The following is a 55,556-nucleotide window of genomic DNA, read 5'->3' as shown; positions in this document are numbered from 1 at the left end:
ATTAGTCCCGCCTTTTTCGCGGGACCAACGCTCGTGGCGCCGCGGTGACGTCAGCGACCTCCCTCCCTCTCTCTCTCTCCCTCCGTTCCTCTCCCTCTCTCTCCCTCCGTCCCTCCCTCTCTCCCTCCGTCCCTCCCTCTCTCTCCCTCCTTCCCTCCCTCCGTCTCTCCCGCTCTCTCCCTCCGTCCCTCCGTCCCTCTCTCTCTCTCCCTCCGTCCCTCCGTCCCTCCCTCTCTCTCCCTCCTTCCCTCCCTCCGTCTCTCCCGCTCTCTCCCTCCGTCTCTCCGTCCGTCCCTCTCTCTCTCTCCCTCCGTCCCTCCGTCCCTCCCTCTCTCTCCCTCCGTCCCTCCCTCCGTCCCTCCCTCTCTCTCCCTCCGTCCCTCCCTCTCTCTCCCTCCGTCCCTCCCTCTCTCTCCCTCCGTCCGTCCCTCCGTCCCTCCCTCTCGCTCCCTCCGTCCCTCCCTCCGTCCCTCCCTCCCTCTCCCCGCACTCAGGCCGGTGCTGCGGGCTCTCCGGCGGACACTCCCCGGGTCTCACGGGGCTCAGCATGGACCGGAGCTGCCGCTCGGCTCGCGTCCTCCACCGTCTGCGCTTCTTCTCCTGCGGCTGAAGTTTTTGGATTTCATCCCTCAAGAAAACCGTTTTTTGTTGTTGTTTATTTTTGTTTTGGAAGACAAGCCGTTGGAATATAACGGCAACAAGTTTTAACGGACACACTGTCGGGAGTATCGTTTCATTGAAGTTAATTCACGGTAAAGCGCATCATGCTCGGTTCTGGAGGGTTTCTCGCGGTCCTCGTGAAGACGGAGCAGACATGATTTCGGAGGAGAGGAGCGGTCACGGGAGCAAACCGGGCCTGAGCTTCCCGGTGGGGCTGCTGGTCCGCTCCCCGAAGAAGAGACTGGTCAAACTGGGAAGGAAACCCAGCAATGGATCTGTCCAGTAAGTGTTTCATCTCCAGCTCCGATGAGTTAAACCTTTATGAGTCCCTCAGGGGAATGACAGGATCACAAGAGACACAGTAAATATAAATAATACAAATACACAGTAATGCAAAACAGTAGAGAAGGAATATTAAATATACAGACGGAATAAAGTTTAAAAAAGTACATAAATTACACCAGAAGAGTGTTAAAGTGAAACATCAACAAATGCATGAAGCCGCCCATAATCCGTACAATTTGAAGTATTTTACTAGTATTACCTCTATTCTACTACATTGCAACTTTAGGTTACTTCAGTACAAAACCATATATATTTAAAATATTATTAATAAGATCAGCTCCACAGCAGCATGACGCCTCATGTCTGTAACATTAAACATAATAATATGTTAATATTCTGAAATGGGGCATTCTGCATAATTACTACTCTTTTTGGATTTAAAGTTTAATTTGATAATACTTTTGTACTTTTACTGAACTAAGAATTTGAATGACTTCTTCTTGAAACAGATTATTGTGTGTTTCTACTTTTACTTGAATGAAGTGAATTCATCTTTGCTCATAAGTGGTGATTATATTGTCAATCATCTGACATAAATATACAATAATATGCACTTATCCATCTTACGTGGTTGTGATCCACACATTTTTACACATAAGAAAATATAATTTTTTTTAACCTCCTTTAATGTAACTTGAGATCTTCATTATGTTAGTATAGTTCATGGTGAACACCATGGATGAAGAACACAAGAAAGTGATATAAGAGGAGTTGTTAAGCTCGTGCTTTGTGTTTCTTTCATTACAGTACTGACAGCGTTCATAAAGTTCACTTTCAAATACATATTTAGTGCCTAAATGAATGTTTTAAGTTGTTTAAACCCATGTGAGGTGTAGTACAGTGGAAAGTCAAAGTAAAAAACTAAACAGATGTCTGTGTTTGTGATTCCTTTGTGTTCAGTCACACGCTATATAAGATAAAAAGGTACAAATAAAAGATATAAAAGTCCACCTGGATGTAAAATAGTCCTCCATCGAGTAGATTTAAGGCGTCCCTCACGGTGTTTGTCATCTTCTCAGGTCCAATAACTCGGACACCACCGTCCGCTCCACGGAGAGCGTCGGCGTCCGGCAGCCGGCCAAGAGCAAAATCCGCCGCCACAACAACCGGCTGTCGACCGTGTTCAGCCACAGCCCCGGCAGCGGGCGCCGCGGCGGCGGCACGCCGGGCGGCGGCGGCGGCGGCCTCCAGGCGGCGGACGACCCGGCGGAGCTGTCCAGTCAGATGTCCGTACCCGGCATCCTGAAGATCTTTGGCAGCGACATCTGCCAGGGGACCAACTACAAGAGCGTGCTGGCCACCACGCAGTCCAGCGCTCAGGAGCTGGTGAAGGAGGCGCTGGAGAGGTGAGCGCCGCCAGCGGAGGCTGCAGAGCTCTGCCGGGGTCAGATGAACATGATGGATCAAGTAGAGAAACACTCACCGCCCTTCAGCTCCACTGGACCGCGTGAACAGCCTTCAAAAGCAGTGTGTTAGGACTGAAACGTCTGCAACCCGCACGACCGCTTTCTTTACCTCAAGTGTAATCTGAGCTTTTAAAAGAGAATTTGATGCTCCTTCTGAGATGTTTTCCGTGCCAGTGGTGTATCATTAACATGGGAATGGTTAAAGACATTTATGGAGAGAAAGAAATGCCCCCAAACATGTTGACTCATGCTTTTGAAATGTGGGAATTTGCTGCTTTTCTCAATGTTACAGGATTATACAGCGAATATATTTCAGTTTTTGACTGCTGGTTAGACAATTCTTTCACGAGCTATTCTTACTATTTCCTTCAATGAAATGATCTAAAACAACAAAACATTCTCACAGCTCCGTGAAGCCGTACTTTAAGCTAAATGCTAATGCTAAGTGTTGAGTTTAGCAGTACAGTTGAGGCTGATTCGAAAGTCATTCGTTTTGCACATAAACTCTACTGTTGGACGACATCACCTGATGATGGCGCAAGAGGAAAAAGTCAGAGAATCATCAAATTTGTCGGGATTCATTGCGGGTAGTGCGTGAACGTTCGTACCAAATTTGACAACAATCGGTCGTCGAGATTTTTCAATCTGGACCAAAGTGGTGAAGCGACGTTTCCTCCATTGTGACCTTGTTTGACCTCCTCGTGGTCGTTCCCGTCCGCCTTTTTTTGTTGCTCAGGTACTGCCTGGAAAAAGAAGACGCCGACGACTACGTGCTCTGCGACGTGATCGGCCAGACGGGCGCCGACAGCCAGTGGAGGAGGGAGTGCTTCCGGGTGGTGGGTGACAACGAGAAGCCGCTCACGCTGCAGTCGCTGTGGAAGCCCAAGGAAGGCTTCGCCAGGCGCTTCGAAATCCAGCTGCGAGCGAACGTCGAGGAGCAGAGCCTGAAGGACCGAGACACCGTCACAGCAGGTAGACACGCCGCCGCCTCCGCGGGGTGCAGCTAGCGTCCCTCGTCTTCATCGGAGACCAAATAACCCTCTAACCTTTAACCTCTAACCTCCCTGTGGCCTTGATTTTCACTGCCACGGTTGAATTTCTGCCATTTATTTGACATAAATTGGAAAACACTGGAATCTATACGTCCAGTGGGAACAATGGTGGAAGGAGTGGAAGCTCCCTCTGCTACATTGAACTATTTACGTCTTTACGACCTTTATATACGACCTCTACTGTCCTCTACTGCTCTTTGTTCAGCAGCCAGCAGTTTGAAGTTTCTCAGATGTGTTCAAGGACCACGAGAAAGCCGAACATCTGACTCTAACAGCGTTTTTTTTACAGCTTCTGGCTATGAAAAACGTCTCAGCTCCTGTTTGAAGGAAGCGTGCTATTTTCTGTGGGGGTTAAACACATCCAAATGTTTTCAGGACAACTCAGTGACTCTAACATCCTCGCGCCTCGGTAGCTAATCAGCAGCTTTCTGGTGGCGGGGAGCCTTTATCCTCGTCTTCTTATTGCCGGCTAACGGCCTCCATTGTCCGGCTTATCACCGGCGAGGACGGGCTGAGATGGGCAGGCATGTGAGGGAGGTCAGGAGGAAACAAAAGCCGCAGTAAGGGATGGAGGAGGAGGTCGGCCCCGCTCTTATCTTTGTTTTATTGCTCGGGCCCATCGGGGCCTGTGGAACATCGAGCCGCCCGAAAGTGTCCACTCACTGTGGTTCCTCCTGTCAGAGACCACTTCCTGCTTCTCTCTGCGCTCCACCAATGCTCCTTTTTAATCTGTGATATTCTTGGCTTTCTTTGCTTTGTTAAATCACACTTTTTGTGAGTTAGTTCTGCATTTAACAGATTTTTTATTTGAGTTATTTACATAATCGGATGTTATATAAATCAAGCACAGTTGACTCAGAGCCTGCTGACGTTTCATGTTCATTTTAAATGGTTTTAATCAAAAGCCTCCTTGAATAAATGTAGAGGAAGAAGAAGTTTTGTGTGCAGGACGATTTCTTTGCTCGGTGACTGTTCCTGGCCAGGAAATAGTCTGGACCGTAAAACAGTAAAATATTGAGTTTCAGAGCTGCTGGCAGGTGGAATTTCTTACATTTCGGGCAGAACCAGGCTAACTGTTCCCCCCTGTTTATAGTCTTTATGCTAAGCTAAGCTAACCAGCTGCAGGCTTCATAATTTCCAAGAGTGCTAATAATCGTATGACTCTTGAAAATATAAGAAATAAATTCCCCCAGAAAGTTGAACTGATACTATTAGTCTGGGTTTTGATGGTGAGTTTGAGTGTCCTATGAAGGTCTTACTGGTTTAAAACCATCAACAACACTCAGGGGCAAACATTGACAAGGTGTGTTCCATGCTGTAAAAAAAGACACAGAACCCGCCCTGTGGTTCTCCCAGTGACCTGCTGCTCTACAATGTGAGTGTTTTTCTGTCACGCCGCTGCTGGACAATGTGCAGCAACACCCACTTCCACAGCTGATAAGAGCGGCGGAGCTGCCGGCGTGAAGCCGCGGCTCGCTGGACATTCCTCGCCGCTTAACGGCTCCGAAACGAGCTGAATAGTGTTTGTGTTACGTCAGGCCGACGCAGCGGCTGCTGCCGGCAGATAGAGCCGCCGGTCACATCTCACTTTCCACCCGCACATTTCCTCTCTTTCCTTTCTGCTTGTGTTTCATTTGAGTCGGAGCCAGAGCCGTGAAAACGTTGAGTTGGAGTCTGTTGGAGTGACCGCGAGGGCGAGAAGCTAAACGGGGTTTTACTCCAACGCATGATTTTATCTAATTGATGTCGGTCTTCTCCTTGAAAGCTACTTACAGTGGTATGAAGTGTCTTTAGATGAAGGTACACGGCCCTCTATATGCAACTAAATACTTTTTTATTCACTAACGACAAAATTGAGGAGGGTGAATTTATATTTACCATGCAGCTAACTCCCTATTAGCTAGCTATTAGCGGCTGCTCCACTAGTAACATATACTTCATGTTTGACATTTCAAGCTAGCGCTGCTGCTAGCTCCCCGCTGTGCTGCTGCCCAGGGCAGTTGTTGGGGAGCTAGCAGGAAGCTAGCAGGGCGCTAGCAGCAACGGTAGCTAGCTACAGTGGGGAGCTAGCGGGGACACCAACGAAGGTAGTAACGGCTTGTAACCCAACTTTTACGATATGTCCTCCAGACATCCGCTGCTGTTATTCATCATGGTGAACATGCAGCATCCGAGTGTCTTTCATATTGTGCACACGCATCACAACATTTGTCCTCCGGGTCGACCCAGGCCTCAACGCTCAGGCCCGCAGGCTGCAGAAGAGCCGCTCCAGAGTGACCTCGCTGTTCGTGGACGGCAGCGGCGAGGACGCGGACGGCCTCGGCATCTGGAGGAGCCTGAGCGAGATGGACCTGTCCGCCATGGGGAAGGAGGCCGGCCGCGCCCAGCAGAGCCTCCGGGAGGATCCAGAGGCCGAGGCCGACAAGGAGGTGCTGCGCCTGGGCATGGAGAAGGAGGAGACGGAGAGCAGCGACGACAACACCACCCAGTACTCCATCCACCCGCCCTTCGACTTCCCGTACTTCCTGCTGCTGCAGGGCTACAGCCACAGACAGGTGAGGGGCGGGGCTAACGTGACGGTGCAGCATGTAAACATTGAGCTATTGTGGTCGGATTAAGTAGATGAGTTTTTAATAATTTTTGTTCATTGTGACGATCACTTATGTTTCTCACGATTAAGACTTAATTTCCCATGAACCCTGTTTCTTGCTCGCCAAAGCAAATTCTATACTTTCTCTTGGCCAGAAACGTGTTTTATTGCTGCTGTTTCAGTATTACAATACATATGTTGTGATATAGAGTCTCATTGACGTAGAATACGTCCACATTAAAGTGGAAACAGACAACTTTTCCCCCCCAACGGTGTTTCTAAGAGGTGATCCGGTTGCCTTTGCATTAGCGGTGGCAACGGCAACCGCTAATGCAAAGGCAACCGGATCACGTTCTGTTTCGCTGAGATCTAAGCAACACGAACACGAGACACACTGCACTTTGTTTTCCGCAGTTGCTTTGCTTGTTTCCTCTTCTAGTGATAGTCGCTGCAAGGAGCTTACAGTGGATAGCAACCGATAGCTGGTGGGGAAAAACAAACACAAAAGCGCGATCCTCTTCCTGTTTCGGTTGGGGGATGGTTGCCTGTTTAGCTTCCCTGTTGGCAGACAGAATTTCATTCTTTCTCAGAATTTTCTAGTTGTAATAAGCTCATTGACCCCACAAGGTCCTTGGCCGGCGGAGGCCAGAGCTTTAAAAGAGGCATCAGGGTGTAAACGGGTCCACGAGGGCGTTGGATTGAAGGTCTTACGCTAAGAACCTCCGAGTCAGAGCGTCACGTGGAGGCCGGGGAGCAAGGAAACATGGAGGTTTTGGGCTCATGAGGTGTGTCGTAAGCTCAGAAGCGACGAGTCATCAGGTGCCAGTGAAGAACGGCGTGTTGCTCATGTACGGTCTGAAGGAACCGGCTCAGGTTACCTGATTACAGACCGTAGAGGAGGAGAAACCACACGGAGACTCTTCTTACAAAACCAAACCAAACCCTGCGCAGGACGTCAGGCTCGACTCAGTTTCACTGTCTGCAAATCTACAAGTTTCTTGTCTCAACTCGTGTAAAAAGTGACTTAAAATCATGAACGATGCCGACAGCCGAAGATCCTCGACTGAAAAGCAAACTGTTACATTGCAGAAGCTGGAAGCCCGTTCCCGCCACAAAAAAGAAGTCTTAATTATTATTTTCAGAATTATGACAACAAAAAAATTGCGAGAAAAAAAGTCTTTTTTTTCTTCTCCAGAATTAGAAAAAAAAGTCCAAAAAAAAGTCGGAAAAAAGTCATAAATTCTGAACTTTTTTTTCTCTCATAATTATGACAACAATAAAAAAATTGCGAAAAAAAAAAAGAAAAAAAAAAATGAAGTCATAATTATGCCAAAAAAAAGGTTTTTCTGAAGTATGGCAACAAAAAAAGTAGAAAAAAAGTCAAGAATTCTTTTTTTTTTTAAAATTATGACAAAAACATTTTTTTTCATAATAATGACGAAAAAAATTTGAGAGAGAAAAACAAACAAACAAAAGGCAAAATTATGACATTTTGTTTCCGCTGAATTATGATAACAAAAAAAAGTTGACAAAAAGAAGCCACAAGGGTCCTGGATGGCGTGAGACTCAGCAGGTGAATCCAATCAGGTGTGTAAACCGGATTTAACATCTGTAGCCGGATGAGGAGCTAGCTGCGCGACTGCTAGCATCGCAGATGATAGCGCGTCACCGCTAACCGGCTCACAGACGGCACAGACCTCGCTCCTAATCCCTGCTTTTCCTGTCCGGCGCTCACACGCACAACGTTGGTTCTTTTCCAAAATGTTTCGCAACAGAATCAAACATCAGATCTCAAGACGAGTTTCACTGGCGCTGACGAAGAGGAAGAAGAGTAAACCGATTATCCTTCATCCTTTTAGCTTCTCCGCGTTGTTTCTTCATGTCTTATAATAGACATTTTATAGATGTTATTAATATCTCTGGGTTTTGTACCGTCGGTTGTGATAAATAAATAAATGACAGATCAAAAGATGTTCGCTGCCCTGAAATTGAAGGAAACTCTTTCCTTGTCAGGACTTCGTCATCTACCTGATGAGTGGAACGACCACCATCTTGGGCTGCTGCAGCGAGCACTGCAACGGCGAGGACGAGGAGCGGCTGAAGGTGGACGTCCTCCTGTTCGCCCCCGACGTGCTGCCTCAGCACTGCTGCGTGCGGCGCCTGGACGCCGGCGGCCCGGCGGCGTCCGGCGGCGAGCTCAGGAAGACGACGGCGACGATGCTGAAGCCGCTGCACGGGGCGCCGGTGACCCGCAACGGCTCCCTCCTCACGGAGGAGGCGGAGCTGACGGCGGGCGACGTGGTGGGCTTGGGGAAGCACTACCTGTTCATGTTCAAGGACCCGACCGGCGCGCCCGGATCCCCGCAGGCGCCTCCGTGGATGAGCGCGCTCTGCCCGAGCTCGGACGCCGCGGCGTCGTCCTCGTGTTCGTCGTGCGGCTCCTCCTCCTCCTCCTCCGACGCCGCCGCAAAAAGGCTCTGGAGGAAACCGCCGCCGCCCTGCTGGAGGGGCCCGGACGGCGCGGAGGCCGCGGTGAGCTACGAGCCGGAGCAGGAGGAGCGGGTCCTGCAGGAGGTCCTGGACATGGCCGACCCCGGTGGGGACGGGCCCAAGCTGACGCCGGCGTTCCTGCTGAGCCTCTGCATCCGGCGCTCGGCGTCGGCCTCGGAGCTGACGCCCTTCAGGCGGCTGCTGCTCCGGATAGCGGCGCAGATCCAGCTGGTGATGTGGGTAAGGACGCCGCTGTGGCTTCAGGACGTCCCCAGCGTGTCGATGGCGGGCGGGGGCGGCTTTAGTTTTGATGTCTGCAGGTCTGGAGGTTTAAACACACGTTTAAATAACTGACCTCACGGGTTCGTCTCGTGTTCGTCCTTTGAGGCGGCGGACGCAGCGACATCATCGTCTGTGTGTGACGCTGGTGAGACGTCGGCGTGAAACCTGTCTTGTCTTGCTTCTCCTCAGGAGAAGACGAAGCAGCTGGCGGCCGTGCAGCCAGAACCGTGAGTACAGCAGGACGCTGAGTCAGCACATGCACCATCCTCCTGCTCCTCTGGCGGAACGAAGGAGCAGCCAGAGTCTGATTTTACAACTATTTGCACCTCCGGAAAACAATGAGGGCTTTTTTTATTTAAACGCAGGTTGTGCAAAGAGAGATGTTCCCACAGTGTCTCCGCTCACGAGCTCACAGGCTTCAGAGCAAACGCCTCAGACATAACACACATGCTGTGACTTTAGACAGGAACAGCTGCACAGAATATTTAAATATTTTGTTATGTTTTGCCTTTTTTTTAAAATTTAAAGCATTTAAAAGAAACTAGACTTGAAGCTGAAACGACTGAGTCACAGAGACGAGACAGAAGCGTTCTGTCGTTGTGCGTTTGTTCAATCTAAATGTTCTTCCTCCCTCAGCGGCTGCGGTGAGGAGCGGCTGCAGCCGCTCGGCGTGCGGCAGCTGCTGCCGGCGCTGCAGCCGCTGGTCCTGTGGATGGCCAACGCCATCGAGCTGCTGCGCTTCATCCAGCAGGAAGTCCCTCAGCTGCTGCCCGGCCGGCCGGACCGCCGGCACCCAGGTGCACGCAGCGCCAGCGCCGTCGCCACCGCCGTGTGTGTGTGTGTGTGTGTGTGTGTGTAAACGTGTGTTTGTGTGTGTTGTCAGGCCTGTCGGACTCTGAGATGTCCTCCACTCGAACGGCTTGTGAGGAAGCCATGACGGTCCTGGAGGAAGTCATCATGTTCACCTTCCAGCAGTCCGTCTACTATCTGACCAAGGTGTGAGACACACACACACACACACACACACACACACACACACACACACACACACACACACACACACACACACACACACACACACACACACAAACACACACACACACACACACACACACACACACACACACACACACACACACACACACAAACACACACACACACACACACATGAATGTAACCTGCAGTACGACACACACATGAATGTGAAGTACGTTAACACATTTATGATCCGGAGTGAAACACTCGTCTGGCGTCAGGACAGAAGAGAGATAGTGAGCCGGTTCCTTTTCCAGGCTTTTTAAAAGGGTCTTGAAAATTTTCAACTTTTTTTAATTTGCTTTTTCAAGGTTTTTTAAAGGGGGTTTAAGGGTTTTCAAGGTTTTTTAAAAGGGGGTTTAAGGGTTTTCAAGCTTTTCTTAAAGGGGGTTTAAGGGTTTTCAAGGTTTTTTAAAGGGGGTTTAAGGGTTTTCAAGGTTTTTTAAAGGGGGTTTAAGGGTTTTCAAGGTTTTTTAAAAGGGGGTCCGTCTTGGTGAAGAGGGAGCTAAGTCGGAAGGAGAAGCTCTCTATTTACTGGTCGGTCTACGTTTCAACCCTCACCTATGGTCACGAACTCTGGGTCGTGACCGAAAGAACGAGGTCGCGGATACAAGCGGCCGAAATGAGCTTCCTCCGTAGGGTGGCCGGGCTCAGCCTTAGAGATAGGGTAAGGAGCTCGGACATCAGGGGGGAGCTTGGAGTCGAGCCGCTGCTCCTTCGTATCAAAAGGAGTCAGCTGAGGTGGTTCGGGCATCTAATCCGGATGCCTCCTGGACGCCTCCCATTAGAGGTTTTCCAGGCACGTCCAACTGGGAAGAGGCCCCGGGGAAGACCCAGGACACGCTGGAGGGATTATATCTCCCAGCTGGCCTGGGAACGTCTCGGGGTCCCCCAGAACGAGCTGGAACATGTTGCGGGTGAGAGGGAAGCCTGGGTCGGTCTGCTGGGTGCTGCCACCGCGACCCGACCCCGGATAAGCGACGGAAAATGGATGGATGGATGGATGGGTTTAAGGGTTTTCAAGTTTTTCTTAAAGGGGGTTTAAGGGTTTTCAAGGTTTTCTTAAAGGGGGTTTAAGGGTTTTCAAGGTTTTTCTCCTCATCCATCAGTCTTCTAAGTCAATGATCAAACACAATGTAGAACACTGATGCTGGAAATGAGCCTCCAGATACAGAGATAGGTATTTCATTAAGAACCAGATGTTTCACCTAGAATAGTCTTTTACCACATTAACTATGCAGAGAGGGTATTTATGATTCATTTCATGTTATATTCATTGACAAAAACAGTGCTTTTCTTTAAAAAAAGGGACCCCAAACTTTTGAACAGCAGTGTATATCAAGACTTAAAGACGACACATAAACATAACACACATAACAACGACCGCTATGCTTCACCTAGTTGAGTTAAATAGTTATCCATCCAGGGTTTTGCATCCTCCAAACAACTAAAAGAAACTGAAGATAATGTGTTTCACTTCATTTCAAGGGGAAGTACGGCTCCTTCTCCACAACAAAAAGAAACAAACATATCGGGGAACAATGAAGGGGGCCCTACGATTGAGCCCTGGGGCACACCGCAGGCCATGGAGATGGTTTACGCCACTCTCATGCCCTTAAACACTTTAAATCTGGACTCGCACTCCAGTAAAAGCTGACGTGCATCTCTCTGAATTTTCTTTGTGACCGTCAGCAGTCGACTCTCCTGTTTTACGGCCCGACAGGACACCGCCAGACTGTATTTACGTGGCTTTCCCATGATAAAGATGTTTATTAATGGGTGTCTGGTGTAAGCAGAATTCAGTTAACGCCACAGTCTGGAGGCACAGCACCCTTCACTCACACTGGTTAAGGAAGCGAGGAAAGGAAGCAGGAACTCAGACATATTTATAACAGCACTGAAAAAACTGAACTTTTACTGTTCAGCTTTATGCGCTGCAGGCGGAAGGAAACGAGATGAGGAGTTTCTCTCATTTGGCTTCTTCTTCACTTTTACACCGCATGTATTTGTCACTTTTATAGCAATTTAATCAGGTAGAACTGGCTTTGTTTTTAGCAGTAAGAAGCGTTCAACTTTTTCAGTAGATCGTTGTTGCTCGGTGGAGAGAAGGAGGTTGTGTTTCCTGCAGAGGAAGAGCGACTGTCATCAGAGAAACACCCGGCAGGAAAAGGAGGGTGGACAGTTTTTCTGTTGATTTCCTGTGAAACATAACTGAACGTTCACAATGTACGGGCAACATTTCAGCACTTCTTCTTTCTCTTTTTCAGTCTTTTTTTAAATACAATATGAATACAAGTTGACCGAGAGGACTCCCATTCAATCTGCTGTGATTTACAACACACGAAGAGTAGAACAACAAGAACAACAACAACAACAACAACAACAATCTACATTCATGTGCGATGCAGATGTGTCACATTCAGACTGTTACCAGTCTGTAAATATCATTAACCCTTTACTGCTGCTCTTCACTGATCAGGCATGCAGGTTATTGTAGTCTTTATGGCCCGAGGTCATTATCTTAGTCATGGTGTGTGTGTGTGTGTGTGTGTGTGTGTGTGTGTGTGTGTGTGTGTGTGTGTGTGTGTGTGTGTGTGTGTGTGTGTGTGTGTGTGTGTGTGTGTGTGTGTGTGTGTGTGTGTGTGTGTGTGTGTGTGTGTGTGTGTGTGTGTGCCTAACACCTGATGTCATACCATGCAGCACAATGGGCGGACTGTGTTATTGTCAGTAGAGATAAGAGCGTATCTGTGTGAGAACTGAGAGTGAAAACCTGAACGTCTTCTTGCTCCTGCTATTTATTTTATGTGTGGAGGTTTCAGGTTTGAGGCTTTTTCCCAAAACAACATTTTCACTGTCGTCAAGACTAAAACACTATTTATACAACCACAACCACAACAAAACTCTTTTCTTTTAATTATAAAGTATGTAAACGTCAACAGAAGCTTTGTTCACAGTGGTTTGTTAAAGTTAAAGAACGACACTTTAAAGCACCAGGAGGTTCTTTGTTTTAACCCTCGTAGTCGTTTTTGGCAGTTGTGCGTCTCTAAAATGACTCAAGTTGTCGTGTAATGATCGGTGTTAATAATTTCCTTCAGGTGTGAAAAGACCTGCGAGGTTTCCTGATGCTTGTGTGATGCTTCCTCTCTTTGAGTCAGAATGTTCTCCACTAAACACAAAAGATGATTTTCCCGCTAACGTGAAAGTTGTGTTTACGCGTTCATCCGCCTCGCCGCCGGCCTCCCAGGGTGCATCAGCGGCGTTGACACCAGAGGAGTGAACCGTCCCGGTCTCTCTCCACAGAGCATGTACTCGGCGCTGCCCGGTCTGCTGGACGGGAACCCCTTCTCGCAGAGCGGTCAGCTGCGAGCGCCCGACGGGCTCGGCGGCGTCCTGGAGGTCCTGAAGGAGGCGCTGACGCTGCTCACGGCCTTCCAGGTGCACCCGGACATCTCGCTGCAGCTCTGCGCCTACCTGCTGTTCTTCATCAACGCCTCGCTGTTCAACGCCCTCATGGAGAGAGGTGAGGCCGCCGCTCTGCCACAACTAGTTCAAACTGTTTGAACTTGTGGTTTTAAGTGAATTATTTTGACAGATATTGGATGGATTGCCATGAAATTTAATATAAACATTCATTTACCCTCTGGACGAACTTTATGTTTACATTTAGTGCAATTGTAAGCTGGTTTTTTGAACCAACTTACCATTAGCGTCAGCTTTGTCCTTAGTGCTAATTTGCAAATGTTAGCATGCTAACACGCTAAACTATGGGGTGGAACCTGCATGCTAGTGTTGGCTAACATGTTCACTAACACAATAAAGCCTCTTTTGTAATAAAACGGCTCAAGAATTCAGGCAAAGTTAATTTTATTAGCTGCTAGCTCTCCCAGCTAGCTCCCCAACAACCACTGAAGGTAGCGGGACCAGCTCCGGCTCGGCAGTAGCAGCAGTGCTAGCTGGCTACAGCGGGGAGCTAGCAGCAGCGCTAGCTGGCTATAGCGGAGAGCTAACGGGGACAACCACCGAAAATAGCAGCAGCTCATAACCCGACTTTTACGGTATCTCTTGTGTAACCAGGCTAATAGCATTGATGCTAATATAACCGATGGTAGACCTTCTTCTACCACATGGCTGTACTGTACTGCATGTCATGGGTTGCATAAGTTTGGTTGCATATTGACGTCTCCGCTCTAATATCTGGTCGCGGTCCTTCAGGGTCCGTCGCTGGGTTCTACCAGTGGTCCCGAGGGGTTCAGATCCGGGCCAACCTGGACCTGCTGCTGGACTGGATGCAGAGCATCAGTCTGGGCGATCTGGCCACCGAATACCTCCAGAAGCTCTCCGCCGCCGTCAACCTGCTGGCCACGCCCAAAGAAACCCTCCTGCAGGTCAGAGGACTTCCTGCTCGTCTCCCTGCGGGCGAGCGCCGCCACGAGAGTCGAGTCACGTCGACGTTCTCATTGTCTTAAAGGTTTCGGTTCCATATTAGTTATGGACGTTTCTGGATCATGTGCCGATGCTCCTCCTACTCTTTTCTACTACCTCTTATCGGTGACTCATGATGCCATGAAGCCGCTTGAGGCGAGTCGTTGGTTCATAGTAATGCACTTAAGCTGTCATCGATCAGATAAGAGGAAGTGGCCTTCAGGAGCAAAGTAAACACACTTCAATGTGTCGTCTTCACTTATCTCACTTGAAACCATGTGAACCTGTTAGAGTATGAATGTCTTATATTTATCAGCTTAAATCCTGTTTATTCTACAACAGGAAAGTCTTTGAAATTCGGTTAATAATTATGGAACTTTGGTTAAGCCGTGGAAAAGTCTTGGAAATTTGTTTAATGTCATGGAAATTTGGTTAAAAGTGGTTCATAGTTGTAGTTCATAGTCTTGAATTTCCCTTTGAGGATCAATAAAGTAATTATCTATCTATCTAGTTATGGAAAATCGATTAAAAGTCATAAAAATTTAGTTAAGTCATGTAAATCTGGTTAAAAGTCATGTAAATGTAGTTAAAAGTCATGGAAAAGTCTTGGAAATTTGGTTTAATGTGGTTAATAGTTTAGGAAATTTGGTTAAAAGTCATAAAAATTTCATTAAAATTCATGTACATTTAGTTAAAAGTCTTGGAAATTTAGATAGAGGTCCTGGAAAGTATGAGGCCTAGTTGTGCACACCTGTTTCCCAGCATGCCTTGCTGCTCCTGCCAGCTGTTGCAGGCTGCGTCTCGTCTGTTCGTGGGACTGGAGGGTTGCTGTGAGGCCGGTGGTTTGATGCCTGCTGCCCGGCATGAGGTCACGTTGTGGCTGCTGCAGCGGGGCACACGCCCTCAACAGAGGTTTCCATCTGGAGCTTTCTTTTTTTTTCCGAAAGGAACTGAAGTGGCAGTTGTAAATTACAGCAGAGGGATGTGGCTCGTGGTGCCAGCCGTTATTATGGAGAACACGACGTCTGCAGCAGATATTTTGAGGAGAAATCAACAGCAAGAAAACATTTCATCTCAGACTAAACAAGAGAGACATATTTTTAAAACATTTCCTGCGGTTTAAAACCTGGTTGTGGCGTCTCCGTTTCAGGAGGACAACATTTCACTCACAGCTTCTGCGAGGCCTCGACATGTCGAGTCTGTACAACTCAAACTAAATGAACTCTGTCACGTCTGGAATGATCACATCAACGTGACTCACCTGCCTCTTCGCCCCGGAGCTACTTCCTGTCGCCACCGGGCGATCGAGCGTTATCCGTCTGGAGTGTGTCAGGTTTCATGATGCGGAGCCGGAGCCGCTGAGCGGAGGGAGAATGAAGCGTTTACGCTTCTCACGCCGCGTTCATTACCACTCAGCTTTTAACACAGCAGAACAATCAGCAGCGTTGATAAGCGCTGCGTCTTATTCACACAGCGAGGCACATTTTCCCACGAGGCTTTGTCACCATAGGGACCAAAAACAACACTTAACCAGATCGTGTGTAATCGTTTTAAAAATACTCTGCATGAGAATGAGAGAGCAGCAGGCACTTTGATTTGGGAACAAAGCATTCTGGGAAATGACTTGTTTGTCCCTCCCTGGTATCCTCAGAATGACTACAAAGAGCTCCTGTGGCTCGTTCTTTGAAGTTTAACTGTTTGTGTTGACTCTGGCGGCCCCTGTGGACAGAGGCGGTACTGCAGTCCCTTCAGAATCCCTCTGGGAGGTTGTAAGATGTGGTTTAGGGCCTAAGTGTGTGTGTGATCTGCTGCTACCGTTTGAACCAGGGGTGTCAAACATGCAGCCCGCAGGCCGGATCCGGCCCGCCAGGGGGTCCAGTCCCAAAAAAAATTTTTTTTTTAAGTTTTTTTTTTTTTTTTTTAAAGAACAAAATCAGCAGAGCTGGGATTCAAACCTCTGATCCTCTGCTTATAAGATGGACATGCAAACCATTGATCCACAGTCACAACTGATGTGAGCGCTGATATTATTGTGTTAGAAGTCGTTAAACATGGATGACGTCATGAAAGTGGCGTCTCAAACGTGTCACACAGCGAGGGAACCTGCAGAGGAGAGCAGGCAGATAACCAGAGAGCTGACGTCTGAATGTTTGGTCTATGTTTCTAGTTTATTGTTGAAAGACCTTAAAATAGAGTTTATCATCTAAAAACCTTCACCAATGATTTAAACAGAGAAACATTGTCGTTATTTATGCGTTATCATGCTGTAATTTTACTGGTCCGGCCCACTGGATATCAGAATGGGCAGCATGTGACCCGTCACTAAAACAAGTTTGACACCCTGACGTAAACCATCAAACCTCTCAGCTCGCCTGGTTCTGATCTACTTCCTGTTCAAAGAGTCAGGACTAAACACGGAGGTTTTTCAGCTTTTCTGCTCCACGTCTCTGGAACGAGGTCCCTGAGAGCTGCAGGTCTGCGGAGGCCCTTTGAACCGGCCCGTTGGTGAAATGCGCCGCACTAAATAAACCTTCCTGTCCTCTGTCGCCCGGCGCCCTGCAGGCGTCCTGGACTTCTCTCAGGACGGAGTTCTGCTCCCTGAACGCCGCTCAGCTGCACCACATGCTGCGCGAGTACAGCTGTGGTAAACCCCGCCCCGCCGGCTGGACGCCGTCACCGGACGACGCCGAGGACGCCGTCAGGACGGGTGAGTGAATATTAGTGTCCTCACACGGGACGTCCTGGAGGGTCAGGAAGGACGAAGAAATGCTTAAAACTGGATAAAAAGTCAGTTTACTGACGTACGCAAAGAAATAAAATACTTTCACTCATTTACACTTCATACGGTCATGGAAAACCTGGGAGAGTCATGGAGTTTTCAAATGGTTATTTCCAGGTCTGAAAAAAGTCCTTGGAAAAAAAAGTCATGGAAAAGTCTTGAAAATTTGGTGAAAAGTCTTTTTTTTCCAAGTCATAAAAAAATGTGATTTTTTTTTTTAAGTCATGGAAAAGTCTTGGACTTTTTTTCCAGGTCATGGAAAAGTCTTGAACTTTTTTTTAAGTCATGGAAAAGTCTTGAACTTTTTTTTCCAGGTCACAGAAAAGTCTTAGACTTTTTTTCCAGGTCATGGAAAAGTCTTGGACTTTTTTTCCAGGTCATGGAAAAGTCTTGGACTTTTTTTTCCAGGCCACGGAAAAGTCTTGGATTTTTTTGAAGTCATGGAAAAGTCTTGAAAATGTGGTAAAGACTTGGAAATGTGGTTTGAAGTCCTGGAAAGCCCTGGAGCTCCACTGGTCAGAGTGTGTGTGAGCCTGTTCTCGGCAGCAGCCTTCGGGGTAATCCCGTCCTGACGGTCTGTCTCCACCAATCAGCTTCCTGCTCTCACCTGGCTTCACCTCGCTCTCCTCTCTGCGTACTCACCTGACTGACCCAGCAGCTGTTTATCATCCTGGACTTTATTTACACCTTTTAATTCACTGTTGACCCAAATACAGCTTCACCTGAATGATCTCAGGACGCTGTGGTGGAGCTTCAGGGTCATTTCATGATGGATAGGGAGGTAGGAAGGAAGGACGGTAGGTAGGTAGGAAGGTAGGTAGGTAGTTAGGTAGATATGTAGGTAGGAAGGTAGGGAGGTAGGTAGATGGGAAGGTAGGTAGGACGGTAGGAAGGTAGGTCGGTAGGTAGATATGTCGGTAGGAATGAAGGTAGGTAGGTAGGACGGTAGGAAGGTAGATAAATAGATAGATAGGGAGGTAGATATGTAGGTAGGTAGATAAATAGGTAAGTAGATAGATAGATAGATATGTAGGTAGGTACTTTGTTAATCACCAAAGGTAAAATAATTAAATGATGGACGACCTTTTTCTCTCTCCCTGCAGCCGACATCCTGGAGAGCTTCGACAGCCACCCGCCGCTCGTCCTGCCCGACAGCGCCTTCCAGCTGGAGCTAGCTAAACCCGCGCTGGAGCCGGCTCTGTTCGCGCAGCTCGCCCGCCTGCAGGAGTTCATTCGCCGGCTGCCCCGCGGTGAAACCCGAGCCGAGCGCGGCGCGGAGCAACAGGTAACGAGCGCTTCCTGACCCCGGAGCGGGAAGCGAGGCGCCTCCAGGTTCCCGCATCTGTTGCTGATCCGCTTTGTGTCCGTCAGACTCTCGACGGGGCGACCGCAGACGGCCAGTCTGCGACCGCAGCCCAGCGGGGTCCTGCCCGCCAGCCGGACCCGGTTACCCGACCCGACCCGGACGCCGACCCGCATCGCCACGCCCGCCCCGCAGACCCGACTCCGGCCAGAGGGTCCCACGGCGACCTGAGCGGCTGCGAAGCGGTCCTGACCCAGAAGCTGAAGAGCCTGGAGCTGCAGAACACCCTCCCCGGACGCGCCGACACGGGCTACCACAAGAGCCTGGCGCTGGACCCGTCCTGCCTGCTGACGCCGCCCAACACCCCGCAGGGCCTGGAGCTGGACCAGCTGGAGGCCGACCTGCGGGACGGCGCCCGCCAGCTGAAGAAAGGTAACGGGAAAGTCATTTAGCAGATTTAGCGAAAAGGATTTAGCAAGAAAGATGCAATCCACATCAGTCTGGGAGATGTTGAGAAGTAGCTCGGCATCATGGGAGTTGTAGTCTGGCGTTGCAGGTCAGCTTCTCCTTCAGTGTCCAGATGTTTCCTCCTCTCCAAAACCAACTGATTAAAACCCGACAAAAACACAGAATGAAGTCAATGTTCAATATCTGTGTCCTCAGACAGGAAGTGGAGCTGCCGCTAACGTTAGCTCAGCTTGTTTCTTTGGCAGCTTAAGTTACAGACGTCCAATCACTACGAGCCTTCATCCGGTAAAATATACAGTACAAATTACCGAAATATTGCAAGTTTATTGTAAATATTTGAGTTAAAACTGGATGAAAAACGCTCCACAAAGAGAACGCGACCGGAGACAAAATGATGATTGTAGTTTAGCTAACCTGAGTACACAACTCAACACAAAACACAGGTCGAGTCGTTTTTTTAGACCTTTTAATGTGTAAACGTGACATATTACACCCTTTAGAGTGTTCTTCCAAACAGCTGGCACACATTGAGTGAAACCCGGCCACAGCAGACGATGATCGAGCGTTATTAAAGAGGAGAAACAAAGATGAAACCTCGCGGTGAGAAAGCCGGCAGCGCCTCAAAAGGCCCATTCATGGCTTCACTCGCACACAGCAGGTTTTCATTCAGGCGGGCGTCACCGCCCCGTTCCCAAAAGTCTGGCATGAGGTCACCTCTTAAAACCCTCCTGCACGTCCTCGGGTCTATGAAGGAAAGTATTTAGTGACTTGACCTCGAGGACCCGCCGCATATTTGCTCCGGGGTCCACGTGAAGGTGACGACGCCCACGGCGTGAAGTTCCTCCCTTCATCTTTTCCGAACTTGACTCAGGAATTCCAAGCGCAGGGTGGGCTCGCCGTGCAGAGGAAGGAGCGCTTCCTCTCCCACCCGATTGTTCCTGGACGCCTCCGGCCGTGAGGTCATCTGTCGGAGGCAGAGCGAGTCAGAGCGAAACTGGCTTGTTGTGTGTCAGGAAATCAAACGATACCGTAACATTTCAGATGCGTCTGCGGACACAAGGACTCGTTTACTTAAAGGGACAGTTTGATTAAGTAAAGTCCTGCTGTGAACGTATTTAACGCACCCAAAAGAGTTGATATCAGATTAACCTTCTTCTTGTGTTAGCTTTCTGTTAGCATCTCTTGTGTTAGCTTTCTGTTAGCATCTATTGTGTTAGCGTTCTGTTAGCATCTCTTGTGTTAGCATTCTGTTATCATCTCTTGTGTTAGCGTTCTGTTAGCATCTCTTGTTTTAGTGTTCTGTTAGCATCTCTTGTGTTAGCGGGTGGGTTTTGTCTCTTGGTTAGCTTGTTAGGCTTCCTCAACCATAAACGTATTGTTGTATGTTTTAATATTTTGGTGTGGGCCTCTGGGCCTTTTCTTTGTCAGGATACGCCTCCATTTCAATTAAAAACATGTTGAAATAGTTCCTGACAGAGTCAAACAGCCTTAATGCAATAAACACATTTATGTGCTTCTGTTATGCATTAAAACCTGAAATGGGTCGATGCTGTAACACAGGAGGAAGGTTCATAAATCTGAATCGTTGGACCTCAGATCTGAACCAGACCTTCAGGAACGCTGTTCATCGTGTGTGTGTGTGTGTGTGTGTGTGTGTGTGTGTGTGTGTGTGTGTGTGTGTGTGTGTGTTTAAGGGCTCGGCCTCGCAGACCCCCCACTGTGGCAGCAAGAGGGTTTAAAGCTGGAGGATTGTGTTGATCTCAGTCAGATGTCTTTACTCTCATTGGCTACTTGTTGCTTTGTGTTTTCTCTGTTAGTGCCGTTTATTAAAGTCATTTACTTAAAAGGTTTGAGGATTACACAGAAGAACAAAACCATCTGGCTCCGTCTCTGTGTACATCTGTCCTCATTAACAGTGTATTTATTAGTTTATACGATGCAGAGGCAACACTATGTTTATAATCTCTTAAGCATTAATGTCAAATATTCTACAGTCACAGCTTCTTAAAATTGATAAATTACTTTTTATTAATTTAATTTAATGTTTCTTAAAATATACTTTTTTTGGGCTGTTTCTTTGGCAATAGACACAGTGATGGACGTGTCCCATGTTTTATAGACTTAATCCATTAATCAGAGAGATAATCAGCATTAACAGATAGTTAAAATTCTATGATATTTAGTTTTTACTTGTTACACATGCACATAACTTAAACTGTGGCTTGTACGTCTTTTCTGGATTTGAATTAAGTTCATATCCAAGATTTTATTGATTCTGTGGAGTAAAATTCATGTTTTTACTTCATAATATTGATAACAATAATACTAAGGGGATGTCTTAAATGTGTGATATTCATAATATCCTGCTCATGAGGCGTGAAGTTGTTTTCCCCGCCGGGCGGAGCCGCACCTCGGCCTCGGCTGGATCTACCTCTGTGGTTTTGGCTAACGGCTAATGTTATGTTGAAAGTTTGGTAATCCTTTAATCTGACCCCCAAGAATTACAGAGAGGTGGTGATGTCAGGAGAGAAAAGAGCAGCGGCCGATCCGTCATGGGAATTTACAGTTGGGTTGGTGCGTGGAATCCTAATCGGTGGCGGCATTGTTCGGGGCAGGTCCTGCGTGGGGGGCAGACAGGGTGCATGCTGGGAAGAGGGTGGGGGGGTTTGATCAGGAACTGCAGGAGGGGAACAGGGTTTTTTTGTGGGAGGAGTGCGCCATTTGCTGTGTTGTTGTTGTGATTAGGCAACATCCTCCAGCTCTGCATTCTCTCTCCTGACCACCAGGGGGCGACTCCTCTGGTTGTATAGAAGTCTATGCTTCATGTGTTAAAGCTGCATTCTCTCTCCTGACCACCAGGGGGCGACTCCTCTGGTTGTATAGAAGTCGATGCTCAGGACCAGTCTGAGTATTTAAACTTTTTCAATACTTTCCTCTGTCCGTCTGTTCAGCCAGTGGAGGTGCTGACAGGAAGTGGGAGACTGTAGAAGAAGACAGAGAGGAAGTGTTCGCGGTGGAGCTTCACAGAGGACCTCACGGGCTCGGCCTGGCGCTCGTAGACGGGACGGTAAGAATCCTTTATTCAGCGTTCACATAACGTATCTACAGTTCAACACTGAGGCCTCAAACAGAAACACCATCACTGCAGTTGAAGTGTCAGAATAACTTGAAGGGGCTGAAACTCTCATTAAGACTCTTTGAGCTCAGCAGTCTTTTGTTTTTGTTGTTTTTACGTTTTCACACTTTAATCTGGACACAGAGGACTTTGTGTCGCTGCTCAGATCTCATGAAGACTAATCAGCTCAGACGGTGGACTGAAGGGATTTCTGCAAAAGTAATCTCACCAAATGTTCAGCAGCCTCACAGAGCCAACGTGGTGCAGCGATATTCCTTCTGTCCAACCCTTCCTGCAGCTGAAGTTCTTGGTGTTTCATGTCAGTGCTTGAGGACCAAAGTGGTGACCGACTACTTCCTGTTTTCATGTTTTCATAGAAGACTCAGCTGCAGATGAGCGGCATCTACGTGAAGTCGCTGGTTCCCGACTCTCCGGCCGCTCGCTGCCAGAAGCTGAGGACGGGCGACCGCATCCTGGCGGTGAACGGCGTCAGCGTGGTCGGGATGGAGTACGACGCGTGAGTACTAAAGTACACGACCCGGATATCTGACCTCCCGGTGTGTGTGTGTGTGTGTGTGTGTGTGAGTGTGTGTTCACGGCTCTGTCTTCGTTCCAGAGGCAGGGAGCTGATCCGATCGCCAGGAGACTCCCTCCGGCTGCTCGTGGCTAAAAGCCACTGCAAGGCCGGCGTCCAGGACTCGGCTACGACTAAATGCTGAAGGAGGCCGGTCGAGTGCGATCGGGAGGTTTGTGTCGTCAGAGCGTGAACACACTTCCTGCTTCTTGACAATCAACCTGAAGCGGCTCGTTTGTGGCCTGTGAACAAACTCCAGTCCACGCTCATGAAGCAGAGCGTTTGGCGGCGAGGAGGCGAGCGGCCTGCGGACATTTGTAGTTGTAATAAAAAGCAAAGATCCATTTGAATGTCTGAGTTCATGAGCTTCATCCAGCGGCTCCGGGATCAGGATCCACTGGAGGGTTAGAAGCTCTGTCTCGGGGCTTCATACGCAGCCAAATATATCTGTTCATATTCTGTCTTTTGTGTCTCGAAAAACCCCAAAACAACGAGGACCCCATTGGGAACAAGCAGAATAATCTCAATTCACTGGGATTATTTTCTTCTTCTTGTTCTATGGAGAGAAAAAAAAACAAACAAGATAATTTTTTTCTTTCTTTGCATTTTACCAGTTGATCATTTTTCAACATACAAGATGAAATCTCCACTTTCATAACGCAGGAAAGACGTTTCCTTGACAGCAGCTCAAGTGAGTTAAATGTTCCTGATGTTCACCTTTAAACTCACAGCAGCTGTAATCTGTGTTACGTCAGGTCACAGCTGTGGACCATAGTGATGACATCATCACCTCCACTCAACGATGTGTTTTGCGTCGTGCTTCCACACAAACATGCGGCCACACACACTTCACACCACACACACTTCACACCACACACACCGGTGGAGAGGAGCTGCTGCACGTTTCCCTGGAGACCAGAGATGAGCTGAAGGAGAAAATACTTCAGCTCATCAACAAACACAAACAACAACGCTGCTCCGATGAGTTTAGATGTGTTTGATCAGATTACAGCTCAGACAGCGACGTCGTGGTAAACTTACAGAACTCTGCTCTCTGAGGTTCAACAAAGGTTTTAAGTTTTGGAGAAAAACATCTATATTTTAAAAATGCACAGAAAGAAAATGTTTCTGCTTCTGTCATGTTGTTTGTTTTAAGAATGTTTTAGTGGAGCAACACACACACACACACACACACACACACACACACACACACACACACACACACACACTCACACACACTTGTGATACTTCAACAAAGGAAAAGTTCAACATTTTTGGATATTTTGCTACTTTTTTGCTTCCAGCTCGGCACCACTGGTCTGTTAGCTTAGCTTAGCATAAAGACTGTTTTTCTCATCTGTTCCCCCTTATGTCTGATGTTCATGCTAAGATAAGCTAACCGCCGCAACAGCGTCACATTAGAGGCAGACGTTCGTGGCGTCGATCATCTAACGGTCCGTGAGGAAATAATAAATGTTGAACTTTTCCTTTAAGTTTCAGTCGGAGGTTGAAAACATGAGATCAGTTCACGTGAAACACGACACGCTGCTGGAGTTTCCATCTGGACCGTCTCCACAGTAAAGTTCAAGTATATTGACACAGTATTATTCATAGTATTTTGTAATATTTATATGGCGCAGTATTTTTTGAAAACTTTGGAAATAAATACTATTTTGACTTTGAGAAGCTCTCTGGTTGTCTTTGTGCTCGCACACGTGTGTGTGTGTGTGTGTGTGTGTGTGTGTGTGTGTGTGTGTGCAGTAACATCTGCAGCAGGCGGCCCCGGCGCTCTTCAGCAGCCACCGGCCGCTGCTTGTAGCCGGCGTGAGGTTTCCAGCAGCCGTGAAGCGCTTCACATCAGGATGGAGGCGGAAACGAGCGAGTCAGCAGCTCTCTGACAGAAATCCTCTTTCAGGAGCTTCATGTTCACACTGCGGCTTTTAGTTTAGGGCTTTTATGTGTGTTGCTGTGCCTGCAACACTCTTCATCTCCACCAGGTCTTCATCATTTTCAACCAGTTAAACGTGACTCACGTGCAGGTACTTGTACTTTACTTTATACTTCTACATCTCAGATGGAAATGTTGTTCTTTTTCATCTCCTTCCAGTGAAAACCTCCAGATGTGTTTCCTTCATGTTTAGATCCTCCTCCTTCTTAAAATAAACTCTAAACGCCTCTTGGATCAGCTGTAAAACACGTAACTGCCTCAGAGCAGCTCATCTGGTTCTTGTTGAGATTATTTAAATCTGGACCAGACAGATTAGCATCTCTAGCTAGCACGGCTAAAACCCTGTTGAGTGACTCATGCTCGACTAGAGAGGGAATATTTCCTTTACACGCAATTAGCTGCTTTTTAATTAAGAAACTACACTTCAGGACACGAGGTATGACGTCATACTTAACAATTCAGAAACTTCAGCCATTTTCAAACAGACTGAAGAGCTTTCATGCTCAAACTAAAACGTCCAGCAGCTAAGGAGCGGTTTCAAAAAGACGCCGCCAGGTGTGAACGTTGTATTCTGTTGTATTCTGTTGTATTTTTCCTACAAACCCAGAGTCCTGAACAATGAAGGCAGGAAACAAACGGCGAGCGCTCAAACGCGGCCGGCGTCCCAGTCTGCGTCCCAGTAGCAGCACTGGTGCACTGGGATGAAGCCCCGCCCTCTGACGCAGACAGGAAGTCCTGACAGGAAGTCCTGTGTGGACTTCCTGTCAGGCGTCTGAGGGTGAAGGCGGTCAGGACGTCTCAGAGGGTTTCATTCATTCACTGATGAAGCAGTTAAACCACAATGAAACACGATTCTAATTAAAACAGTTATGTTGATATGGAAGCCCACTTCTGACAAAAAAAAATAAAAAAATAGGACCAAAAAAATTAAAAAATTAGGACCCGCCCCCCAAAAAAAATTAGGAACAAAAAAAAAAAAAGAAGACAAAAAACAAATCAATAATAAAAAATTAATCAATTTTTTTTTCGGAAACTTTTTTCTCTTCGTTGACAAAAAGAAAAACAGGCACCGAAAAATTTTAAAAAATCTGAATTATGAAGAAAAAAAGAAAGAAAAATCCTCAATATGAAGAGCTCGTGAGTGCTCATGCCGCCTGCGCTGAGTCCATCATGAGCACAAGTCACATAAGAGTTTAATCTTGTTTCAATTCACCTATTCTTTTCATTTAAGCCCTGTTTTATATTCAAGCGCTCTTGTTATCCACCAAAAGTTAGCTTAGCATAGCGACCACCCGTCAGCCTGTTGGTGGTTACTTTACAGTCTTCCTGCTGCTGCGAGTGAAGGAAAACGCAGTTAAAATGGAAACTGTATTGTGTGATTGTTGTCCAGCTCAGTTTCATGTCTCTCATCAGAGCTGCTTCTCGTTAAAAATCCTTCTGGCATCGTTTAGTTTAATCCCTGTGAAGCGTTTCATCTGTTGTGACGCCACGTTCAAAGTCACTGTGCTCACAATCCATTAATGTGTCAAATAGAAGGGAACCAAAGTCAAAAGAGCTGCTCTTTACTTTTTGTATTTTTTTGTAAAAAAAAATTTCTTAGTCTTTTTTTTGTCACGATTTTTTTTTTTGTCAAATTTTTTTTATTAGTCTTTTTTTGTCACAATTTTTTTTTGTCAAATTTTTTTTATTAGTCTTTTTTTTGTCATGATTTTTTTTTCGGCCTAATTCTTTATTTTTTTTTTTGTCAAATTTTTTTTATTAGTCTTTTTTTTTGTTATGATTTTTTTTCCCGGCCTAATTCTTTTTTTGTGGCGGTTATGGGCTTCCATACATTTAGGACTTTAACTGGAAACAGAGTATTTGTACACAGTGGTACTAGAGTTTCACTTGAGTGAAGGATGTGAATACTTCCTCCAACACTTCATCATCCTCTTCATCATCAGGCGGTGGACGTGGTGTTTGGCTCCCCCTGCTGGTCGAAACTAAAATATAATACTGAAACGTATTTCAGGATGTAAACAGTACAAGATTAAAATAGATCAAAACGAGCTGCAACACATTAAAGCCTCAATTAGGATAAAATAATAAATCATTGTGTAATCATTCTGCAGTACTTGTACTTTTCCTACGTTGAGTGTACTTTGATATTTCTTTTACATATTGATCGCAGGATGTTTATTACAGCATCTCAATAATAATCAGCAGCTTCACGTCTGGTTTGTTGTGACGACTCGCTCTGTTGCCGGCTGCCATGGTAACACGAGGGCCACACACACACACACACACACACACACACACACACACACACACACACACACACATCAATCATAATCTAGAGGAAGGTCGACCGACAAAGTGAAGTGAAAAAAACGCTTTCAGTTCAGTTTGTTTTTTTTAGAAGAAAAAAGTAAAGCGATGAAAATCTGCACTTGGATGTCACTTCCTGTACACAAGGGGGCGGTATTACTAGTATTTCTTGTAATACTAGTATTAATAATAGGTTTTATTGACGATTCCTCAAGTTTTCATCAGATTTTGAGTCTTTTTTCAGAGTTTCCTCCTGAGATCTGATTTTGGTTTTATGAGAAGTTCTACAGGGTAAAATACAAGAAGAGTACTTCAACGTGCCTTGTACTGTAGTATTTAAATATTTATTCAATAGTATATTTAATCAGTACAGACTTCTATACAACCAGAGGAGTCGCCCCCTGGTGGTCAGGAGAGAGAATGCACGTTTTAAGTCAAGGCGCAGAGATCAACTCCTCCCCTTTTTACTCTTCACAATAAAAGCCCGAGACATATAACATTTGCAGGTTTCTTGTATTTTCATGAGTGTGCAGCCCTGCAGAGAACTCCCACCTGCAGCTTGTGAGCATCAGGTGTGATGCATCAGGTGTGATGCATCAGGTGTGATGCATCACACCTGATGCATCAGGTGTGATGCATCAGGTGTGAGCATCAGGTGTGATCATCAGGTGTGATGCATCAGGTGTGAGCATCAGGTGTGATCATCAGGTGTGATGCATCAGGTGTGAGCATCAGGTGTGATCATCAGGTGTGATGCATCAGGTGTGAGCATCAGGTGTGAGCATCAGGTGTGAGCATCAGGTGTGATGCATCACACCTGATGATCACACCTGATGCATCACACCTGATGCATCAGGTGTGATGCATCAGGTGTGATGCATCAGGTGTGATCATCAGGTGTGAGCATCAGGTGTGAGCATCAGGTGTGATGCATCAGGTGTGATGCATCACACCTGATGCATCAGGTGTGATGCATCAGGTGTGATGCATCAGGTGTGATGCATCAGGTGTGATGCATCACACCTGATGCATCAGGTGTGATCATCAGGTGTGAGCATCAGGTGTTCTTGTGTTCAGGAACCTTCTCCAGAGGCGAGTGAGAGCTTCAGACCGCTGACGTCTGTTCTGATCATCAGACACGTTAATATTCAGAGCGCTGCTGTGAACATCCTGAACATCCTGAACATCCTGAACATCCTGAACATCCTGAACATCCCGCGCACGTCACCAAACCTCACGCGGGTTGTGTGCTTTGAATCAAACGAGCTCACACATTCATTAATTACACACTCTGCAACACAAAGACAGAGTGGATTATAGTTATCTGTGACTGGAGGAGCAGTGAGGCTGTCAGACGACGACAGGCTGCTGTTCTCTTCCGCTTCAGAGCAATTTCTACTCCATATTTGATCCTGTTTCATCTCCAAACAAGAACAGGGTGTTCATGTTCATATTACATCGTCGAATGTGCCAAAAAGTATGAACAAAAACCTCATTACTCAAAGAAAAGCAGTCACATATTTGACTTAGACGACTAAGAAATTCACCGTATGATGTTAAAACTGACGCTCAAACCCACAAACATCAACCTCCTGGTGGCGCTAGAGGAAGAATCAGAGGATCACCAAAATTGTTGAGCTTCATCCTCAGGGAAACATGAATAACTGGATAAAATGTCATGATAATCCATCCAATAGTTGTGAAGATATGGACCAAAGATGTGGATTAAAATCCCCTTAAAGAGCTGCATTGGATTAGAAATGTTTCCATCCGCGTTTTATTTTCTGCTTGGAGACAAATCATGTGACGAAGAGTCGCTCCTCTTCATCGCTACGAGCTGATGCTGCTCTAGTTCACGGTTTACAGCCGAGGACGCTGGGTAATGAGATTTAAACTGCAGGCAACAGGCGACTTTAATCATTTTAACCGTCTCGTCCTCAAACTGTGACACGAGGACGACATTTATGCTGATGAGATATTAACGATTATTATTATTAAAACATGGCTTTTAGTCATGAGGGCGGTGTGAGGCTCTGTGGGGAGATGAAGCGTCTCTGCTGTCAGGGAAGAAACATCTGAAGCGCCAGATGTCAGGCTGCAGTTTACTGTGCTGGTTAGCTGGTTAGCGGTCAGCTGGTTAGCAGGTTAGCTGGTTAGCTGGTTAGCACGCAGCTTCTAACCCGCTACATGTGGATTCATCTGCTGAGAGCTGCGACCTCATGAGGGGAGGAAGCTCTCTCTGTTGCCCAAAAAAACAGAAGCACAGATGCTCTCCACCTGGTGGAGTCTGTCTGCTGTGCGTGTGTGTGTGTGTGTGTGTGTGTGTGTGTGTGTGTGTGTGTGTGTGTGTGTGTGTGTGTGTGTGTGTGTGTGTGTATGGAGGGGTTATAGAGCGGATTATTCAACCCAAGAGGCTGAGGGACTGAGGAAAGACCCGTTAGGAGAGTGAACATCAGTTTTGTGGCTTAATCCCTCCAGATTCAGTTCAAACAAGACGAACTGCAGCGACACTGAAAGCAGCACCGTGATGCCTTCAAGGACCAGCAGAACAATCTGCAGGACAACAGCAGAAGTTTAAATCAACAACGTTTTATTTATTTTGGGTGCAGCAGCTTTATTTAGATCGCTGCCGCCGGAGAGATTAAAAACACTGGATGTCGGCCCAGAGGACTGGGACTCACGGCGCTGCACGGCATTCTGGGGGATTTCTGTCATAACCTTGACTGAAGGACTCCCAGCTGTTCTGTTGTTGTTGTTGTTGTTGTCTGGTGGAAAGCAAAGCGCAAGTGAGGATAAATGTGAGGCTCTAATACAGTAATGTCTGGTCTAAGGTCTGGTCTAAGGTCTGGTCTAAGGTCTGATCTAAGGTCTGGTCTAAGGTCTGATCTAAGGTCTGGTCTAAGGTCTCTCTAAGGTCTGGTCTAAGGTCTGATCTAAGGTCTGGTGTAAGGTCTGGTCTAAGGTCTGGTCTAAAGTCTGGTCTAAAGTCTGGTCTAAGGTCTGATCTAAGGTCTGGTCTAAGGTCTCTCTAAGGTCTGGTCTAAGGTCTCTCTAAGGTCTGGTCTAAGGTCTCTCTAAGGTCTGGTCTAAGGTCTGGTCTAAGGTCTAGTCTAAGGTCTGGTCTAAGGTCTGGTCTAAGGTCTAGTCTAAGGTCTGGTCTAAGGTCTGGTCTAAGGTCTGGTCTAAGGTCTAGTCTAAGGTCTGGTCTAAGGTCTGGTCTAAGGTCTGGTCTAAGGTCTCTCTAAGGTCTGGTCTAAGGTCTGGTCTAAGGTCTGGTCTAAGGTCTCTCTAAGGTCTGGTCTAAGGTCTGGTCTAAGGTCTGGTCTAAGGTCTGGTCTAAGGTCTGGTCTAAGGTCTCTCTAAGGTCTGGTCTAAGGTCTGGTCTAAGGTCTGGTCTAAGGTCTAGTCTAAGGTCTGGTCTAAGGTCTCTCTAAGGTCTGGTCTAAGGTCTGGTCTAAGGTCTGGTCTAAGGTATACGGCTACAAAACGTGTCATAACTTTGATCGAGTCAGTAAAATAATCACATATTATATTATATTGAAAACGGGCACAAGGAGGTCAAATGATTCAATATTTTACAACAAAAATGATGCGAAAGTCAGAAAAAAAGAGATGATGTCATTTCTTCAGTGACATTGTGATCAGTCAGATTCATCGATGCGTTCGATGGGTATCAGTGAACGATAGTGTCGACAGTCCTGCAGCATCTTCCTCGCAGCCTCCAGCTGCTCATCGTCTCTTCCTTCAGGAGCTTTGGCCTCGTTCCCTCTGAGCTCACCGGCTGCAAACAGCTCGCTGGGAACTATCGATTCAACTGAGAGCCTCCACAGATTCACGTTTCATCCAGAACATGTTGTGCTCTGCTTTCTGCCTGTCCTCGTGCTGCGTTCAAGGGCGTGGGAATTATGAGGGCCTCAAAATTATGCTACAGGACAAAAAATAACTAAACTTCTTGATGGATTTTCTGAGCAAATGTTTTCAGGACATATTTGCAGAAATCCCTGAATTATTTGAGACCAAAACCCCTGCAACCATTACCGGGTTTCCTTTGACGTTTCCTTCATTTTTTTCCACATCGTTGTTTCACTTCATGTTTTTACAGTACAGAAACCCTTTGAGAAGACGCCCGCACTGTAAAAAATAATAAAAGTATCTGTTAAATTTAAGTTTCCAAGAATCACTCTGTAAGAACCATTTAGTGTGTGTTGGTCATGTTGGACCTCCCACCACTGGGGGCGCTATGGTCAGGAGAGACATCGGGTGTTGCTCACTCGGAGGAAGCAAACTGTTTTCTGACAGTTTTATGGAACATTGCTGCAACAGAATAAATATGACGGACTTTACCGCTGGACATTGTCTTCAAATGGGGGATTTTTGAAGACTGTGAAGGAACTCCACCTGAGTCACACGACTTCCTGTCTCCACCTGAGTCACACGACTTCCTGTCTCCACCTGGGTCCCATGACTTCCTGTCTCCACCTGGGTCCCATGACTTCCTGTCTCCACCTGGGTCACACGACTTCCTGTCTCCACCTGAGTCACACGACTTCCTGTCTCCACCTGGGTCCCATGACTTCCTGTCTCTTGTGAGGACTTTAGTCTCATTTAAACTCTTTTTTAAAACATGGTAAAGCTTTAACATTCATCAGAGGGGCGTTTACTGACCTCTTTAATCTCGTAGAACTCAATCCGATCAGATTATGTTGCATTTATAGCTTCTTTTTTCACGGTTTACTTATTTGTTATTACTGTTTATTGCGCTTGTTTTTTCTACTAATGTCTGGTTGACTTTTCTACAGGTTTGGTTTCCGGTCCTGACGTCACGTCTAAAACAGACCTAACACTCCGATGAGCTAACCACATCGCCGCAGCAGTCGTCGGCTGTAGGTGAGAACCTTAAATTCCGTCGTTCCGTGAACGCGGCGCCGTCGCAGGGCAGCGCAGGCCGCCGCTCTGCGCTCTGATTGGACGGCGGCGGCCGGGAGGGGGCGTGGCCAGCCCGCAGGATGAGAGCGGAGACAATAGAGCGACAGAGCGGCTCGAGGCTGAAGCGGCAGCGGGGAGACGAGGCACCGACGGCGGCGGCGCAGACGAGCGGAGGTCGCTGCTTCACCGGGAACTGAAGCGCCGAAGCGACCGCGGACCCGCGTCCTCTGTCCCGTGAAGCAGCCGGCTGTCCGCGCGGGCCGGCAGGTTGCATGCAGCGCGCCCTGAAAGGTAAGACCAGATGCCGATCATCCCGCGGAAGGTTTACTGCAATTAACTGCTAATTAAATGCTGGTTTGTGTATTTAAATGTGTTGTTTTATTCATTGACAGCGTTTGTCTTTGTGCTGCGAATACTAAGCTTGTGTTTCCAAGCCAAGCTTTTTGTCAATTCATCTGAAACTGCTGATTGATTCACATTATAAATCAGATTTTTAAATAATGCATAATGCAATCAGAGCCCGTGTGAGTGAGCACAGAACAATGGAGCTGCTGCCAGCTCTTCAGCCCAGCTCACACATCTGTAGCCACTGGATTACTGCTGTGTGCATTTATTGATCACATTATTCATTTGCAAACATGCTCACGTGCACACGCTCATGCACTGTCTCATGCTGTAATGCTTTGTGTCTGCAGAGCTGCTTCATGTCTTTGTGCTGCAGGTCTTCATGAGTCCAGACTATAAACAATGACACTGACATCAGCTCTCCTGCAGACGAGGCCTGTGATGCTTCACAGCTGCTTCTCCTTCATTTCATCCATTTGCATTGATCAGAACTCTTTGTTTTTGTGGGAAATGGCATCAAAAAGCCGCCTGGAGCCTCACATTGGGCCGCAGAGGACCATGTGGTCTGGTCTCTTATGTCTGAAATGAGGTGTCCATTCATCCATTATTTGATTTGCATAAATATAATCTACTATTCTGATTCTGATGCTGCACAGCGAGTACAGCTGGATGCTCTGCTTTCAGCTCCAAGTGAAGGTTTTTATCCTCACAATTCACTGAGAACCTCAAGTCAGTTTCAACAAAACAAGACGTTTGAAGATTTTGCCCTCAAGCGCTGAAAAATTGTGATTTATTGTGTCAACGTTTTGACATCTCACAGACTATATGAATAAATATCCCAATATGTTCCTGTGAGCACGTGCAGGTTATTGCATGTGCTCATGTCGCCACAGATTTCATCAATTAATTGGAGAAACAATATGAATATATCAAACATGACGATGAATCCACCACAGAGATGAAAGTAGGTTTTGGGGGCGTGGCCTCCAGGACTTTGAATACCACAGTTTCTTTCCTGAAGACTTTTGGATGTTTTCTTTCTTCTTTCTGAACTCGTATTCAGACGAACTGTGAACGTCATTGTTCCACGTTACTGGAACACGCTGCTCTTTCCTTTGGTGGGTGTCCCCGCTGTAGCTAGAAGCGCTACTGCTAGCTCCCCGCTGTAGCTAGAAGCGCTACTGCTAGCTCCCCGCTGTAGCTAGAAGCGCTACTGCTAGCTCCCCACTGTAGCTAGAAGCGCTACTGCTAGCTCCCCGCTGTAGCTAGAAGCGCTACTGCTAGCTCCCCGCTGTAGCTAGAAGCGCTACTGCTAGCTCCCCGCTGTAGCTAGAAGCGCTACTGCTAGCTCCCCGCTGTAGCTAGAAGCGCTACTGCTAGCTCCCCACTGTAGCTAGAAGCGCTACTGCTAGCTCCCCGCTGCCCGAGTCGGGCGTCGAGCCAGGGCTGGTCCCGCTACCTTCGGTGGTTTTTCAGGGAGCTAGCAGAGAGCTAGCAGGGAGCTAGCATGGAGCTATTGGTAGAGTCTGACGGTAGGACGTGTTGTTGTAAACGGCTCTGAAAATGCAAGTTTAATCCAGATTCCCACAATAAACACGTTCAACCTCCGGCGTGACGCAGCAGTGTGTGTTGGCTTTCAGCGGCATCTAGTGGTGAAGTTGCAGATTGCATCCAGCTGAATAAACGATGCTCCTTGACGGCGACGGATGTTTAATTTTCCCTCCGTGAACGTTTTAATTCAACAGCGTCGCCACAGTTGCATGTCTTCAGTCGAAGGACGTGGTAATAATCATATTTCATGAGGATCAGTGTTTAATGTTTTATTCACGTCCGTCCCGATTTCTATTCTTAGCCGAACGCCGAGTCGTACAGCTGTCGCTGAGATGTGTGCGTCTGGTGTTCTCCTCACATTCATGCGCACACACACACACACACACACACACACACACACACACACACACACACACACAAAGCCACCCAGCAGACAAGAGCATCACACACTCTGAGCAGAGAAAGAACGTCAGAGAAGAAGAAGAAGAAGAAGAAGAAGAAGAGATTAAAGCAGCGCTGGTGCTAGCTCCTGTAGCGTGAGGCTTCACAGCAGCAGAGCCGGTCGGCATTAAAGCGCTCAGTGATGCGCCGCCGAGCGAGCGGCACAAAAGCCTCAGTGTGTTGGCAGACGCCGGTACAGGCCGAGGCGCCGCTTTGATGTTTCTGTGGGAGCCGGCGGCCCGAGCCCCGACCGGAGGAGGGCCGAGCCGCCTCCACAGGAGAAGACCAGGAGTCCTGAACCAGAGAGGGAGCCATTTTAAATTAAACATTTTAAATTAATCATTTCTTCCTCCGAGGCGTAACCCACCAACACAACTTCAGACCATCGGTTTGTTCCTTCAGTATTTTCCCGTCGGCTGACGTATTGATTGATTGATTCAGTCTTGCAAGTGATTGATCAGGTGCAGATGTCTTGCACGTGGACGTCGGCCTGAACACAAACGAGGTGACAGAGGCAGTTTTTTCCTGCAGCGTCTGTTTCAGCAGCAGAGCCGTGACTCAGCACTTCTGTCAGGTGGGATGCACATCTGCATGTGGCCGAGATGCTGGTGAATGATCAGCTGGGACGTCGTGAGCACGCAGGCGGCTCCTCTGTTGGTCGAATAGATTTTCTAGAAGTTCTGTGATCTTTGAAACTGGAGGTCAGGGGGAAGGACGTCCGAGCAGCAATGTGATCCGCTCCCTTTGTCCCGGCTGCAGCGCCTGCAGCATCCTGAACTCTGTGATTGATTTACTGACTTTCAGGGAGACCTGAGAGCTTTGCAGGAGTTTAAGTCTGCTGGAAATTAAAGGAGGCCTCTGTGTCGAGGGGGGAAGAGAAGAAGAAGCGTTCTGACCTTTTTTAGCTATGTTCATTTTCTGCAAACACAAAATTGGACCGGAGTCGGTCATGCGTACAGTTCATGCCTTCGGTGTAACGTCTCTGCGTTTGTGAGTCGACCAACTGTAACTAAAGAAGGAAAAGACGTCTCTTACTATAAATACACTATTTGGGGTTTTGTCCATATGTCCAAAGCTGTTCAGCACACTGTGAATATCTGGATGGATAGAAGAGAGTCAGCGACGCAGGAATGGAAGAACTATTCCAACATGAACCAAGGTCACATAAATGATTAGATTATGACACTCGATTATCATGAAAGTTTGTCTTGATTTGTCCTTTTTGGAGCTCAGTTCCCTTCACGCTGTCGGGGTGAAACCTGATGCCTCAGACTGAGTGACTCACAGCTTTTGCACCATGAACAGTTTGCAGAATAAGCTGATCATCCTGTCGAGTTGTGAGTCATCAGCTGTGGAAATCAATGCTGCGCTTGCAGACGATGATCCGTAGTCGTAAAACATGAAGACCAAAATGTAGTGGCTCGAGAATGGAGCCTTGTGGCACTCCATATGGGATTTTCTGAACGTGGCAAAAACCTAGAGTCAACAATAATGTACAGTTCAAGGGCGTTAGCACCCTTGAACTGTACATTATTGACGATAAAGCACTGCCTCTGGTTCCTTATCGCTTAATTGATGCACACAGAGAACGTGAACTGAATCAGACTCATTGTGCTTCATCAGAAGATTCTTTGAGCCGTTTCACGAGTCTTTGTTTACCTTGAATGCGTGGGGACGCAGAAGCTGTGAGAATGAGTTGAAGCCAATCTGCTGCTGTTCCTTCAGAGTATTTGGTAAACAATGATGTGATACGAGAACAAAGACACCGGCTCTAAAGAGCTGATCATGGTCTGAAAGCCTGAAGGCTGTGAGTTCAGAACCCCGTTTGTTGTGCATCCTGTTGGCATCGTTGTTGTTGTTTATTCCTGTTTGCTGCTTCGTCCGCTGAGCGTTAGTTTTACTGACCTTGTCAGACGGATGCTGAGTGGACGGTGACGGACAGCCGGCTCCTTCGGTTCAGCTGACTCCGCCTTTTTATCTGCCTGTCGTATATTTCTGCTCAGCACATCCTGTTTGTGTCCGGGACGTTTTAACCCTCCGCTGTGTCTGCAAGGCACCATGTCCTGTTGTACCATTCCCTGTTAGCTTTCTGTTAGCATCGCTTGTGTTAGCTTTCTGTTAGCATCTCTTGTGTTAACCCTAGATAGGCGTGTCTTATTGAAGGTGGGCGTGTCTGATTGAAGGTGGGCGTGTGTTATTGAAGGTGGGCGTGTCTTATTGAAAGTAGGCGTGTCTTATTGAAGGTGGGCGTGTCTTATTGAAGGTGGGCATGTCTTTTTAAAAGTAGGCGTGTCTTATTGAAGGTGGGCGTGTCTTATTGAAGGTGGGCGTGTCTTATTGAGTTCCGTAGTGAACCCCTCCCTTCCTTTCTGCTCCTCCCTTCCCACAGGAAGCCCCGCCTCCAGACCAGACCCCCGGCTCCGGCGGCCCGACCCTCCTCCACAATGAGCTCCTCGCCGCGCGCCTCGCGCGCCTCAATCGACATCCTGGAGGAGCTGCAGCTCATCGCCGCTCAGAACCTGGAGAAGCTGGACATCAACAAATACTACGAGGTCGTCTGCGAGCTCGGGAAGGGAACCTACGGGAAAGTGGACCTGGTGGTCCACAAGATCAGAGGTAACCGCCGCGCTACCATCTGTACACTTAGAAGAATATGGAAGTAGAAGTACCTCTAAATAGTACATGCAGGAAGTACAAACTCTTTCCTGCACAGCTCCAGAAGCAGACGGCAAAAAGTCACGGCACAACTAATAGAAAATCTGTTCAAGCTTTTCACAATAAAAGCCCATAACGTGGCCCATCTGCCCCCGAGCTCCTAAACGGTTCCTTCATGGAGCAGGAAGCTCGTCTCAGAGATGAATCCTGACCTTTTCCAGCCCGCAAAGTTCACATATGAAGGAAATAAAACCAACGTGTTCCTGGTTTCATCCTCTTCTGCTTTACCGCCTCCGTGTTCCACCAGAAAGACACGCTGAGAACAAACGACCTGGAGAGCAGATTCATCTCTCGTCTGCTGACACTTCAGTACCTCAGAGTACCTCAGAGTACCTCTCAGAGTACCTCAGAGTTCTCTCCTGTGTTCCCTCCAGACGGCCAAATGGGTTTTCTTTTAATCGTCTACATTATTAATTAAACCTCAAGCCGAGGTTTGATCTGTCTGCAGCACGAAAGGAGCGATGTAGTACATTTACAACAGATTGAAGGTACTTCTGAGCGACTTGGGTATTTATATTTAATGCCAGTACGTCCCAGAGGTACACGTTGTACTTTAGAGGTTATCGCAGGACGCATGCTGATCTTTTAGAGTTAAAAACACGCAGCCACATTAATATTAATCCTGAGCATCAGGTGCAATCGTTATTTGGGATAATACTATTATATTACATATGTATAGTTTTTAATGCAGGACTTGTGTGGTGTTAGTACTTCTAGGTAAAGGATGTGAATACTTCCTGTCTGGAAGAGGATTGAAGAGACGGGAGCGATTCATTCAGACTTTAATTATTTATCAAATGAAGTTTCATTCAGTGAAATAAACACTTTGACATGAGGAGGAAAGGATTCAGACGTCTTTTCTCTTTTCTCAGGCACCAAAATGGCTCTGAAGTTCCTGAGGAAGAAGACCACCAAGCTGAAGAGCTTCCTGAGGGAGTACAGCGTGTCCCTGTACCTGTCGCCCTGCCCCTTCATCATCAACATGTACGGCATCGCCTTCGAGACGGACGAGTACTACATCTTCGCTCAGGAGTACGCGCTGGCCGGGGATCTGTTCGACATCATCCCTCCACAGGTGAGACACGCCCACCTTCAGTGAGACACGCCCACCTTCAGTAAGACACGCCCACCTTCAGTAAGACACGCCCCCTTCAATAAGACACACCCACCTTCAATAAGACACGCCTACTTTCAATAAGACACGCCTACTTTCAATAAGACACGCCTACTTTCAATAAGACACGCCTACCTTCAATAAGACACACCTACTTTCAATAAGACACACCTACTTTCAATAAGACACGCCTACTTTCAATAAGACACGCCTACTTTCAATAAGACACGCCTACCTTCAATAAGACACACCTACCTTCAATAAGACACACCCACCTTCAATAAGACACACCCACCTTCAATAAGACACGCCCACCTTCAATAAGACATACCTACTTTCAATGAGACACACCCACCTTCAATGAGACACACCCGCCTTCAATAAGACACGCCTACTTTCAATAAGACACGCCTACTTTCAATAAGACACACCCACCTTCAATAAGACACACCCACCTTCAATAAGACACCCCTACTTTCAATAAGACACGCCTACTTTCAATAAGACACACCCACCTTCAGTAAGACACACCCACCTTCAATAAGACACACCCGCCTTCAATAAGACACGCCTACTTTCAATAAGACACACCCACCTTCAATAAGACACGCCTACTTTCAATAAGACACGCTTACTTTCAATAAGACACGCTTACTTTCAATAAGACACACCTACCTTCAATAAGACACACCCACCTTCAATAAGACACACCTACTTTCAATAAGACACGCTTACTTTCAATAAGACACGCCTACCTTCAATAAGACACACCCACCCTCAATAAGACACACCTACTTTCAATAAGACACGCCTACTTTCAATGAGACACGCCTACTTTCAATGAGACAGACCCACCTTCAATAAGACACGCCTACTTTCAATAAGACACGCCTACTTTAAATAAGACACACCCACCTTCAATAAGACACGCCTACTTTCAATAAGACACACCCACCTTCAGTAAGACACACCCACCTTCAATAAGACACACCCACCTTCAATAAGACACACCCGCCTTCAATAAGACACGCCTACTTTCAATGAGACACGCCTACTTTCAATGAGACACGCCTACCTTCAATAAGACACGCCCACCTTCAATAAGACATGCCTACTTTCAATAAGACACACCCACCTTCAATAAGACACGCCTACTTTCAATAAGACACACCCACCTTCAATAAGACACACCTACTTTCAATAAGACACGCCTACTTTCAATAAGACACACCCACCTTCAAAAAGACACGCCTACTTTCAATAAGACACACCCACCTTCAATAAGACACGCCTACTTTCAATGAGACACGCCTACTTTCAATAAGACACACCTACTTTCAATGAGACACGCCTACTTTCAATAAGACACACCCACCTTCAATAAGACACGCCTACTTTCAATAAGACACACCCACCTTCAATGAGACACGCCTACTTTCAATAAGACACACCCACCTTCAATAAGACACACCTACTTTCAATAAGACACACCTACTTTCAATAAGACACGCCTACTTTCAATAAGACACGCCTACCTTCAATAAGACACACCTACTTTCAATAAGACACGCCTACTTTCAATAAGACACGCCTACCTTCAATAAGACACGCCTACCTTCAATAAGACACACCCACCTTCAATAAGACACACCCACCTTCAATAAGACACGCCCACCTTCAATAAGACATGCCTACTTTCAATAAGACACACCCACCTTCAATAAGACACGCCTACTTTCAATAAGACACGCCTACTTTCAATAAGACACACCCACCTTCAATAAGACACGCCTACTTTCAATAAGACACGCCTACTTTCAATAAGACACACCCACCTTCAATAAGACACACCTACTTTCAATAAGACACGCCTACTTTCAATAAGACACACCCACCTTCAATAAGACACACCTACTTTCAATAAGACACGCCTACTTTCAATAAGACACACCCACCTTCAGTAAGACAGGTTGTCAACAGGTTTGATCAGTTCTGTAGTAAATGGAGTTCTCCTTGAACTGATGGAGCCATGACGTCACGTTTTTCTTCCTCCTCCTCTTCCTCTCAGGTGGGTTTACCTGAGGTCGTGGCAAAGCGCTGCGTGCACCAGGTGGCCATCGCCCTGGACTACCTGCACTGCAAGAAGCTGGTCCACCGGGACATCAAACCCGAGAACATCCTCATCTTCGACAAGGAGTGCCGCAGGGTCAAGCTGTCCGACTTCGGCATGACGCGGCGCGCCGGCTCGCCCGTGAAGCGCGTGAGCGGCACCATCCCGTACACGGCGCCCGAGCTGTGCGACGCGGCGCGGCGCGAGGGCTTCTGCGTGGACCACAGCACGGACGTGTGGGCCTTCGGCGTGCTGCTGTTCTGCATGCTGACGGGCAACTTCCCCTGGGAGAAGGCCATGCCCGACGACGGCTTCTACGAGGAGTTCGTGCGCTGGCAGTGCCGCCGCGCCGGCGCCGCCGTCGTGCCGTCGCAGTGGCGCCGCTTCACCGACGGGGCGCTGCGGATGTTCCGGAGGCTCCTCTCCGTGGAGCAGGAGCGCCGCTGCTCCGTCAAGGAGGTCTTCGGCTACTTCAACCTGAGCTGGATGCTGGACACGGAGAACGGGAACGGGAACGTGGGCGCGGCGGCGGCGGCGGCAGGCGGCGGCGCGTCGCCTCCTCTGGACATCACCTCGTCCTCGTCCGAGGAGGAGGCGCTGGCGGACCGGCTGAAGCAGCAGAGCTTGTCGCCCGCGTTCGCGACGGCGACGGCGGCGGCGGCGAAGGGGAGCGTCATGATGGACACCCGCTACTCCTCCGTGTCCGCCAACAGCTCGCCGGCCTCCACCGGCAGCTACGAGAGGGTCAACCGGGACAACAACGAGAGGGGGCGCCTCCTGGTGGCCACACCCATCGAGATCTGTGTGTAGACGCCGAGAAGATAGTGTGTGTGTGTGTGTGTGTGTGTGTGTTTGTGTGTTTGTGTGTGTGTCCGGTGCTGAAGCTGCGGGATCGACCGCGTTGTAGCTCCACTGCTTCCTGGTGAAGAGGCTGCAGCCTCGTCTGGTGGTTTCTTCATCTGAGACGAACCCACCGGACGTGAAGACATTCACGACCCAAAAAGCAATATGTTGAGTTGTATGGACTCTAATATGTTGAGTTGTATGGACTCTAATATGTTGAGTTGTATGGACTCTAATATGTTGAGTTGATTGGACTCTAATATGTTGAGTTGTATGGACTCTAATATGTTGAGTTGATTGGACTCTAATATGTTGAGTTGATTGGACTCTAATATGTTGAGTTGATTGGACTCTAATATGTTGAGTTGATTGGACTCTAATATGTTGAGTTGTTGGAACTCGTCCACGTGCAAAAAAACAAGCTGAGAAATGATCGACTGTGAAGTTGTTGCTGTCATTGTGGTAGATTTCTTCCTGTAAAGTGTTTTTTCTCTTTATTTGGAGTTAAATTATTTATTTATATCAGATATTTATGATTTGTTTTACCAGATAAATTACTGTAGAAGCTTTTTCTTATTTAATGTGTGATCATGTTCTCCAGTAAACAATAACTAAACTAAACCGACTGTTTCTGACTGTTTCTCAGCCAGCGGTGTGGAGTGTTAATCTGGTGTGTTCTTCCTCTTTTAGCTCCGCCCACAAACTGCAGCACACCTGGACTTCACCTGGATGTGTCTGCAGCCAGAGTACCGTTTAAAGGTAGAAAAAAAAGTATCGTGAATAAAGTTAGTTTTTCGATATGCATGAAATCTGGAAAAATGAAAAAAAAATCTGATTAGAAGAAAAAACAAGTGGAAATTTTTTATTCCTTTTTTTTATCGAGTTGAACCCAGAAAATGTGAGAAAAGACGAACAAATGTTTGAAATGTTTCATGAACACTTTGAGGTGGAAATGTTTGGGATTTCTTTGTTTTTCAAAGTATTGTATGACGTGTTTATTACTGTGGTGAACGTGTTAATAAACACCGAGAGGACTCGACAAGTTATGTATTCTGTCAATACACAGAGGTCACAGAGAGGTCACTCAGAGGTCACTCAGAGGTCGTACACTACAGAAGGACATACTATAGAATAGTGGTATTAATAGTAGTATTAATAATAGTTGCTCAAACGAGGCCATGGCCAACATGTGCATTATTATTTCTTCTCCACATGTAGTTTTCCTGCATTAGATCTCACTTCACTGTATGTCGGTCACCTTATTATAATCATAATTATGCCCCAATGAACATAATTATGGCTCCAAACACACACACACACACCTGCGGAGTGTAAAACCACCGTTTTTATGTTTCATGTTTTCATTTTTTTCATGTTTCATTTTTTCATGTTTCATGTTTCATTTTTTCATGTTTTCATATTTATTTATTTTTCATTTTCTCATGTTTCATTTTTGAATTTTTCATTTTTTCATGTTTATGTTTTCATTTTTTGTTTCATTTTTTCAAGTTTTCATATTTCATTTTTTCATGTTTCATTTTTTTCAGTTTTATGTTTATGTTTAATTTTTTCATGTTTCACTTTTTTCATGTTTCATATTTATTTTTTTTAATTTTTTCATGTTTGATGTTTTCATTTTTCATGTTTCATTTTTTAATTTTTTCATGTTTCCTGCATTAGATCTCACTTCGCTGTATGTCGGTCACGTCATTATAATCATAATTATGCCCCAATAAACATAATTATGGCTCCGCACGCACGCACGCGCACACACACACACACACACACACACACACACGCACGCCCCCGCGGAGTGTAAAACCACTGCTTTTATGTTTCATGTTTCATGTTATTTTTCTTTTTCTGCTCATCAAAAACTCTCGTCTGCTTCTAGAAGATGAGGAGAGAGAGGAGGAAGAGGAGAGAAGAGGAAGAGGAGGAAGAAGCAGCCAGCTGAGTGGCTCTGTTTCCAACATGGCCGCCGTGTCCACTCCTCTTTTAAGAAGACGAATATCAAATCTGATCACAAGTTCTGCTCAACCTACAGAAACAAACATGGCCGCCGCGTGACTCAGTTTCCAGGAAGACAAGAGTTCAGTTTTATGGACTTTTATTAAATAACATTTATCTTTTTCATTCGTCAAACAATAAAAAGCGAAACGTCCGCTTGTCAAACATTTTGTGCGTCGTCACGTGAACAGAAACAGGAAGTCGACACAGAAACATTTACATTAAAGGTCCAGTTCACCCGAATCACAAAAACACATTTCTGCTTCCTTTTCATATTTATATTATTTATAAAATCTGTTGAGTTTAAAGAAACGTGGCTCCATTAAATCCTCTTTCAATAAAAACTGTTTTGAGGTTTTGGTTGTGTTTACATCTGTGAACAAAGAACGCTCATACTTCCTGTTTACAACAAACATGTTTGTTTTGTCAACGTCTAAATATTATATTTACAACATGAAACACAGACAGAAGCAACTCCTCGACCTCAAGGAGCCTGAAGGGGTTTTAAACGTTAAATTAACGAAAATATCGCTTACAAGCCGCAATGCCTTCGGTGGTTGTTCCCGCTGCTGCTAGCTAGCGCTAATGCTAGCTAGCGCTGCTGCTAGCTAGTGCTGCTGCTAGTTTCCCGCTGTAGCAAGGCTTTGCCCGCTACCTGTGGTTGTTCTTGGGGAGCTAGCAGGGAGCTAGCAGCAGTGCTAGCTGGACGCTCACCCTCGTAGCAGCAGCTGGTATTCAGACTTTTCTGTGTACTTGAAATCACAGTCAAGCCGTGGAGCGTCCGTCTCTCTGGGCGTCGGGGAACTGGATCTTTAACCTGAACAATCAGAGACGTCACAGAACACTGAACGCTGACGTTTACCAGAACTTTCTCTTTCCTTCACGTTTGTAAAACTCTTAAAATTCCTCCAGAAATCAAAGTGCTCTGAACGAGCTGAATGTACAGTTTGTGGTCTCAGCGTTACAACTCATATTTAATGTAAAGAATGTTAGTACAAAGAAGGAAGAATAAAGTCGACATAAATAACAACCGATAAAGTGCAATGGAGCAAACGTCACCTGTGCATGCAGCTTTATGGAAATAAATAACGTTTTGTTACGTGACGACTGAAGCTAATTAAAACATACAAAAAATAAAAAGGCAGAAAAAAAAGAGAAGAAAAAGAAAAAGAAGAAGAAGAAGAGGCCTTAAACAACAAATCAATAAAGCTCATTTAAACTCTCGTATAACTATGTTCATTAATACAAATGTGGACCTTCAAGAAGAGGAATAGATATCCAGACACACACACACACACAGAGACACACACACACACACAGTTAAAGAGACAAACACACATTATAAATAAAGTGGCCCCTGATTGATCCGTCTTTGATGTGAAATCTTACCAGAACTCAATTTAATTAGTGTTTGTTTGTTTGTTGTTTTAAACAGCCGAGAAAATCTGTGGATCATTCTGGAAGAAGAAGAAGAAGAAGAAGAACATTAACGTCAGTGTGTTATCGCTCTACGATTGTTCAAACGTTACAAACCTCCAGTTCCCTCCAGTGTCTTTCACGTCATCTCTTGTGTTGCCCGTTGACTACGGTCAGCAGTTTGTTCTGTCGGACACAAAACACACAACATCAACAAAAACAACAAACAAATACATCAGCAGCAGCCTGAATGAGTCACTAGTGACCCCTAGTGGCCACGCGGCTCCTCCATGAGTCACTAGTGACCCCTAGTGGCCACGCGGCTCCTCCATGAGTCACTAGTGACCCCTAGTGGCCACGCGGCTCCTCCATGAGTCACTAGTGACCCCTAGTGGCCACGCGGCTCCTCCATGAGTCACTAGTGACCCCTAGTGGCCACGCGGCTCCTCCATGAGTCACTAGTGACCCCTAGTGGCCACGCGGCTCCTCCATGAGTCACTAGTGACCCCTAGTGGCCACGCGGCTCCTCCATGAGTCACTAGTGACCCCTAGTGGCCACGCGGCTCCTCCATGAGTCACTAGTGACCCCTAGTGGCCACGCGGCTCCTCCATGAGTCACTAGTGACCCCTAGTGGCCACGCGGCTCCTCCATGAGTCACTAGTGACCCCTAGTGGCCACGCGGCTCCTCCATGAGTCACTAGTGACCCCTAGTGGCCACGCGGCTCCTCCATGAGTCACTAGTGACCCCTAGTGGCCACGCGGCTCCTCCATGAGTCACTAGTGACCCCTAGTGGCCACGCGGCTCCTCCATGAGTCACTAGTGACCCCTAGTGGCCACGCGGCTCCTCTCCCGTTCAAACTGACCTTGTGCTCCGGACATCTAACTGAGAAGTTGTCCTCGTTCAGGACGCAGCCTGAAGACACAAACACAGAAGCGTTGAGAAGCTGGATCTCACAGATGGTTCATCGCTGTGAGACGTTGCAGACGTCGTGCTGCGTGTTCACCTGATTGAACGGCACATCTGTAGTGATAGTTTCTGGCACACGCCTTCTGGAAACATCCCATAATCGCTCCGGTGTGTCGGCACGCTGAGCAGATCTGAAGAGAAGAAGCACTTTGTGTCACGCAAAAATAAAAGAGATGAAACTCTTTGCACGTGTAACACAATCATTTAAATATGTAATATCTCCTCTAAAATATAAGTTTACTCTTTTTAAATGTACTTTAATACAATAACTCACATCCTCATATGTATTATTTAATAGTGACTTGATGCTAAAATTATTCCTCTTCATAATGGATGGAAAAAAATACATTCGAAAGATAAATTCACTTAAAAAAAGCTTAAAAAAATTATTATAATCTGTTAATTTTTCACTTTTAGTCCTAAAAAAAACAATCATGAAGTAAAATGTTCACTATTTTATGACATTCTAATAGTAATAAATGAAGATAATCACATATTGTGCTAACAAATATCACAATATAGAATTTTAATATTCAAGGACTTGAGCGTTTGAACCGGATTCATTTTTCATAACTAGCGTTTGAAATGAAGCCTTCACCGTTTCTTGCGCGAGCCGCGCCGCCTCCTCCAGCCCGTACAGCCTCCCTCTGACCAGGAAGACGCCGGCGGACCAGACGCCGCAGTCCTCGTGGATCCAGCCCTCGTCCAGACGGACCGGCGGCGGCGAGACGCCGTCATCGTCCTCGCCGCCGCATCCGTCCTCGGAGGAGTTGACCGAGCGCCTGCTGACGAGCGAGCGCTCCTCCTCCTCCCCCCGGGCGGCGGCGGGGCGGTACGGCCCGTGGAGATCCCCAAGGCCGGCGGCGTTGGCCGTCTGACCGCACAGGCAGCACAGCGGCGGCGGCGCCGCCGGACGCTCGCCGCCGTCCGAGGCGAACCGAGCCAACCGGAAGCAGGTCGTGCCGGGGACGAACCCGCTCGGCGGCCCGGCGGCTCCTGGCCGCCGCCCCCCGCTGCTCCGGACCGCCCCCTCGTCCTCCTGGTAGTTGACCACGGTGCACGCCGTCTTCTTCACGTGGACGAACGGGCAAAACGCCGCCGGCCTCTTGTTCTTCTTTTTGGCCGCCGCGTTGGCGTATTTCAGCTTGATCTCCGGCTCTCTGGGCGCGAACAGAGCCGACGGCCCCGTCTGCGCTCGACCCCGCCTCTTCCGTCTCGCCGCCGGCTTCTTGCTCTTTGTCTTTGCCCGCCGCTCGGCTGCGGCGCCGCAGCTCCGTCTCCGCTTAGTCCGCACGCCAGTGGTCTGACGAAGGCCGAGGGGCTTCTTCCGTTTGGCGCTTTTGGGGCTGGAGACTCTGCGGCGCGGCGGCCGGCGCTCAGTGGACTTCTTCTGCGGCGACGTCTTCTCCGCCTGCGCGTCGGCGTCGGACTCCCCCGAGTTGCTGCTCACTCTTTCCTCCGCGCTCGGCTGCCGAGGAGACGGCGTGGCCGACTCCTCGTCCGAGGCGCACAGCCTCACCGCAAAGTCCATCACGCCGTCGGAGTCGCCGCTCTCGTTGTAAATCCCCACCGCGTCGCTCTTGGCGCGTCTCCTCAAGCTGTGCCGAGGCGCGCCGCCCTCACCGCCGCCGCCGCCGGTGAACGGCGGCGTGTCGGACGGGGATTTGCGGATTCTGGTGCTCCGCCGGACTTCCCTGCGGTGAACCCTCTCGTCCTCCTCGCTCTGCGGCGGCGGCTCTCTCGCCGGGCTCCTCTTGCGGGGAGCGCTGCGCTTCTTCTTCCGGGGCGACGCCTTCTCCTCGGCGGCGGCGATCGAGACTTCGACGACGTCACTGTCGTCGCTCGAGATGTCCACCGGGGGGGACGCGGCCGGGTTGGCGTAGACCACGGCGAGGTCCGACAGGAGCACCACGGGCCGGGCGTGGCGGACGGGGATGTCCGCCGAGCTGTCCGAGGAGTCCTCGGAGAAGGAGCTGGCGGGGCTGGGCGAGCTCAGCGGCTGGGGCAGGAGGTAGCAGCCTCTGGCTTCCTCCGGCGAGGACTCGGCCGGGGACAAGGGCTCCACGATGCGCCGCACGCCGTCCGGCAGGAAGGAGCCGCACAGGAGCGGCTCCTCGGCGGAGGACACCAGGAAGATGACGTCGGAGCCGCTGTCGCTCTCCTCGCCGCCGCTGCTCTCGAGGATCGGTCCGCCGGTCGCGTCGGCGGGCCCGTAGAAGCCCGGGTGCCACAGGCCGCCGTGGACGCCGTCGCGGTACAGGTCCAGCCCGGGGGCCAGCGTGGAGTTCATGTAGTGGCCCAGCGACTCGGGGCCCGGGGCCGCGTCCCTGCAGCAGACGGGCGCTCCGGGCTCGGCGTGCAGCGCGGCGCCGAAGGAGGACGAGGCTCTGGACCGGTACGGGGAGCCCAGGTCGGCGCCGCAGCTCGCCGGCGGGCGTCTGTGGTACCACTCGGGCCGCTTGGCCAGGTCCATGGCCTCGGGGTGGCCGCGGGTCAGCGGGTTCACAGAGTAGCCCTTCGACAGGTCCATGGCCATGAGGGCTGGATCCTGAGGCGACACCTCCATCGCTGCAACGACACAAAACACGACTCAGGGAAATGTTTCATTTTACTGCGAAAAATAAACGCAGAGAAAAAATGGGAATAAGAATGATCTGCTTTCCGCTTCTCTAATCAATCATCAACTGAACTCTTTTTTTTGAGAAAACACAAAATTTTAGGGCTGTAATTTTTTTTCACACTTAAAAAAAAAAAACATTTTAGAGATGACGAGAGATGTTAAGACTAGACTTGATCAATAAAAAGTTGTTGGGGTAAAAATAGAAAAAGAAATTGAGATGTTAAAACTGTGGAATTGTAATTTGAGTGCCTAAAAAAAATGTGTGTCTTTTTAAAAAATTTTTTTACAAATTGTTCGTTGCAGCGCTGCCACCCAAACTTCTTTTTTTTTTTTAAATTCACACGTGAGATGAAGAGAAGCTGACACATATTTAGAGTGTAGTGTATAGTGTGCTGTAGTATTCCCAGAAATAATAATAACAACAACAACAATAATGTTAATAATTGAATTTGAGTAGCAGCGTTCAAGCTGAGCATAAACATTGAATACACAAGTGTAAAAATTAAGCGCAAAATACAAGCAAACAGTAAAAACACCATTTAAAACTTAAGAATAATAAGAGTTGTATTATGTCAACAATGACACACAACATGTGTCTTTTACAGGATGTTAAGTGTTTTTATTCTGCTTATTTCTATTGCTTTACTAACTTTAGTCTATTTAAATAAAACATACGTCAGTAAAAGACAAAAAGAAGAGAAACAGAAACTCAAACTACGTGTGATTTACAAATACTAGAATATTTGTGTTCATCCTACTCATCTGGGGTCCTGATTAGAACCCGGATGAGGGCTTCACTTGAGCGCCTCTCACCTGTTAACAGGTAGGCCCGTGCACGTGTTTCACAGCGTTGGACAAGCAGGTGTGCTCACCTGGAGGAGACGACCTCCCGCAGCGGGCCTCAGGCGGACGCCCTGCCGGTGAACGCGCCTGGTAGCCGGGTTAGCTGGCGCTGCGCTCCGTCAGCAGCGTGGATGTAAACAAAAGCAGCGCCTCCATGTTATCTGGCCGAGCGGACGTCAGCGCGCGGGGCGGATTTAACACCGACACGTAGCTGGCTCGCGACCCGACAGCAAGGCGGACATGTTGTTGTTGTTGATGTTGTTGTTTTTGTTTGTGTTTAAATGATTGCTGTCAGGCAGTCACGAACCCCTCTGGCTACTGTCGGTATGTCTAAAGTTGTCATCATGGACACCATCTTTTTTTTTTGTTGTTGCGTCAAGCGACACCAGGAAACCCCGTGTAACACCGGAAGAGAACGGCGTCCTTTCGAAGTAAAAGCCCCGAGAGACACGACGCCCGAGTTTTTAAAAATGTAAAACACACAAAAAGTGTGTTTTACATTTTTAGTTTATTTATTTATTAAAAGTCTTTGTACGAATGTAAAAATGTAAAAACGTAAAAACAAAATATATTTTTTAAAAAATAATATTTTTTTTACATTTTAAAAGTTTTAAAAAATAAGGAAAAAAAGACATACTAAGGGGAAGTAATACGATTTGTTTTAAGACACAAGTCATTGTATTTGACAGGATGTAAAGTGTTTTTAATTCTGCTTATTTCTATTGCTTTAATAACTTTAGTCTATTTAAATAAGTCTCAATATTATGTGTAGCTGCAACAGGATTTTTTAAAACATTTTTTATAAAATACTTAATATCTGTATGTTATACATGCATTGACCCCAGGATGAAATGGAATAATCAAATAAAGTACAAGTGCCTCAGACAATGTGGTATGTGCTTGGGTTAATGCAGTTTTTTTTACCAGTAGTGTATACAACAGTACTCATGACAGTTTGCACAATAAAAGTTGAGAGGTTTGTATTTATTGTTGAATGTGATTCATTTTTAATCTATTTCCCTCATGTGCTGTAGGAGAGAAACGTCAATCAGAGCTTTTATTTTGAAATAATCACTCGCAACCACAGACAGTTTCAGTGCTTAACTTTATTTTTCAGGATGACTTGATGCTCTTCTTCTTCCTCCAGAAGAGTGATGAATACTGCCACAGAGCCTGAATACTGTTTATTATACACATTGACAAATAAACTAAAAAAACTCTCTTGAATAAACTTTGACTCGTTAACAAAATAAAATAAACTGCGACCCTTAAAGCGTTCAATCTGCCAATTTAGTTGAATTAATACATTTTAATTTGTATTTTTAATACTGCAGTTTACAAATATAAATTACTAGTACATGTTTACCTGCAGAGAAGTTAAATTTAAATTATGTAATTGATAAAAAAAGAAAGAAAATTCTTGACCAGTTTAATGACGACACAAACACAGCAGAGGTTACACACGCTCGCACACACACACACACACACACACACACACAGAAGTGTAACAATAACAACATGACTGTACAGATAAAAATATATACATAACGCGCAACATTAAGATCATTTTTGGGAAAAACATCTATTAAAAAGTTTCACAGGAGTCAAAATAACTGTAAATGATCAAAAAGGTTAATAACTGATATATTTATACAAACATTTAAAACCAAATGAATTTAACCTGATTTCTGACATTATTTAGTAGTTCTAAATGTATTTCTTGAGGGTGAAGCTCAAAGGGAAGTCAGGTGACTCGTTCAGAGGGAAGTGGGGTTCAGGCTGACGTGGGGTTCAGGGGGAAGTGGGGTTCAGGGGGACGTGGGGTCCAGGGGGAAGTGGGGTTCAGGCTGACGTGGGGTTCAGAGAGACGTGGGGTTCAGGGGGACGTGGGGTCCAGGGGGACGTGGGGTTCAGGGGGACGTGGGGTCCAGGGGGACGTGGGGTTCAGGGGGACGTGGGGTCCAGGGGGACGTGGGGTTCAGGCTGACGTGGGTTTCAGGAGGACGTGGGGTCCAGGGGGAAGTGGGGTCCAGGAGGAAGTGGGGTCCAGGGGGAAGTGGGGTCCAGGAGGAAGTGGGGTTCAGGCTGACGTGGGGTTCAGGGGGAAGTGGGGTTCAGGGGGACGTGGGGTCCAGGGGGAAGTGGGGTTCAGGCTGACGTGGGGTTCAGAGAGACGTGGGGTTCAGGGGGACGTGGGGTCCAGGGGGACGTGGGGTTCAGGGGGACGTGGGGTCCAGGGGGACGTGGGGTTCAGGGGGACGTGGGGTCCAGGGGGACGTGGGGTTCAGGCTGACGTGGGTTTCAGGAGGACGTGGGGTCCAGGGGGAAGTGGGGTCCAGGAGGAAGTGGGGTCCAGGGGGAAGTGGGGTCCAGGAGGAAGTGGGGTTCAGGCTGACGTGGGGTTCAGGGGGACGTGGGGTCCAGGGCGCGGCGGGCCAGCCTCAGGTTCTCCCTCAGCTCGCCCGTGTCCCTCTCGGCTTTGGCCCGGCTGACGCTCAGCTGCGTGTGCGTGTCGTTGCACCTCTGGGTGGCGTTCCTCTTGTCCTGTCACGGAGACACCAGGAAGTGTTTTACTTCACTTCCTTCTCTTTGGGTCACAGGATGCTGCTCGTGTGTGATTCTCACCCTCTGCGCCGCCTGCAGGTCGTTTCTCAGAGACGTGATCTCCTGCTTCAGGCGCTGGACTTCAGACTCCTTCACTCGCAGGGTGATCTGAGACGAGAGACATCCAATAATAAGCTTCATGAAGCTCCTTCACACTGAGAGGACACACACTGAGAGGACACACACTGAGAGGACACACACTGAGAGGACACACACTGAGAGGACACACACGGTGAGCGTTCAGGACTGTGAACTGAACCTGAGGACCAGAGAGCGTGAAACGGTGGTGGAGACGCACTATGCCCTTTAATGCCTTCTAGTGTCAATCACTGACAACGAGCACGAGACACACACACACACACACACACACACACACACGAACAGACACACACACACACACACATGATCTTGTTATTCTTGACTCACAATAACAAAAAAATTAATGAAGTAAATGAAAATAAATAAAATGTATTAAATAAATTTAAAAAGATACATATATATATATACAAAAAATAATTATATGTATTTTTCAAATAAATTAACATATTAATACAATAAATAAATACAATTATTGTTAAGAAAATAATGCTAAAAAATGTAATTATATGTAAAAAATACTAAAAATATAAATAAAATAAAAATAATAGACATATGAATAAAAGAATGAATATAAATATAAATAGATAAATAAATGAAATACATAAAAATAAATACAAAAATAAAATACATTTAAAAATTAAAATAAAAATAAAAATAAAGAAAGTAAAAGTCCTGGTACCTCCACCTGGTACAGGTGCGTGCTCGGGCGCGGCGGCAGCGCGGCGTCCTCGGCCAGAGAACAGAGTCTGGTGATCTCTGCTGCGAGGTGACCGCTCAGCTCCTGCAGGACAAAGCGCTCACGTTAATGACGCCGTGGTGACGGACAGCCGTCTCCTCAACAGAAGCGCTGTCGTGTTAACGAGCAGGTAAGAGCTCTCACCTGGTTCCTGCTGCTCAGGTCCTGGTTCTCCTGCTGGCACTGGCTCAGCGCCTTCCTCTCGGCGTCCAGCGCCTGCACCAGGTGAACGTTCTCCAGACACTTCAGGGAGAACTGCTGGGACAGAACCTCCAGCTCCCGCAGGCAGGACGCCAGCTCCTCCCTTAAACAGCCACACGTTAGAACCCAGCGGGCGGACACGGGACGTCAGTGTGCACCGCGGGTCTCTTACCTGTCCTCCAGGTGTGCTGCGTCTCCTGAGCCGCCGTGAGAGCGACGGCTCTCCTGCAGCTGCTGCTGCTTCTGCAGCTCCAGCCGGTGAGCGCTCTGGATGGCCTCCAGCGCTGGAGGAGGATCAATGAGGGACAATGTAATATATATAATATGAATGTAACTAATATACAACAAACTAAAGGCCTAAAGTTTAACACTGTTTGTAGCAAGCTAGCGCTTCCGCTAGCTCCCCGCTGTAGCAAGCTAGCACTGCTGCTAGCTCCCCGTCCGGAGAGACGAAGGCGTCCGCTCACCGGTGGCAGTGGCGGCGCTCTCCTCCTCCAGCAGTCCGTCTCTCTCCACCAGGAGGCGCTCCACCTCCTGTCGGTGTCGGCGCTGCAGCTCCTCCACGACCTTCAGGTGACACTCCTCCACGCAGGCGAAGCCGCGCTCACACGTGACCTGAAACGACGACGCACACGCTTAAAACCTCCATGACTTTTAACCACATTTATGACTTTTAACCAAATTTTCATGACCAAATATGTAGTTTTTAAACTAACAATGAGGATTCAAAGTATACAGTGAACCTTACATCTTTTCCTCTCACTTCTCTCTAAACTATTACAATCAATTAATTCACTTTAAGTCGTGTAAACTCTCCTTGAATAAGTCATGAAGTTTGTGAGCTCCTCTCACCTTCAGCTCCTCCATCTCCGCCTCATGTTGCGTCTGAAGAGAACTCATTTTCCCATCATGCTCTTCTTTCATCTCCTCCACCATGGCGGCCAGCTGCTCCTCCAGCTCCTCCACTCGTCTCCTCAGCGCTAAAACCTGCTGTGCCCCCACTCCCAGAGGCTCCACCTCTACTCCCAGAGGCTCCTCCTCCACTCCCAGAGGCTCCGCCCCCTCGTGGACGGCATCACTTTCCTCTGCATCTCCATCTGCCGCCTCCTGGATCTCCGCCTGACCTTCAGCACACGAGTGCGTCGTTTCTGGGCTCTCAACCTCCTCGTCCCTGATCTCGCCTCCACCTGCGTCCTCAACACCTGCGTCCTGTGGGTGAGCTTCTTCTTCTTCTTCTTCGTCCGTCTGGCTACACCCGTCCGTCTTCTCGGCCGCCGCCATCGTCTGCAGCGCTTCCAAGTCCGACAGTCTCGCTCTCAGCTGCCGGTTCTCCTCCGTCGAGGCGCCGCGGACGAGCTGCTCGGCCTCTTCCAGGCGCCTCTGGTGTCTGCGCCGCAGCCGGCTCAGGCGGCGGCAGAGCAGCGCCTCCGTGGCCGCCGAGTGGAGGAACCCGGACCACCGCGGGTGGAGCCGGTCGGCCGCCAGCTGCAGCTCCTCGTGGGCCGAGGAGCCGACGACGCCGACGGCAGCGAGGCGCCTCAGCGACGAGATCTTGTCCCGCGCGGCGCTCCTGAAACGGTCGGAATCAAACTTCCCGCTTTCGTCCGTCTCGCTGGCTGCGACGCTCCAAATGACGTCCGGCGGCTCCTTCGCGTCTGCGTCCGCGGAGAGCAGGCGGTGGCCGAGGAGCAGCATCCGTTTCTCCGCCGCCATGCGCTCCGTCACCTCGCTGAGCAGCGCCTCCTCCTCCTCCTCCTCGGGCTTCTCCTCCTCGAACTCGGACGGGTTGACCTTCAGTTTGTCCAGCAGGAAACTCCAGAACTCTTCCTCCCACCTCAACTGGCTCTCCACGGTCTCCTCCTCTTCCTCCTCTTCCTCCTTTCCTAAACCGAAATCAAACTTGTCCATCACCTCCAGCAGCCGCTCCAAAGCCTTCAACCTCATGACCATCCCGTCTATCACTTGCCGGATCCTTTCTTCTCCAGAAACACATCCGTCGCTCTCTCCATCTTTTTTACCCCTCGACTTCTCAAGCTCCTCCTCCTCCAGCCTCCCGACGTCGGCCCTCGTCTCCTCGGCCGCCCTCGTCTCCTCGGCCGCCTTCAGCTCGGCGTTCTCCGCCCTCAGCTCGGCGTTCCCCCGCTCCGCTCGCTCCAGCTTCCCCTCCAGCTCCGTCAGCTTGGCCTCGGTGGCCTCGAAGCACCGCAGCAGGTACCCCTTGTTCTCCGGTTCCTCCGGTTCCCTCGTTCCCTCCCTGGCGCTCTCCTGCAGGGAGGCGATGGCGGCTTGGGCCTCCAGGAGCCGCCCATCCCTGGCGCTCAGCTCGCCCTCCAGATCCTCCACCCTCGCCAGCGCCAGCGCCAGCTGCTCCACCTCGGGGAGGCGGCGGGGTTCGGCGTACCGGCCGCCGAGCTCCGCCTTCAGCCGCTCTATCTCGCGGTCGGCCTCCGTCAGCTGGTTCAGCATCTCCTGGTTGCGTTGGTTGAGCGCCTCGTTCTGGCTCCTGAGCAGCTCCGCCTCCCTGGAGAGCCTCGCCGCCGCCGCCGCCGGAGGCACGTGCAGCTCCACGCAGCCGCCGCCGCCGCCGAGCGAGTCGTCGTCGTCGTCCTCCGAAGGCGTCTCCGGCATCGACGACCTGAAGTCGCCGTCGTCGATCTGCGTCTCTGAAGCGGGAACTCGCTCGCGGTCGCTTTGGAGCGAATCTACGGTTCGTCCGTCGCTCTGAGGGAACAGGAGTTGTTTCTCTGAGGCCGGCGGCGGTGCGTCTTCTGTCTCGAGAAGAGCCCGCTGGTTGCCCTCGGCGTCCTGCAGCCAGATGGCGGGCGGCGTCTCGGGCCTTGAGGCAGGCGACTCCTGCGCATTGAGGCGGTTCAGCTCTTCCAGAAGACCTCGGGTTTCTTCACGCGGCGGCTTTTCGTTGGCGTTCGACGGGCGAAGATCAGCTTGAGGAGTTAGAGGCGGGTCCGGCTGTAGAGACGAGAGAGAGAGAGAGAGAGAGAGAGAGAGAGAGAGAGAGAGAGAGAGAGAGAGAGAGAGAGAGAGAGAAGAGAGAGAGAGAGAGAGAGAGAGAGAGAGAGGAGGTGACACACAGAACACAGGTGTGAGAGCTGGTGGATGAGCAGGTGGATGAGCAGGTGGATGAGCAGGTGGATGAGCAGGTGGAGGAGCAGGTGGAGGAGCAGGTGAGCACCTGCTGCCTGTAGAGTCCTGAGAGCTGAGCCTGCACTTCCAGTCTGA

General features: G+C 48.1%; 4 protein-coding genes across 9 annotated transcripts in view; 2 read left to right on the top strand and 2 right to left on the bottom strand.

Moving 5' to 3' along the window:
- The first annotated feature begins 431 nt into the window (after positions 1-431).
- radil2a (Ras association and DIL domains 2a) lies at positions 432-22,865 on the top strand. Its single transcript, XM_068578188.1, has 16 exons — positions 432-942; positions 2,025-2,351; positions 3,148-3,383; positions 5,693-6,018; positions 8,067-8,783; positions 9,015-9,052; positions 9,462-9,622; positions 9,709-9,821; positions 13,161-13,380; positions 14,073-14,245; positions 16,845-16,989; positions 18,165-18,346; positions 18,433-18,796; positions 21,784-21,899; positions 22,325-22,464; positions 22,564-22,865. Exons 1-16 carry the CDS (start codon positions 815-817, stop codon positions 22,664-22,666), a joined length of 3,489 nt encoding a protein of 1,162 aa, XP_068434289.1. The 5' UTR covers positions 432-814; the 3' UTR covers positions 22,667-22,865.
- Positions 22,866-31,719: 8,854 nt separating this feature from the next.
- On the top strand, positions 31,720-43,063 carry unm_sa1261 (un-named sa1261). Of its 5 annotated transcripts, none has more exons than XM_068578506.1 (6): positions 31,720-31,993; positions 36,429-36,655; positions 37,627-37,829; positions 39,937-40,780; positions 41,512-41,580; positions 42,719-43,063. In XM_068578506.1, exons 2-6 carry the CDS (start codon positions 36,484-36,486, stop codon positions 42,889-42,891), a joined length of 1,461 nt encoding a protein of 486 aa, XP_068434607.1. In that variant the 5' UTR covers positions 31,720-31,993; positions 36,429-36,483; the 3' UTR covers positions 42,892-43,063. The 5 variants fall into 5 exon arrangements, 4 of the variants coding, with proteins under 4 accessions (XP_068434607.1, XP_068434606.1, XP_068434609.1 ...); XM_068578505.1 differs by having other exon boundaries at positions 42,716-43,063; XR_011077581.1 differs by having other exon boundaries at positions 31,722-31,993; positions 39,937-40,804; positions 42,716-42,732.
- Positions 42,915-49,063, bottom strand: LOC137786556 (transcription factor 20-like). 2 transcript variants are annotated; one of them, XM_068578504.1, is made up of 6 exons: positions 48,650-49,063; positions 45,815-47,784; positions 45,254-45,347; positions 45,113-45,162; positions 44,365-44,433; positions 42,915-44,288 (listed from the first exon to the last, which is right to left on the bottom strand). In XM_068578504.1, exons 2-5 carry the CDS (start codon positions 47,780-47,782, stop codon positions 44,392-44,394), a joined length of 2,154 nt encoding a protein of 717 aa, XP_068434605.1. In that variant the 5' UTR covers positions 47,783-47,784; positions 48,650-49,063; the 3' UTR covers positions 42,915-44,288; positions 44,365-44,391. The 2 variants fall into 2 exon arrangements, with proteins under 2 accessions (XP_068434605.1, XP_068434604.1); XM_068578503.1 differs by having other exon boundaries at positions 48,709-49,063.
- A 1,862-nt stretch (positions 49,064-50,925) lies between these two features.
- Positions 50,926-55,556, bottom strand: part of LOC137786967 (myosin phosphatase Rho-interacting protein-like) — a 15,217-nt gene continuing 10,586 nt past the window's right edge. Inside the window, exons 14-21 of the mRNA XM_068579124.1 lie at positions 55,510-55,556; positions 53,172-55,286; positions 52,787-52,934; positions 52,492-52,603; positions 52,263-52,422; positions 52,062-52,163; positions 51,305-51,391; positions 50,926-51,223 (exon numbers count right to left, since the gene is read on the bottom strand). The exon at positions 55,510-55,556 is cut by the window's right edge and continues 40 nt beyond it. Of these exons, the coding sequence (XP_068435225.1) occupies positions 51,083-51,223; positions 51,305-51,391; positions 52,062-52,163; positions 52,263-52,422; positions 52,492-52,603; positions 52,787-52,934; positions 53,172-55,286; positions 55,510-55,556 (2,912 nt within the window). The 3' untranslated portion in view covers positions 50,926-51,082. The remainder of the gene's footprint in view (positions 51,224-51,304; positions 51,392-52,061; positions 52,164-52,262; positions 52,423-52,491; positions 52,604-52,786; positions 52,935-53,171; positions 55,287-55,509) is intronic.

This window comes from Clinocottus analis, unplaced genomic scaffold, assembly GCF_023055335.1.
Source record: "Clinocottus analis isolate CAN_PGR_092001 unplaced genomic scaffold, fCliAna1.0.p SCAF_16, whole genome shotgun sequence".
Classification (NCBI taxonomy): domain Eukaryota; kingdom Metazoa; phylum Chordata; class Actinopteri; order Perciformes; family Cottidae; genus Clinocottus; species Clinocottus analis.
The sequence above is the reverse complement of the archived record's forward strand: the minus strand, read 5'-3'. Positions and strand labels throughout refer to the sequence as shown.

What these genes read in the sequence shown, in the direction of transcription:
- LOC137786556 (XM_068578504.1), bottom strand. Translation starts at nt 47,782, where the DNA reads ATGGAGGTGTCGCCTCAGGATCCAGCCCTCATGGCCATGGACCTGTCG. An exon ending in CGCGGCTCGCGCAAGAAACG is followed by an intron (nt 45,348 to 45,814) that starts GTGAAGGCTTCA and finishes TCTTCTCTTCAG; the next exon opens with ATCTGCTCAGCGTGCCGACA. An exon ending in TTAGATGTCCGGAGCACAAG is followed by an intron (nt 44,434 to 45,112) that starts GTCAGTTTGAAC and finishes TGTGTCCGACAG; the next exon opens with AACAAACTGCTGACCGTAGT.
- radil2a (XM_068578188.1), top strand. Translation starts at nt 815, where the DNA reads ATGATTTCGGAGGAGAGGAGCGGTCACGGGAGCAAACCGGGCCTGAGC. An exon ending in GCCGGACCGCCGGCACCCAG is followed by an intron (nt 9,623 to 9,708) that starts GTGCACGCAGCG and finishes GTGTGTTGTCAG; the next exon opens with GCCTGTCGGACTCTGAGATG. An exon ending in AGCGCGGCGCGGAGCAACAG is followed by an intron (nt 18,347 to 18,432) that starts GTAACGAGCGCT and finishes TGTGTCCGTCAG; the next exon opens with ACTCTCGACGGGGCGACCGC.
- unm_sa1261 (XM_068578505.1), top strand. Translation starts at nt 36,484, where the DNA reads ATGAGCTCCTCGCCGCGCGCCTCGCGCGCCTCAATCGACATCCTGGAG. An exon ending in TCGACATCATCCCTCCACAG is followed by an intron (nt 37,830 to 39,936) that starts GTGAGACACGCC and finishes TCTTCCTCTCAG; the next exon opens with GTGGGTTTACCTGAGGTCGT. An exon ending in AGCCAGAGTACCGTTTAAAG is followed by an intron (nt 41,581 to 42,715) that starts GTAGAAAAAAAA and finishes GTCTGCTTCTAG; the next exon opens with AAGATGAGGAGAGAGAGGAG.